The 72089-nt window shown below is 44.4% G+C and overlaps 1 protein-coding gene across 2 annotated transcripts; it reads right to left on the bottom strand.

The window, feature by feature from the left end:
- Window positions 1-31979: 31979 nt before the first annotated feature.
- Window positions 31980-66722, bottom strand: LOC137322730 (P2Y purinoceptor 8-like). 2 transcript variants are annotated; one of them, XR_010963221.1, is made up of 3 exons: window positions 66396-66722; window positions 42578-42723; window positions 40896-41055 (listed from the first exon to the last, which is right to left on the bottom strand). XR_010963221.1 is itself a non-coding variant. In XM_067985728.1 (2 exons), the coding sequence occupies exon 2, from the start codon at window positions 39430-39432 to the stop codon at window positions 38374-38376; it is 1059 nt and encodes a 352-aa protein (XP_067841829.1). In that variant the 5' UTR covers window positions 39433-39498; window positions 66396-66661; the 3' UTR covers window positions 31980-38373. The 2 variants fall into 2 exon arrangements, 1 of the variants encoding a protein (XP_067841829.1); XM_067985728.1 differs by lacking the exons at window positions 40896-41055; window positions 42578-42723 and adding an exon at window positions 31980-39498 and having other exon boundaries at window positions 66396-66661.
- Window positions 66723-72089: the final 5367 nt, after the last annotated feature.

Here is a 72089-nt window from a genome sequence, read left to right as displayed (position 1 = left end):
TTGGATGGCAGAGCCGCACAAACATTCCTTGCACGCATCGTTTCTTAGATGCCAATGAAGGAAAATACATCATATGTTTATATATTTCCTTCATTTGTGCAGCCTAATAATCCCCCCCGTATTATACACCTGCCCTCAATATAGCTGGATTTTTTTGACAGGCGGAAAAGGGGTCTGGACTTGGAGTGATTAGGCCCGACCCAAAATCTGACACCACCCACCCAGTCTGTCTTTCATTAATATCTCCAGTGTCACAGAATTTTATGGTCACTACTTCACAGATTCCTTGACAGGTGCAGTCAAGATGTCCCCAGATGTCATGATGCACTGGTGCCACCGTGTGGTAAGATAAAGAAAGATAGAAAGAACAATGCGACAAGAGTCCTGGGGGCAGTGTGCTCAGCCCAACCACCTTCAGCTACTCCATCAATGACCTTCCATCTGACACATGGTCAGCAGTGGGGTTGTTCACTAGTGACTGCATAATGTTCAGCTCCATTCACAACCCCTCCGATAATGAAGCAGCCGATGTCAGCTGACAGCTGGTAAAGGCTTGGGCTGGCAAATGGTACATAGGAAACATAGGAACAGGAGTAGGCCATTCAGCCCCTCGTGCCTGCTCCGCCATTTGATAAGATCATGGCTGATCTGTGATCTAACTCCATATACCTGCCTTTGGCCCATATCCCTTAATACCTTTGGTTGCCAAAAAGCTATCTATCTCAGATTTAAATTTAGCAATTGAGCTAGTATCAATTGCCATTTGCGGAAGAGAGTTCCAAACTTCTACAACGCTTTGTGTGTAGAAATGTTTTCTAATCTCGCTCCTGAAAGGTCTGGCTCTAATTTTTAGACTGTGCCCCCTACTCCTAGAATCCCCAACCAGCGGAAATAGTTTCTCTCTATCCACCCTATCTGTTCCCCTTAATATCTTATAAACTTCGATCAGATCACCCCTTAACCTTCGAAACTCTAGAAAATACAACCCCAATTTGTGTAATCTCTCCTCCTAACTTAACCCTTGAAGTCCGGGTATCATTCTAGTAAACCTACGCTGCACTCCCTCCAAGGCCAATATGCCCTTCTGAAGGTGCAGTGCCCAGAACTGCTCACAGTACTCCAGGTGCGGTCTAACCAGGGTTTTGTATAGCTGCAGCATAACTTCTGCCCCCTTGTACTCTAGTCCTCTAGATATAAAGGCCAGCATTCCATTAGCCTTATTGATTTTTTCTGCACCTGTTCATGACACTTCAATGATCTATGTACCTGAGCCCCTAAGTCCCTTTGGACATCCACAGTTTTTAACTTTTTACCATTTAAAAAGTACCCTGTTCTATCCTTTATTGGTCCAAAGTGGATGACCTCACATTTGTCTACATTGAATTCCATTTGCCACAGTTTTGCCCATCCACCTAATCTATCAATATCGCTTTGTAATTTTATGTTTTCATCTACATTGCTTACAATGCCACCAATCTTTGTGTCATCGGCAAACTTAGATATGAGACTTTCTATGCCTTCATCTAAGTCGTTAATAAATATTGTGAATAATTGAGGCCCCAAGACAGATCCCTGCGGGACCCCACTAGTCACATCCTGCCAATGTGAGTACTTACCCATTATCCCTACTCTCTGTCGCCTTTCGCTCAGCCAACTTCCTAACCAAGTCCGTACTTTTCCCTCGATTCCATGGGCTTCTATCTTAGCTAACAGTCTCTTATGTGGGACCTTATCAAATGCCTTCTGGAAGTCCATATAAATAACATCCATTGACATTCCCCTGTCCACTACTTTAGTCACCTCTTCAAAAAATTCAATCACGTTTGTCAGGCACGACCTACCTTTCACAAATCCATGCTGGTTCTCTCTAATTAACTGAAAATTCTCGTGGTGTTCAGTCACCCTATCCTTAATTATAGACTCTAGCATTTTCCCCACAACAGATGTTAGACTAACTGGTCTATAATTCCCCGGTTTCCCTCTCTCTCCTTTCTTAAGAAGCGGAGTGACATGTGCAATTTTCCAATCTAGAGGGACAGTTCCTGAATCTAGAGAACTTTGAAAGATTATAGTTAGGGCATGTGCAATGTGCTCACCTACTTCCTTTAAAATCCTGGGATGGAAACCATCTGGTCCTGGGGATTTGTCACTCTTTAGTGCTATTATTTTCTTCATTACTGTTGCTTTACTTATATTAATTTTATCGAGTCCCTGTCCCCGATTCAATATTAGTTTTCTTGGGATTTCTGGCATGCTACCATTTGCCCTATCATCCCCTATCATCTACATGCTCTGAGTCAACGCTGACCAGAATCTTAACTTGAACAGCCATACCAAAACTATAAATACAAAAATGGGGCAGAGGTTAGGTATTACCTAATGAGTAGCTCATCTCCTAATAACCTCAAAGCCTCTCTGCCATTCACAAGGCTCAATTCGGAAGTGTAATGAAATACTCACCACTGAGTGGGTACAGTCACAACAACAATCAAGAAGCTCGACCCGATCCAGGGCAGAGCAGTCTGGTTGATCACCAACCACGATATGGGACTCAATATCCAACCCCTCCACCCGCTGATACACTGTGGCTGCAGTAGATACAATCCACATGATGCGCTGCAGCAACTCACCAAGGTTACTTTGACAGCCCATGACATCTACCATCAAGAAGATGATGGGATCGCATCCCGACATCAAATATAAAATCTTAACACCAACTTGGATACTGGGAGAAGTCAGGTGATACCTTTAAACCTAGTCGAAGAGCCCAGCAGCTGAATACAGACATTTGTTCAGCTTGCTTTTTTTTGGTGCAAAACTGATTTCTTGATAATTTGAGGCACCTTGTGTGTGAAGGGAGGATGTAGCAGGGATTTTGGTGCAATCACTTTTGTTACCTGTCGAACCTGTATGGCGGTCCCTCAGGGAATCCCAATTTTCTTAGCATACTTGGAGGAAGAGGAGAAACAGGGATGCTGCTGGTGGTGTAGGATGTCAGATGAGGACAACTTGAGCCCAGCCAATGGTACAGGTCAAGAAGAACAATCCTGCAGGTAACTGAAGAGCAATGCATGTGGAGGCTATGCTTCGCCAGGGAGAGAGTTCAGACTTGTGTTATATGCTGCAGGATGACTTGCAGCCAATGTCTAGGGGAATCAAGGCACTATCTGTTAGTGCAAAAGTCACTGCAGCCCTGGACTTTGACTCTTGCTCCTTTCAGGCTGCCACAGGGAACACCAACACCTAAAACAGGTGATCTGGTCATTTATTTAATTTCTGCTTTTGGGAGTTTGCGGTCGTGTTTCCTACATGCTCACTTTCCCCTGCATGCTCGTTCCCACATTACTGCAGTTTATATGAATCGTGAACTTTATTCCATCACTAACCATCTGCACAGGATCATGCCAAGCAATTCCCATTTTCCCAGCCGTTGCCATGATATCTTTATTTAACGCCACTCCTCCATTCCCAATCTTTTGACCCTGGAAGTCAAGTGGAAAGTTGGCTCATTGGGGACCAAGGTTACCCACTGCAGGCCTAGTCCATGATATCTGTTCACCAGCCACATATACCTGCTGAACACAGATTCAACAAGAGCCATAATCGGGCACACTATCAGGATGTTGAAGCAATGATCATTGGCCTGAGGCTCACCCAGAATAAAGTGGCTGAATCCAGAAACTGGGCCAGGCTCATCCCTCTGATTCAAAATTGCCCTCATAATGTCCTGACAAACCTCCAACTTCCCCTTCCTTCTGCTTGCATTCTTTCCTAAGAGGTTGGGCTTTTTACCATCTTTGGCCAATCTCACTCTGGTATTATGAGCTGACATCATTTTTTTTAAATCAATGCAAAAAGTCAGAAAGACCTCTATTTAGCATAAGAAACATTAAAACCAAGGTGTCATAATGGGGTAATAACAAATGCATGAACCAAGCATTACCAAGTGAGGTTTTCAGTGGTATGAACGCATGTATAGATGTTAGTGCCTCAATACTTGCAGAGGAAGGTTGAAAGTGGGTACTCTTGGGCACTGGAAGAAAGAAAGACTTGCATTTATATAGCGCCTTTCACACCCGCAGGACATCCCAAAGTGCTTTACAGCCCATGAAGTACTTTTGAAATATAGTCACTATTGTAATGTAGGTAATGTGGCAGCCAGTTTGCACACAGCAAGCTCCCACAAACAGCAATTAAATAAATGACCAGCTCACTGTTGGTTGAGGAATATTGTCGGCCAGTGCACCAGGAAAACTCCCCTGCTCTTCTTAGAGATAGTGCCTAGGGAACTTTTACATCTACCTGAGAGGGTAGGTGGGGCCTTGGTTTAACATTGCATCTGAAAGATGACAACTCTACAGCGCTCCTTCAGTACTGTAGTAAAGTACCAACCGAGATTATGTGCTCAAGCCTCTGGAGTTGGACTTGAACCCATGACCTTCTGACTTAGAAGCAAAAAATACTGCCACTGAGCCACAGCTAACACAGATGCTTAGCTATTAAAGCACTTCGAGACAGTGAGGAGGAGATGATCGCGAGTTGCAATCATGCTTAGTTCAGTGCATTCCATCCATAAAACCTTTTGCGATACCGCATTGCCATAGCACTGTCTCCCCAGCCCACCACCTGCTAATGCTGCACCACTCTCTTTGCATTTTTGTTATAACAGGTTCTACGGAATGCCTCCCTCCTCTGGCTAATTTCAATAAGAAGAACTTCCGCTGCCTCATCCATGAACCAGGGAGCTCTTATTCGTTCTGCTGGCCTGTCTATCATCTTGTGCTGAAAAGATTTCAGAACTGCTGCAAGTACCAGTTTTTGTTGCACTGCCCATTTAAGCTTCTGCACACTTTTAAATCCTGCACGCAGCACAAAAATTCCTGCCCCCACAATAGCGAGCTTCCAATAATTAGTGTTCTTGATGCTAGGAGCTCACCTTTATTGAACATTTGGCTGAGCCCAGGCATTCTGGCAGGGTCAGTCCATTTCTTGTCCGGGCTTGAATCTCTCTCCACCATTTTCCGCTCGGGTTTTTACCCCAGGCTTTTATGTGTCATCTGCGTGTCTCCTGGTGTGCCTCTATAGCCCTGTCTCTAACACCATCCCCCTTCCTCCATCTCTGTCTTCATTGTCAATTGTGGCTCAGTGATAGTGCTCTTGCCTCTGAGTCAGAAGGACTTGGGTTTAAGTACCACTCCAGAGACTTGAGGGGGCATAATCTTAGAATAAGGGGCTGCTCTTTCAAAACTGAGATGAGGAGAAACTTCTTCACTCAGAGGGTGGTAGGTCTGTGGAATTTGCTGCCCCAGGAAGCTGTGGAAGCTACATCATTAAATAAATTTAAAACAGAAATAGACAGTTTCCTAGAAGTAAAGGGAATTAGGGGTTACGGGGAGCGGGCAGGAAATTGGACATGAATTTAGATTTGAGGTTAGGATCAGATCAGCCATGATCTTATTGAATGGTGGAGCAGGCTCGAGGGGCCGATTGGCCTACTCCTGCTCCTATTTCATATGTTCTTATAGTTCTTATGTAAAATCTAGGCTGACATACCTGTGTAGTACCGAGGGAGTGCTGCACTGTCGGAAGTGCTGGCTTTCAGATAGAACATTAAACCAAGTTTGTCTTGTCAGGTGGACGTAAAAGGTCGCAGGGCATTGTTTTGAAGAAGAACAGGGAAGTTCTCCCTGGTGTCCTGGTCAATATTTATCCCTCAACCAACATCACTAAAACAGATTAACTGGTCATTACCACATTGAAGTTTGTGGGCCTTGCTATGCGCAAATTGGCTGTTGCGTTTCCTATGTTACAACAGAGACTACACTTCAAAAGTACGTAATTGGATGTAAAACGCTTTGGGACGTCGTGAAAGATGTTGTATAAATGCAAGTGCTTTCTTTTCTTATGCCCATCTCTCTCTTTCTCTGTCCCTCTCCCTCTGTGTTTTTGGCTTTTGACATGAGAATGTGGTCAGAACACATAGCCCCAAGTTTTCAATCCAATCTCACTCACGCAAGGAGCAATACCTCGAAAATTACCCCTTATATCTCAATACATAGTTTTACTGATACCTATCAATGAAATCTTATAATCCTCCCAAACAAATAAAACACATTACAAGCTATTGTAATGTATTAGGGGTTTTGTTGTGATTCTGCCTTAACATACTGACTGATTGATCACACTATATCTATATTTAGAGATCCCACTCAATAGGCTGAGTTTCAAAACATTTTAACCTCACTTTGTACCATTCTAATAATTAAACTGCAGGACATAATGGGCCAGAAATTGCTCCAAGCCGCGCGGCAAAATCCGCAGCAGCCGCTACGAATGAAATGCACAAATTTAACTCACTCTGTATCCAGGGCGTGGAGTTGCTTGAATTGAGAGGCTGGAAATAAATCGCGATATCAGCCCAGTCTTGAACAGCGTGGGCTGATGCCCATGGTAAAGGGCTGCGAGAATGGAAACCCCCCACGCAAATTGGCAACTAAAACTTATTTATTTAAAGTGACATTCTCTATGTTAGTGTAAAGAAAAATTCAACATACCTTATTATAAAAAGCCAAAGAAATTATTTAATTTACTGAAACTTACAGAAATTAAAAGTAAAAAAAATTTTTTTAATTTAATTTTTTTTTTATTGATCAAGAAATATTCAAATAAGAATAATTTGACAATTCACATTTTTTAAATTTAATTTTTTGCTGTTTCGCAGTCATTAATAGTCACCACGTTTTCAAAAAGTAGTTTAGGGCTCGTATTTTCCTGCGTACCATTTGGTGGCATAAGTATCTTCATTCCAACTGGGCAGATGGGTAAGTTTACGAATGTTTCCTGATTGTGTTTGATTGTAGCGTAGCTGGCCCTTTAATTCGTAACTGTCAAACCGCCGGCAAACCAATGGCAGCAAGTTCGCGATTTCGGGGTTTTACTGCGCATGTGCGCATTCACGGACTCACTCGCTCGGCGGTCGGAGAGGACGCCGTTGCAATACGACATCCTCAGGTGAGTAATTTGTAGCCCAAAGCTTTGAGCTTTCTGTGTTGTGTAATATCACTCCACCACAGCACAATTTTGCAATTTTTAATTGTTAAGGGATTTAACATTTAACAAGATTTAGCTGGGCAGTGTTACCTTTGGAAGAATTCAGATTATATTACCACAGGTTTGCCATTAACTCCTGCAAGTTTCACTGGTATAAATTACTGAAATAACATTTGAAAAAATATTTTTCAAAAAATAGAAAAAATAAAAGTGACAAAAACACAGTAATAAAAACCTACGGAAAATATTGCGGAAAAAATTCCACCAAAAGCTTGACAACTACAATTGGCCCATACTGCCTCAACAACAACAAGGAGCCTTTAATGTAGTAAAACGACCAAAGGTGCTTCACAGGAACGTTATCAAACAAAATTTGACACCGACCAAATAAGGAGATATTAGGACAGGTGACCAAAAGCTTGGTCAAAGACGTAGGTTTTAAGGAATAAAAACAGAAAATGCTGGAAATACTCAGCAAGTGAGGCAGCATCTGTGGAGAAAGAAACAGAGTTAACGTTTCAGGTCAGAGTTAACCTTTCGTCAGAACTGGAAGAAGTTAAAAATTTAACAATTTTTAAGCAAGTACAGAGCCAGGAAAAGGTGGGGGGTGAGGAAGGAGAGGGGTGAAAAGAACAAAAGGGAAGGTCTGTGATAGGGTGGAGGGCAGGAGTGATTAAATGACAAAAGGGATGATGGTGCAAGGCAAGGAGGGTGGTAATGGGACAAGTAAAGAAACAAAAGATGCATCCAGAGGATCTGTAAATGGCAACATCAGAACCATTACCATCACCTGCTGCCCGAAAAAATGGGACCAGTGGTTTTGATCTGAAATTATTGAAATCAATGTTGAGTCCAGAAGGTTGTAAAATGCCTAATCGAAAGATGAGGTGCTGTTCCTCGAGCTGATTAAGAACAATGTAGGAGGCCGAGGACAGAGAGGTCAGAGTGGAAGTAGGACGGAGAATTAAAATGGCAAGCGACCGGAAGCTCAGGGTCACGTTTGCGGACTGAGTGGAGGTGTTCAGCAAAGTGATCACCCAATCTGCGTTTGGTCTCCTCAATGTAGAGGAGACCGTATTGTGAGCAGCGAATACAGTATAGTAAATTGAAAGAAGTAGAAGTAAATCGTAGGTTCACCTGGAAGGAGTATTTGGGGCCCTGGACAGTGGGAAGGGAGGAGGTGAAAGGGCAGGTGTTGCATCTCCTGCGCTCGCACGGGAAGGTGCCGTGGGGAGGAGAGCGGGTGTTAGGGGTGATGGAAGAGTGGACCAGACTGTCATGGAGGGAATGGTCCCTACGGAATGCTGAAAGGGAAAGGGAGGGGAAGATGTGTTTGGTGGTGGTATCGCGCTGGAGGTGGCGGAAATGGCAGAGGATAATACGTTGAACATGGAGGCTGGTGGGGTGGAAGATGAGGGCAAGGGGAACCCTATCGTGGTTCTGGGAGAGAGGGGAAGGGGTGAGAGCAGAAGTGCAGAAAATGGGACAAACACGGTCAAGGACCCTGTCAACTACAGTGGAGGGGAATCCTCGGTTGAGGAAAAAGAAAGACATATCAGAAGCACTGGTGTGGGAGTTGGCATCGTCAGAACAGGTGCGACAGAGGCTGAGAAAACTGGGAGAAGGGAATGCAGTCCTTATAGGAAGCGGGGTGGGAGGAAGTGTAATCAAGGTAGCTGTGGGAGTCGGTAGGCATTTTAGAGGAGGAGATAGAGGTTTTAAAGGACATTTTAAAGGAGGAGAGAGAGGTAGAGAGGCGGAGACATTTAGGGAGGAAATGCTAGAGCTTAGGGCCTAGGCAGCTGAAGGCACGGCCACCAATGGTGGAGTGATGAATATCAGGGATGCACAAGAGGCCAGAATTGGAGGAGCGCAGAGATCTAGGAGGGTTCTAGGGCTGAAGAAGGTTACAGAGATAAAGAGGGGAAAAAAATCAGCCTAACTTCCTGCTCCTGATTTCTATACTGTGGCCTCAGCTTGAAAATGCTTGTGAGTTAATGTTGGATTAGGATATTAACCAGCTCAGTTGCGATGTCCCTTATTGTAAAACTGGCTGCTGACATTCAGAGCTAAATTATTCTCCCATTGGCAGGTTAGCAACAGGCCAGGTCTTCTGCCCATCCACGTGGCTCCACTGGTGACATAACATCTACGAAACACGCAACAAAGTACGGGAATAGGACCAGGTGGTCCTGCAAGCCTGCCCCACCCCACATGGTGCAACCTGCTCAAAACCCACGTCCTTTGCCAGGAGAGGCAAAAAAAAACAGAGACAAAACCTTAGGCCAATTCAGAAAAAACTCTGGGGAAAATGGTCTCAAACCCCCATTGGTGATTGAGCAAAGTCCAAGAGATCCAGGTGACTGGTACCACTAAGCCACTGAAGTTCCCTCCCAGTGCCCTTGTGAGCCATGCGTGGTGGGTTCAGAGTGGTAATGTTGCTCTTACCTGGGTTACTACCGTTGGGAGGGAGGTAAATACAATGCTGACGTTGCCTTTAAAAGGCTGCCGCTCGTTAAGGATGGGGCATCACTTTTTCCAACAGCAGGCAGCACAATAGCTAGAATGGCTGAACGAGCAGCACCCTCGGGGACTCGACATCAACAGGGGCTCCCGGGTTCACTGATGGAGGTGTTGCTGGCTGAAGTCAAGGCGAAGGAATCGTCTGCTGGGCCATGAGGGCAGGAAACCCCATAACAGGGTAATTTAGTTGGAAAGAAAGAAGAAAGAACTTGCATTTATATAGCGCCTTTTACGACCTCAGAACGTCCCAATGCGCTTAAGTAATGAAGTATTTTTGAAGTGTCATTGTTGTAATGTAGGAAATGCGGCAGCCAATTTGCGCACAGCAAGGTCCCACAAACAGCAATGCGATAATGACCAGATCAACTGTTTTAGTGACGTTGGTTGAGGGATAAATGTTGTCCCAGGCCACTGGGGAGAACTCCCCTGCTCTTCTTCAAAATAGTGCCATACTGTCCAACTGAGTGGGCAGATGGGGCCGTGGTTTAACGTCTCATCCAGACGACAGCACCTTTGACAGGTTATGTTGAGAAGGATATTAATTGTGTAGGATATCAGTGGTGCAGTGGTGAGTTGCTGCCTGACCAATATGGCAAAAATTATTAGATGCTGCCTGGAAAGATCCAGTTGCAAATAAATTCAAGGCAGTGGCACCTGACTGGTACAAGCAATGTCTGGGGTGGTCTTCAGTCAGCTGTTGACATTTCTCCCCGATAGCTTGCAGGGGACAACGTTGTCTTCTGAGGCAATGAAGTACAGAGGGAATCAAACTTTCTTGGTCGATAAATCCTGCTGACTGGGTCTCTGCAAGGAGGAAAAAAATGCCTTTTGTGCAACCTCACTCTAAGTACCTCCAATGCAGCCTCTTCCATCTTCTCATCCTCCTCCTCTTCATAACAAAGAAATAGAGGGATCCCCATTGGGAAACCCATATCCCCAGTGCAAAAGTGAATTTTCTGCAGAGCTAACTAATCAGAGAACCAAAAGTCTTCACAGACTTTCCAGAGCATCAAACAACTAAAATTGATTTACAGGCAGAGTACGGTGGCTGTAATAATTTGGGTTGGAGCAAAAGCTATGGAAAATAGAGCGAAGGTGTGGGGGGTTAGTAATCCCAATTGGCTCCATTTAAAAGCAGCAAGGCACTTCCAATAGACATTAAAGGGGAATTGTGTTAAAGGGGAATGGCAGGTTTATCAGAGGACAATTTGGGTACAGTTTTTTTAGCAGTGGACTTGAGGAAGAACCATTACCACTTCATTTTTCTCATATTTATGCTTCAAAATGGGAGGTAAATCAAAGAAAAATTCAGCTCTCATTGTCTGCTCTTACATTTGAAGAATGGTTAATTGGGTGAGGAACCAAAGGTCATGGAATCATTCCCTAGCATTAGTCATCAGCTTCAGAACTTTGCGCCTTCCACCTGAAATATTGTCAGGCCAAACGAAAACTCCAGATAACGCAGGATGGTACAATCTTCGAGCACTGTGAGTGTCCGATGTAATTTGGGCGTCATATTAGACTGAATGCTAACACTCAAACAGCACATCAAGAAGCTGGAAGAGAAAGTAAATTCCAGGAGCTGTGGACTCCAGAAACCAGCCAACGCAAAATAGGGAGCTGACGCCAAAACACTCTGAGCCATCAGTCTCGCCCTGTGTTGCTCATTGGCAGAGTACTACACCCCAATATGGTCATGTTCAAGACATGCACACCAAGCTGACACTGAACTCAATCATTCCTGTAGGATCATCACAAGGGCTTTGCAACCGACTCCCACTCTATTGCTACGCTGCCTCACTGGGATTGCACCATCCTCGGTGAGACAGGGTGCCTCAGTGAAAAGGAGAGACAAAACCAGGTGTGCGATCCTAGACATCCACCGCATGGATCCATTCCACCGCCCAAGAAGCTAAAGTCCAGAAGAGCTTTGCCGCTGAAAATCCCTTACCCCAAAATACCACTGGGGAAGCCGGCAGAAGTAACAAAATGGCAGAAAATGCCAATGATCTTGGTTCCTTCAGGACAACGGCTTCCAGGCACTGACCTCGAACAAAAGTGCTGATGTGCTCTAAATCAAACGGGAGCTGGGGTGGCAAAGGCTGGTGAGAATATGACCATGGGGAAGCTGAGGAACGACCCAGGATGTTTATATGGAGAGCCTAGACCCAGTGCGGTGCCCATTGTACTCCCGAGGAACTATTCGAGATATAGGACAATACTAAACCCTGGTGGCGGTTTTTGGAGTGACAAGCGATGGTGACGATAATGACTTTCAGGACAGGAGGGGTGAAAATTGGGAGGGAAAATGGGGGAAATGAGCGGATGCTGAAGGTTAAAAATGGTTACAGCATATTGAGAATCTAATGGCTTTCTTTCCTGCTCTGCATTTCTTTTGTACAATGATTACTCCCTCAGAACAAATGAAAGGAAGATGGTTAACTGGTCAAGGAGATAAGGAGCTTTGTTGATATAATTAAATGATAAAGCTCACGAGAGTTTCAACAACTGCTAAGAGGATATCCTGAGCCTTGAGACATAAGCTATTTAATGGAGAAGGTAACTGAAGCAGAAATTCAGTGAGAGGAAAGCCCTACAATATAAGTTTAAAAGTCATTTCACCTATGCCGAACAGTTGTCTTCTGAAGAGATGCCCAGTATTTCATTGATGCATATCATTATGCTATGCCATCTGCTAGCTAGCATTTAACATTTCATAGTTAACTGGGTGCAAAATTATGGGGAGTTGCATATCTCTCGTGAATGGATATAAGAACGAAATGCTTGCATTTGTGCATAATGATATCCCATCTCTCAGAAACTTCCCAAAGTGCTTCACATACAATGAATTACTTTGGGATAGAGTAACTATTGTTATGGTAGCCATTTTGCATACAGTAGGCTTCTTGCTACCGAGATTTGCTGAGTCAGCAGAGCAGAATTTGATATAAACATGTTAAGAGTTCATATGATAACATCACCAACAGTAATTTCTACCGTTAACTTACTTCCCCTATTACTTCTTAAGAAAAATCATGCAATGATGTTAAAATCTCTAAATCCTCAACAATCTCAATAACTCTGAACCCTCCTTCTCAGCTCTGCCGGCCAATACTCTAATGGGTAGGGAGGTCTCACAGTGGGAAGCTTACCAGTGCTCTGCACTGATAAGAGTTATAATTATAATAATAATTCTTCTAAGAGCAGAGAAGATTAAGGGAAGATTTAATAATGGTGTTCACCTGCCTGGATGAGTGCAGCTCCAACAACACCCAAGAAGCTCGACACCATCCAGGACAAAGCAGCCCGCTTGATTAGCACCCCATCCACCACCCTAAACATTCACTCCCTTCACCACCGGCGCACAGTGGCTGCAGTGTGTACCATCCACAGGATGCACTGCAGCAACTCGCCAAGGCTTCTTCACAGCACCTCCCAAACCCGCAACCTTTACCACCTAGAAGGACAAGAGCAGCAGGTACATGGGAACAACACCACCTGCACGTTCCCCTCCAAGTCACACACTATCCCGACTTGGAAATACATCGCTGTTCCTTCATCGTCGCTGGGTCAAAATCCTGGAACTCCCTTCCAAACAGCACTGTGGGAGAACCTTCACCATACGGACTGCAGCGGTTCAAGAAGGCGGCTCACCACCACCTTCTCAAGGGCAATTAGGGATGGGCAATAAATGCCGGCCTCGCCATCGACGCCCACATCCCATGAACGAATAAAAAAAAAATGATGACGTTTTGAAGGAGTAGACAGGGAGAAACTGCTTCCACTGGCACGAGGGTCAGTAACCAGAGGATACAGATTTAAGATAATTGGCAAAAGAACCAGAGGGGAGATGAGGAGAAATTTTTTGACGCAGCTAGTTGTTGGCCCGGAATTTGCTCCAAAAATAACGGTGAGCCGAACCTTTATCCAAGGGCAAATGGAAGAGCAACTTCCAGTGAGCGCACATGCGCAGTCAAACGCTCAAATCTGGAAATTGGTCTACCAGATCCCTTGATCGTTTCAAAGCTGCACGGGAACGACAGCTCATTGGCTGGAATGTATGGACCAGCTCAGAGTTGCTGCACTGCCCAGCTGGAAATGAATTAATCTACACAGCAAAAGGTATGCTGGGTTTTTTAGGTCTAAATGAACTTTCAATGGCATGGTAAGTCTTAATGACTGCCAAACAACCTCTCTGGCACTGAAAATTGATTGTTAAAAATATGGAGTCTTGTTCCTCCTGATATTAATTGTTGTTGGAGATTTTTTTAAAAAATTTTATTTCATTTTTAAACATTTTTATTTCTGTCTCTTTTATCTCTGTCTTTTAATTCAATATTTTTTTCTACTCACTTTATTTCACTTTCTTTAACCGATTTTATATTGAATTTACTCCTGTAGCTTTCACTTCCTGGTTCTGACTCTGTGCGGTTTGTTACGGTTTTTCAATCTGAATGGTTGAGGAGACAGAGTGATCCTTTCCCCGCTCGCACAGCTCACAGATTCCCAGGAGAGGACGCTGCACTTTTTAGCAGCTCACCATTAGAGGAAGTTCCCGCACTGGATCGTCTGTGGGCAAGTTTAAATCTAATGTGCGGCGGGCCCCATTCAGTTCGCCACTCAGAGCAAATTCCGAGCAGTTATGATCTGGAATGCGCTGCCTGAAAGAGTGGTGGAAGCCAATTCAATAGTAACTTTCAAAAGAGAATTGGACACATACTTGAAAAGGAAAAGTTTGCAGGGCTATGGGGAAAGAGCAGAGGACTAATTGGATAGCTCTTCCAAAGAGCTAGCACAGACATCATGGGCCGAACGGCCTCCTTCTGCGCTGTATGATTCTACGATTCTATAAGCTACGCAGTTTCAGCTGGTATGAATTCAGCAACTGCCTGGGCACCTCTTAGGGTCTCCAAGTGTTGTTTTTTGCCAACTAAAATAGCAGTCGGCTAGACTGGGGCAGGCCAGGAGTGGGTAAATCCTCCGTTCCATCTTAACTGCCCCTCCACCTGGTGTCAGGCAAGAGGGGGGAGTTAAAATTGACCCTGGGATATGAGCTCGCCACTCGTCCCGGCCCCGCACATCACATTAGCCCCTCCAGTTAAAATCGGGGGTTTTGTTTAGCTCAACTTTATCAACACCATTCATCATTTAAAAGATCTGTATCATTTTAAAAGACTTGTATCACTTTAAACACCTGTATGATTTTAAAAGACCTAGAATCCTAGAATCAAACAATGGTTACAGCACAGAAGGAGGCCATTCAGCCCATCGAGCCTATGCCGGCTCTTTGTAAGTGCAATCTAGTTAGTCCCATTCCCCCGCTCTTTCCCCATAGCCTTGCAAATTTTTCCTCTTCAAGTATTTATCAAGTATTTTGACAGCCACGATTGAATCTGCTTCCACCATCCTTTCAGGCAGCGCATTCCAAATCATAACTACTCGCTGTGTAAAAAAGCTTTTCTTCATGTCGCCTTTGCTTCTTTTCACCTCAAATCTGTGCCCTCTGCTTCTCGACCCATCTGCCAATGGGGACAGTTTCTCTTTATTTACTTTATCTAAACCCTTCATGATTTTGAACACTTCTATCAAATCTCCTCTCAACATTCTTTGTTCTAAGGAGAACAACCCCAGCTTCTCCAGTCTATCTGCGTAACTGAAATCCCTCATCCCTGGAACCATTCTATTAAATCTTTTCTGCACCATCTCTAAGGCCTTCACATCCTTCCTAAAGTGCGGTGCCCAGAATTGGACACAATACTCCAGTTGTGGCCGAACCAATGCTTTAAAAGGTTCAAAATAACCTCCTTGCTTTTGTACTCTATGCCTCTATTTATAAAGCCCGAGATCCCGTATGCTTTTTTAACCACTTTCTCAACCTGTCCTGGCACCTTCAAAGATTTGTGCACATATACCCCCAGGTCTCTCTGTTCCTGCACCCCCTTTAGAATTGTACCATTTAGCTTATATTGCCTCTCCTCGTTCTTCCTGCCAAAACGTATCACTTCGCACTTCTTTGGGTTAAATTTCATCTGCCATGAGTCTGCCCATTCCACCAGCCTGACTATGTCCTCATGAAGTCTATTACTATCCTCCTCACTGTTTACTACACTTCCAAGTTTTGTGTCATCTGCAAATTTTGAAATTGTGCCCTGTACACCCAAGTCCAAGTCATTCATTTTTATCAAGAAAAGCAGTGGTCCTAGTACCGACCCCTGGGGAACACCACTGTATACCTTCCTCCAGTCCGAAAAACAACTGTTCACCACTACTCTCTGTTTCCTGTCACTGAACCAAATTCATTTCCATGCTGCCACTGCCCCTTTTATTCCTTGGGCTTCAATTTTGCTGACAAGCCTATTATGTGGCACTTTATCAAATGCCTTTTGAAAGTCCATATACACAACATCAACTGACCTGTATCATTTTAAAAGTCCTGCATCATTTAAAAGACCGAATCATAAAGTCACCCATTGCAAAGTTGTGCTCCCTGCCATTTTGCTTGAAAAAAGTGGAAGAGAGAGCCCAAAGAGAAAACAAGAAAGAGAAAGGGTATGTTGCACACATTCTACAACAAATTTATGTACCACACATGAAAATAAATCTCCTTTCCTATCCATTATATAATAATGCCAATATGGACTATCCCTGGGACAACCAGTGTAGCTGCAGACCCAGTGAAATGGTTCGGCTTGTCCGATTTTTGTTAGGCAAGGGTGTTAAAGGTTACCTTCGCTAATGACGTTGATAGTCACACAGCTTAATTGCTCAATTTTCCCCTTGCGGCTGATTGTTGCCTAATATAGCTTGTCATTTTTCTCAATAAAAGAAAATGGCACAACTGCATCATTGCAGAGCACAGGAAGTTCAGTTTAACTTGAGGCACTGGCAGGCCTGTTGCACAATCCCTCGTAGCAGATGCAGTGTGGGGAGCCGCGCAAAATTCCAAACTCCACTGCTCCTAAGAACAAGAAAAACTACAGCTGATAAATCGTTATCTGTTTGGTGCAAACGCACCTTCCTATGTGGCCTGGTGCATAGATTAACATGACTCAAACTGCAGAGGGCAGCTTTTCTTCTCCTAAGGATGTCTTACTATGCTAAAGATGATATATAATCGCAAGTTGTTGTTGTTGCTGTTTTATTGGTCCCAATTTTGGGCAAATGTACAACAGGCAGGAGAGGAGAATTGGTTGAGGAGCCCTTACCTGGCTCCTAATTATGAGGACTGGTTGCATAGATTAGGCTAGTATTCCCTCGGGTATAGAAGGTTAAGGGGTGATATAATTGTAGTGTTTAAGACGATGATAGGATATGATAGGGTAGATAGAGAGAAACTATTTCCTCTGTTGGGCGAGTCCAGAACCAGAGGCATTACCTTAAAATTAGAGCTAGGCCGTTCAAGGGAGATGTCTGGAAGCAATTCTTCACACAAAGGGGAGTGGAAATCTGGAGCTCTCTCCCCCCAAAAAACTGTTGAGGCGGGGGGGGTCAATTGAAAATTTCAAACCCGAGATTGATAGATTTTTGTTAGGCGAGGGTGTTAAGGGTTATGGAACCTAGGCAGGTAAATGGAGGTAAGATACAGATCAGCCATGATCTAATTGAATGGCAGAACAGGCATGAGGGGCCGAATGGCCAACTCTTGTTCCTATGTTCTTATGTTCCTGCTACCTGCACGGCACCCCCCACCCCCCATTCTGGAATTTATTTGCCAGATGTCCTGTCCCTCCACCCAAGCACGGGTGGGCATATTACAATTAGTTGCAAGTGATGGGTATATGTCATACAACCTATTTTCTGCCATTGGCGTTATGGTAACAGGGGCCTGGAGGAAAATCTCACCATTTTTCTTTAACTTAAGGGGTTAGATCGAAGAACCACCTTGATTATCAGCTGCTAACAAATCAGCATTCAGCACACGTGTTCCATATGGGCCTGGCCCACAGTATTGCAGATTCAAATGTCCAAGGTGTTAGCCATGGCTCAGTGGTAGCACTCTCGCCTCTGAGGCAGGAAGTTGTCGGTTCAAGTCCCACTTAAGAGCAAAATCTAGGCTGAAACTCCAGTGTCTTTCGGAAGAAACGTTAAACTGAGACCCCGTCTGCCCTCTCGGGTGGATGTAGAGGATCTCTTGGCACTATTTCAAAGGAGAGCAGGGGAGTTCTGGCCAATATTTATACCTCAACCAGATAAAACAGATTATCTGTTCATTATCACATTGCTGTTTGTGGGACCTTGCTGTGTTTAAATTGGCTGCCGTGTTTCCTTACAAAACCACAGTGACTACACTTCAAAAGTACTCAATTGGTTGTAAAGCACTTTGGGACGTCCTAAGATCAAAGGCGCTCTTTAAATGTAAGTCTTACTTTCAAAACCCTGAGAAATAAAGAGGCCTGTCTTCAGCTGCTGGTCCCGTTATATTCTGGTTAGCCCCAGAGGGATGATCCAGTCATTTTTCTCCTCTGCCTCACATCCCAGTGGCTGTTGGCGAGGTGGGGGAGGGGCCACATGGGAGTGTGCAGGGAAGGTAACTGGTTTCACTGGCGGCTCTACTGAACAACTCTGGGGCAGGGGGTCAGAGGTCATGCACTCTGAACTTCCAGTGAGCAGGGAACAAAATGGGAGTGAATCATCTATTCAAGATCAGTTGCAGCAAAGGCTGCTGAACAAGGCAGGAAGGAAGCAAGTTTCATTTAAGAAGTAAACTGGCCCAGGCTTAAAAAGTCAGTCAGGTTTCAGCGAAAAACAAACAGTCCCGGAAAAATGAATGTATTTTCAGCCTGCTAAAAGGGGTTTTCCATCGTGGCTCATTATTTTTCTCATTTGCAAGGAGGGACAGAAGTTAAGTTGAAGTGATTGTGGTTTGCTATGACTGTTACTGTGGACATTCTCTTACTGAGTGTAAAATAAAGCAGCTTAACAACTCGTATATGGTCTCGTCTCACTAAAGTGTTAATCAACCAGCTCTTCCGAAGATTGCAGAAACATACGTATCCTAGCTGCAAGAATCACCATATCCAGTTATGTAGAATAGAGTTTAATAGAATGATACGGCACAGAAGGAGGCCATTCGGCCCATCGTGCCTGTGTCGGCTCATTGAAAGAGCTATCCAATTAGTCCCACTCCACTGCCCTTTCCCCACAGCGCTACAAATTTTTCTCCTTCAAGTATTTATCCAATTCCCTTTTGAAAGTTATTATTGAATCTGCTTCCACCGCCCTTTCATGCAGTGCATTCCAGATCATAACAACTCGTAGCACAAAAAAATGTCTCCTCATCTCCCCTCTGGTTCTTTTGCTAATTAGCTTAAATCAGTGTCCTTTGGTTAACAACCCTTCTGCCACTGGAAATAGTTTCGCCTTATTGATTCTATCAAAATCCTTCCTGATTTTGAACACCTCTATTAAATCTCCCCTTAACCTTCTCTGCTCTAAGGAGAACAATCCCAACTTCTCCGGTCTCTCCACGTAACTGAAGTGCGTATAACGTTGGGGCCTTGTTATTACACCCCCGCCCAGCTGTTGTACATGTAGATATGAGGTAAAGAAAGTAAACTCTTGATCAAGAGAGACAGGTAAAGCAAACCCAAGAGAATATCCAAAACAGACTCAAAATTTGTAATAGGAGGATTAAAACAATTTTGTGTTAATATTTTTTCTTTGGCACATTAAAGACTTGTTAAGGACTACTTAAAGGCATAAGTACTAGATTCTATATGTTTACCTTCCACTGCACCTCGAGATGGAGGTGGAGGTGGAGTTAAGGCATCAAAAAGAGTCAGCAGAATAGTGCCTTGGAAATCTTTAATGCCCATCTGAGCCACTAGAACAGGCAGTTGGGATCTCAGTTTAATGTGTCATCTGAATGATGGTACCTCCAACAGTGCAACATTGGAGTGTCAGCCTAAATTATGTAGCCAAGTACTTGAGCACGGCTTAAATGCATAACCTTCTGATTCAGAGGTGACAGTGCAACCAACTGAGCCTAGCAGACATAGCTCGTCATTTTGGCTCACTTTCTCCTCCAACTCTAATATCAATGACCTTGGCAGAGAACATCCCTTCATTGCTCCATTTTGTTCAACCATTATGACCATCATCAAATTTTATCGTATCATCTATTGTTTAGACTCTAATAAGCCTCTAATAATATTCCTTATGGAAATTCACCCAGTGTCCTCAAGATGTGTTCCTCCAAACTTACCCTTATTGAATAGTGTTTGTTCAATCTCTCTTACTCCCAGTCCTTCTCCTTTGAATTTTGTTCATGAACACTTATCTTTCTATCTGCTGCTCCTATGCACTTCAGAAATGGAAGCTGTTAACTCTCAAATTACCCATTACCTTGAAAGTTCTGGTCTAATCCATGATTACCAATACAGTTTTCAATGTGGCCAATTCACTGGTGATCCTGTTGCCTTTATAAAACATAGAAAATAGAAACAAGAGTAGGCCATTCGGCCCTTCGGGCCTGCTCCGCCATTCAAAATGATCATGGCTGATCGTCTAACTCAGTACATCTCTGGATTACTGCATTTGAATATGTTGATGTATCATCTGGCATTGTTTTGTATATCACCAAAGCCTATGATAAGGATTTCCAACATTTTAAAAATCATATGGCCTCCTTCTAAAGATAAATTCATTGCAATCTAGCTTTTCCTCACATGGCTATAGGAGGTGGCTTATCCTTTGACTGTTTTTTTCACTGACTGTCCCTCTTCCACTCTGTTCCTTCTTCATATAAATGATCTCCTTCACTATCTCTGGCAGCCATTTGTGATCCGTGATCTACTGTACTTTGGGACGATAATCTTGCTGTTCAATGGGAACAACAACAACAACTTATATTTATATAGCACCATTAATGTAGTAAAACACCCTAAGGCACCTAACAGGTGCATTATCAGACATAATTTGAGACCAAGCCACGTAAAGAGATACTTGCAAAGATGACCAAAAGCTTGGTCAAAGGAGTAGGTTTTAAGGAGTGACTTAAAGGAGGAGAGAGAGGTAGGAGAGGTTTAGAGAGGGAATTCCAGAGTTTAGAGCCTAGGCAGCTGAAGGCATGGCTGCCAATGCGGTAATGCGGTGGAGCGATGAAAACCGGGGATGCGCAAGAGGTCAGAATTGGAGATAGAAGTGTTGGCTACATTGACTGACACATCAATCGCCCATTTGATATATGTGTGAGACGCACATGGTAATCTTAGCCAAGAATTAGCCACGGATAGAACAGCTGAAGACAGTGGTGACCTTGGCAACCAATGGTAGTGCCATCATTATGTCCTTGTTGCAGATGACAAAGCTCTGCAGCTGGTTCCCTGCTGGCCAGCAGCAAACTGAAGCAGTTGTCCTCAGTTACTGGCTGTTAAGTGCGCTAAGGGCTGCAGATATGGTCTGGTGACTCCTGAACTCTCTGGCATGCCTTCTTTCATCTTGTACAACCTTAAATATGAAATACTGCATTTGAGGCACTTTAAATACAAAGGGCACTAAATTGGACCATGTAGCGCCCATTATTTCGGTGCTAAACGGCCTCTCTGACATCCAAGATGGCGTCTTGGATGTGCACGCATGTTTCCTGTGTGACATGCGCCAGACGCCATCTTGGTATAGGAGTCTGTGCAGGCGCAGATAACGAACGCTGGAATCATGTAAAGTATGGAGAAAATGGCTTCTATCAGTGTACAACGCTGATTTAAAATGATAGACACCATTTTGGGACTTAGCGCTCAACTCAACGCACAGTTTTAATCCCGACCATCTAAACATGTCTTGGAATGCCTGGAGGACCCTCCACCAGTGCTATTTAAAGGGACCATGCAGGATTTACAGGTTAGTGGCTGGATTATTGCCTCTGGCTGCCGAGACATTTGTAACTGTTTTTGGAGGTCTCCTACACTTGAATACTAGGCCATGGGGACATAGCCTAACATTTAAAGCCAGGACGTGCAGGAGTGAAGTTAGGAAATACTTCTACACGGAAAGGGTGGGAGACGTTTGGAACGCTCTTCTACAGACGGCAGTTGATGATAGCTCACTTGTGAATGTTAAATCTGAGATTGATAGATTTCTGTGAACCAAGGGTGTTAAGGGATATGGGGCTAAGGCAGGGATATGGAGTTAGGTCACAGATCCACCATGATCTCGTTGAATGGTAGAACAGGCTCGAGGGGCTAAATGCCACTGCTACTTGCTGCCTCTTAATAGGCATCACGTTCTCCTGCAAGAAAGCGGGATGTGTGTCTGGGTGATGTGCCTGTCATGATTGAATAGCTGCCAGTGTGTGTGGCCTGTGAGTTGTGCGTGGGCGGCTTGCAACAGTGGTAATGTGTAGGGTTAGAGGAAGCATCTGATTGGAAGAGTTGAGTACTGATGGAAAGAGTTTGTTGGTATGTGGGGGATGGGGGTGTAGTGTGTGGTGCAGTTGGTAGGAGATGTCACTTGACAGTTGACCTCACTCACCTTGACCACTCATGTCAAAGCATTAAACTTTTTCCTGCACTGCATCCATGGTCATGATGCTGTGCGCCTGGCATTGACTTTGTCCCCCACTGCCTCCCATTGTCTTTTGAGTATATGTCTGGAGGGCCTCTTGCCCCCCCCCACCACTCCCTCTGCGGATATAGGATGTCCCCCCTTCTGTCCACCTCTTGCACCCAAGGTCTCTAGTGCATCAGCAGAGAACCTTGGTGCATGCACTCTCGCAGGCCTGGTACCAACTCAGATCGGCAGATTGGTGAGGTCTGGTGGCAGATTGGAGGATGTGGGATTTAGTAGTGCGCAACCTTTATTCAATGTTTTAACATAACTCATCAGTGTGTAAACATAGGGATGGGATATGCATCTGTATTTTACATGTATGATGTCTGATCTCTGTTCAGACTCCATGCAGACGGTAGACTGTTATTTTCAGCAAATAACAGATACCAGCTACCTTTAAGGGATTTGGAAGAAACATCCTCCCTTTAAGAGATTGAGCTCCCTCTGATGGAGGAAAGTGCAAATTTCATTGATTCCACGTGAAAGGAACACCGATTGCAGGTAAGTGCTCCCTTGGGTCCAAACTTGCGTCTTGCCTGCCATGGGTCCGTTGGGCATGGGTGTTAGCACCACCCATAACGGACCCTTATCGAATTTTTCCCCCAAACTTTACTAAAGGGTGCTGGAAACAGATTCAATAATAACTTTCAAAAGGGAATTGGATAAATACTTGAAGGGTTAAAATTTGCAGGGCTATGGAGAAAGGGCAGGGGAATGGGACTAATTGGATAGCTCTTTCAAAGAGCCAGTACTGGCACAATGGGTCGAATGGCCTGCTTCTGCGCTGTATCATTCAATGATTCTATGACTCAGTTGCAATTCATGGCATGGTAAGTTCACTATATCAGTTGTGTCATCAGCGAGCGGATGATTGGTGCCTTGCCGTTTCCTAACAGGAAGAATGGAGAAAATCATAAGGCAAGTCACCCCAGGCACTCAAGTTGAGTTGTGGTAGCACTCTCACCTCAGTGTCAGAAGGTTATGGGTTCAAGTCCCACTCCAGAGACTTGCACACAAAATCTAGGCTGTCACTTCAGTGCAGTATTGAGGGACTGCTGCACTGCCGGAGATGCTGTGTTTCGGGTGAGACGTTAAACCAAGGCCCCATCTGCCCTCTCAGGTGGATATAAAGATCACCTGACACTATTTCAAAGAAGAGCAGGGACGTTCTCCCTGGTGTCCTGACCAATATTTATCCCTTAAACAACATCACTAGAAAAGATTATCTGGTCATTATCACATTGCTGTCTGTGGGACCATGCTGTGCGCAAATTTGCTGGTACGTTTCCTACATTACAACAGGGACTACACTTGAAAAGTGCTTAAAGGGCTGTAAAACGCTTTGAGATGTCCGGAGGTCATGAAAAGCGTGAGTTAAGTCTTTCATTCTTTCATGGAGTAGAATTCAAGATCAATTTTTTTTCATTCATTCATGGGATGTGGGCATCGCTGGCGAGGCCGGCATTTATTGCCCATCCCTAATTGCCCTTGAGAAGGTGGTGGTGAGCCGCCTTCTTGAACCGCTGCAGTCTGTATGGTGAAGGTTCTGCCACAGTGCTGTTAGGAAGGGAGTTCCAGGATTTTGACCCAGCGACGATGAAGGAACGGTGATATATTTCCAAGTCGGGATGGTGTGTGACTTGGAGGGGAACGTGCAGGTGGTGTTGTTCCCATGTGCCTGCTGCTCTTGTCCTTCTAGGTGGCAGAGGTCGCCGGTTTGGGAGGTGCTGTCGAAGAAGCCTTGGCGAGTTGCTGCAGTGCATCCTGTGGATGGTACACACTGCAGCCACTGTGCGCCGGTGGTGAAGGGAGAGAATGCTTAGGGTGGTGGATGGGGTTCCAATCAAGCGGGCTGCTCTGTCCTGGATGGTGACGAGCTTCTTGAGTGTTGTTGGAGCTGCACTCATCCAGGCAAGTGGAGAGTATTCCATCACACTCCCGACTTATGCCTTGTAGATGGTGGAAAGGCTTTGGGGAGTCAGGAGGTGAGTCACTCGTCGCAGAATACCCAGCCTCTGACTTGCCCTTGTAGCCTCAGTATTTATATGGCTGGTCCAGTTAAGTTTCTGGTCAATGGTGACCCCCAGAATGTTGATGGTGGGGGATTCGGCAATGATAATGCCGTTGAATGTCAAGGGGAGGTGGTTAGACTCTCTCTTGTTGGAGATGGTCATTGCCTGGCACTTGTCTGGCGCGAATGTTACTTGCCACTCATGAACCCAAGCCTGGATGTTGTCCAGGTCTTGCTACATGCGGCCTCGGACTGCTTCATTATTTGAGGGGTTGCGAATGGAACTGAACACTGTGCAATCATCAGCGAACATCCCCATTTCTGACCTTATGATGGAGGGAAGGTCATTGATGAAGCAGCTGAAGATGGTTGGGCCTTGGACACTGCCCTGAGGAACTCCTGATGTGGAGATGCCGGTGATGGACTGGGGTTGACAATTGTAAACAATTTTACAACACCAAGTTATAGTCCAGCAATTTTATTTTAAATTCACAAACTTTCGGAAGCTACCTCCTTCCTCAGGCTACCTCCTTCCTCGTTCACCTGAGGAAGGAGGTAGCCTCCGAAAGCTTGTGAATTTAAAATAAAATTGCTGGACTATAACTTGGTGTTGTAAAATTGTTTACAACTGAGGAACTCCTGCAGCAACGCCCTGGGGCTGAGATGATTGGCGTCCAACAACCACTACCATCTTCCTTTGTGCTAGGTATGACTCCAGCCACTGGAGAGTTTTCCCCCTGATTCCCATTGACTTCAATTTTACCAGGGCTCCATGGTGCCACACTCGGTCAAATGCTGCCTTGATGTCAAGCGCAGTCACTCTCACCTCACCTCCGGAATTCAGTTCTTTTGTCCATGTTTGGACCAAGGCTGTAATGAGGTCTGGAGCCGAGTGGCCCTGGCGGAACCCAAACTGAGCATCGGTGAGCAGTTTATTGGTGAGTAAGTGTCGCTTGATAGCACTGTCGACGACACCTTCCATCACTTTGCTGATGATTGAGAGTAGACTGATAGGGCGGTAATTGGCCGGATTGGATTTGTCCTGCTTTTTGTGGACAGGACATACCTGGGCAATTTTCCACATTGTCGGGTAGATGCCAGTGTTGTAGCTGTACTGTGACAGCTTAGCTAGAGGCGCTGCTAGTTCTGGAGCACAAGTCATCAGCACTACAGCTGGGATGTTGTCGGGGCCCATAGCCTTTGCTGTATCCAGTGCACTCAGCCGTTTCTTGATATCACGTAGAGTGAATCGAATTGGCTGAAGACTGGCTTCTGTGATGGTGGGGATATTGAGAGGAGGCCGAGATGGATCCTCCACTCAGCACTTCTGGCTGAAGATGGTTGCAAACGCTTCAGCCTTGTCTTTTGCACTCACGTGCTGGACTCCGCCATCATTGAGGATGGGGATGTTTGCAGAGCCTCCTCCTCCCGTTAGTTGTTTAATTGTCCACCACCATTCATGACTGGATGTGGCAAGACTGCAGAGCTTTGATCTGATCCGTTGGTTGTGGAATCGCTTAGCCCTGTCTATAGCATGTTGCTTGCGCAGTTTAGCATAATAATAACAAAATAGCATAAGCCTCGAACCAGGCCCTATTAGGTGGGAAATGGCACAGATGCAAGGAGCTCTAAAAATAGGAACATAAATTTAAATATATTACAATAGGATAATGGATCAATTTTAACCCATCCCGCCTGGCAGGTGATTAAAATTGCTGCAGAGTACTTTCTGCTCTGATCCTGCTGCATTCTCACCAACTGCCATTTGATCTGTGCAGTTTTTTTTAGTTAGCAGAGGCACCCGTCAAAGAAAGGTGGGGACTGCATAATTAATGCAAATCGGAGTTCTGATAATTTCATTAACTCAAAATCACAGAGGACCCACCCTTCGACCAACCCGCCAGTAAAACCTAACGTGATTGGTCTCTCATAATGTGGAGATGCCGGTGATGGACTGGGGTTGACAAATGTAAGGAATCTTACAACACCAGGTTATAGTCCAACAGCTTTCGGAGGCTTTCTCCTTCGTCAGGTGAGTGTCACACTCACCTGACGAAGGAGAAAGCCTCCGAAAGCTTGCGATTTTCAAATAAAACTGTTGGACTATAACCTGGTCTCTCATAGCCACTGGGAGTACTAATTAAAAGGCACTCACTTACAAGTTTCTCAGCCGGCACGGACAGGATGGGCCGAATGGCTTCCTTCTGTGCCGTAAATTTTCTATGATTCTATGATTCTAAGTAATTGGACCCCAGTGACACGTGTACTATTGTGCTGTTCGGATTGACAGGAGAGCTTCGAGCTTCTATCTGATATTTAGTGCCTTATTTACCCTCAGTGAACTCTATCTGCTTATCGTGGGTGCATTATTGCCAGTTTAATTTGGATGGAGGAATAAGTGGAGTACGAGGAACTGCAGCAGCCTCAGACCAAAAGCCCATAAGACCATAAGAGATAGGAGCAGGAGTAGGCCATTCGGCCCCTCGAGCCTGCTTCGCCATTCAATGAGATCATGGCTGATCTGATTTTCACCTCAACTCCACTTTCCCGCCTTTTCCCCATATCCTTTGACTCCCTTGCTGATCAAAAATTTGTCTAACTCAGCCTTGAATGTATTCAATGACTCAGCCTCCACAGCTTTTTGGGGTAAAGAATTCCAAAGATTCACGACCCTCTGGGAGAAGAAATTCCTCCTCATTTCCGTCTTAAATGGGCGACCCCTTATTCTGAGACTATGCCCCCTAGTTTTAGATTCCCCCATGAGGGATAACATCCTCTCAGCATCTACCCTATCGAGTCCTCTCAGAATCTTGTATGTTTCAATAAGATCTCCTCTCATTCTTCTAAACTCCAATGAGTACAGACCCAACCTGTTCAATCTTTCCTCATAAGACAACCCTTCCATACCCGGAATCAACCTAGTGAACCTTCTGTGAACTGCCTCCAAAGCAAGTATGTCCTTCCTTAAATAAGGGCACCAGAACTGTACACAGTACTCCAGGTGTGGTCTCACCAGCACCCTGTACAGTTGTAGCATGACTTCCCTGCTTTTATACTCCATCTCCCTAGAAATAAAGGCCAATAATCCGTTTGCCTTCCGGATTACCTGCTGCACCTGTATGTTGACTTTTTGTGTTTCATGTACGAGAACACCCAGCTCCCTCTGTACCGCAGCATGTTGTAGTATTTCTCCATTCAAATAATATTTTGCTTTTTTATTTTTCCTCCCAAAGTGGATGACTTCACTTTTTCTCACATTATATTCCATCTGCCAAATTTTTGCCCATTCGCTTAACCTGTCAATATCCCTTTGCAGACACTTTGGGCTCGATATTAGCACCCGCTATCGGGTGCTTTCCTGGCGGGGGGGCTCCGAAAATTGGGGATCCCCGGGGTGGGTTGGGAGCCCGGCTCCAACCCGCCCATTTCCGGGTTTCCCAAAGACGCGCTGACATGCGCGCGCAGACCCCACATGTGGGACTCCCGCAGGCAATTAAAGCCGGCGGGGTGTCACTTAAAGTATTTATTTAGGTAATTCAGGTCATTAACAGACCTGATTAAGGAGATATTTCAGGAGGGGTGGGATTTTACAAACAACTGGGATTTTTCCCGTACTGGGGGAAACACTCCCAGTTCAAATGGACGTGTTGCAGCCATCAGCCTGTGGCAGCTGCAAAGGTCCATTTGACAGGTGGTGGGAGGGAGACCCTCACTCATTGCAGGAGGCCACTCTGTCACTTTGGACAAAGTTTGGCCTCCACCACCCTCCTCCTAACAATCAAATTCACCAACTTGCACACTTACCCTGGGGTCCAGACACATGTACCTACCTTGCGGACCCCCTCAGATGTACATCTTCCGGATGGGGGCCGCCGTAGCTGCAGTCATGCCCTCCTCGGAGGGCGAACAGCATCACCAACCTCGCCGGCCATGCCGTCCACCTCTGACACGTGGAGTTCCACAACACAGTGCTGTGACACACCCACCTGCACAGCAGGAGGGAGGGCAACGGCAGAGAGAGATGTGTCGCAGAGGGCACTACCCTCGCCACGGGGTCCACAGACCGAGGCTCAGCTTCCTGGACCTCTCTGAGCAGCAGTGCACACGGAGGCTCAGAGTCACTCGACATGTAGTTGTGGACATCTGCAGCCTCCTTCATGCCGAGCTGCTCCCGGCTGGCCCGAGCACCATCTTCTTACCTGTCGCTGTCAAAGTCACCACTGCCCTCAACAGCTTCTCCTCTGCAACCTTCCAAGGTGCCACCGGGGACATCGCCGACGTCTCTCAGTCGTCTGCACAAAAGAGCCCTGGCAGTAGTGGTGCCAATATAATATGTTATGTGAGTTGCTCAGAAATTAAATATAAGTAAAAACCATGACAAACCCTCAAACACCCTCGTGCATCCCCTTCATGCTCACGACACATTTGCCTTACGCTGCCTACCGCACATATGTGATGCATGCCCTGTGGCTGCAGCACAGGTAGTGGCAGGTTGAGTGAGGCTGACCGTGAAAGAAATGCATGAGAGGGTGAGTATGAGATAGAGCCATGAGATTGTATGAGGATTGGGTTGAGTGGTAGTGGCAGGATGAGTACTGGCGAGGTGAGTAAGTGCAAGTAAGATGAGGATGAGGTTTGAGTGGGTATGAGGGGTGATGTGACAGAGTAGTGTTGGCAGTGCAGAAAGAGATGTGGGTGGGGGCAGTGATGTGGCAGACGGAGTGTAGGGGAATGAGTAAGTGTACTCACTTTGGCTGACCTACTTAGGTCATTGCAGCGCCTCCTGCACTGTATGCAGGTGGGCGATATGTTGGTGGTGCAGGTGACCTCCTCTGCCACCTTGAGCCAGGCCTTCTTGGTAGCAGAGGCAGGCCGCTTCCTCCCGCCCGCCAGGGGGAAGATCTCTGTCCTCCCCCTCCTCCTCACCCCATCCAATGATACCTGGAGTGAGGCATCATTAAACCTGGGAGCAGCCTTCCCCCTGAGCTGCTCCATGCTGTAATTTTTCCTATTTCTTGCAGCATCAGTCAGTGGAGGACTGCCCCTTTAAATAGAGCTCCTCCAGCTGACAGACCTTACTGCGCATGCACAGCCCGCCCGACGCGCAGCTCTGCAGCGGGGAACCCGGAACAACAGGTAAGTGGCTTCAATTAGCCTGCGATTGCGCACGGGGCAGACTGATTTCACCGGGCACGTTACCCACGCGCCCAATAGACCCCCCCCGCCATGAACTCGCCGCCCTGGTAATATCGAGCCCTTTGTGTCCTCATCGCAACTTACTTTTCCACCTATCTTTGTATCATCAGCAAATTTGGCCACAAGACACTCTGTTCCTTCATCCAAGTCATTGATATATATTGTAAATAGTTGAGGCCCCAGCACTGATCCCTGCGGCACCCCACTAGTTACAGATTGCCATTTTGAAAATGACCCTTTTATCCCGACTCTTTGTTTACTGTTAGTTAGCAAATCCTCTATCCATGCCAGCATGTTTCCCCCAATACCATGAGCTCTTATCTTGTGCAGTAATCTTTTATGTGGCACCTTATTGAATGCCTTTTGGAAATCCAAATATACTGCATCCATTGGTTCCCCTTTATCCACCCTGCCCGTTACTTCCTCAAAGAACTCTAATAAATTTGTCAGACACGATTTCCCCTTCATAAAACCATGTTGACTCTCCTTGATTGTATTATGAGTCTCCAAATATCCTGCTACTACTTCCTTAATAATGGATTCTAGCATTTTCTCAATGACAGATGTTAGGCTAACTGGTCTATAGTTACCTGCTTTCTGTCTCACTCCCTTCTTGAATAGGGGTGTTACGTTTGCGGTTTTCCAATCTGCTGGGACCTTTCCAGAATCTAGTGAATTCTGGAAGATTACAACCAATGCATCCACTATCTCTGTAGCCACTTCCTTTAAGACCCTCGGATGCAAGCCATCAGGTCCAGGGGACTTGTCATCCTTTAGACCCATTAGTTTACCTAGAACTTTTTCTCTAGTGATAGTGATTGTTTTTAGTTCCTCCCTCCCCTTTGCCCCTTGATTTTCTACTATTATTGGTATGTTATTAGTGTCTTCTACTGTGAAGACAGATACAAAATATCTGTTCAATTCCTCTGCCATTTCCTTGTTTTCCATTATTATTTCCCCAGTCTCATCCTCTAAGGGACCAATGTTTACTTTAGCTAGCCACTTCCTTTTTATATACTTGTAGAAGCTTTTACTGTCAGTTTTTATATTTCTTGTTAGTTTACTCTCATAATTTTTTTTCTCCCTCTTTATTATTCTTTTAGTCATCCTTTGCTGGTTTTTAAAGTTTTCCCAATCTTCGGGCTTACCAACAATCTTTGCCATGTTGTATGCTTTTTCTTTTAACCTGATACCATCCTTTACTTCCTTAGTTAGCCATGGTTGGTTCATCCTTTTTGTGGAGTCTTTCCTCCTCACAGGGATATATTTTTGTTGCGAGTCATAAAATATCTTTTTAAATGTTTGCCTCTGCTTATCCATCATCATACCAGCCAATTCCGCCCTCATTCCTTTATAATTGCCCTTCTTTAATTTTCATACAGTAGTTTCAGATCCAAGATCCTCGCTCTCAAACTGGATGTGAAATTCTATCATGTTATGATCACTGCTTCCCAAGGGATCCTTTACTTTGAGATCATTAATTAATCCTTTTTCGTTACCCATTACCAGATCCAAAATGGCCTGTTCCCTGGTTGGTTCCCCGACGTATTGGTCTAAGAAACAGTCCTTAATACACTCTATGAACTCCTCCTCAGGGCTATTTTTGCCAATTTGATTTGTCCAATCTATGTGAAAGTTAAAATCGCCCATGATTATTGCGTTACCTTTTTTGCAAGTCCCCCTTATTTCCTGATTAATATTTTGCCCTACAGTGTAGCTACTGTTAGGGGCCTATATACTACTCCCACCGGTGATTTCTTTCCCTTGCTATTTCTTACCTCCACCCAAATTGATTCGACATCTTGATCTTCTGAGCCAAGATCATTTCTCACTATTATACCAATTTCATCCTTTAGTAACAGAGCTACCCCACCACCTTTACCTTTTGTCTTATCCTTCCAAAATGTTAAATAACCTTCAGCAATTGGCTAGAGCTGCAGCTCGGCTAATTACAAAAAAAAAGAAAGACTTGCATTTATATAGCGCCTTTCATGACCTCAGGACCTCCCAATGTGCATCACGGTCAATGAATTTTTTTCTGGAAGTGTAGTCACTGTTTTAACTTAGAAAACACAGCATCGAGTTTGCACACAGCAACGTCACGTGAACAGCAATGAGATAATGATTGGTTATTCTGTTTTAGAGATGTTGGTTGAGAAAGAAATATTAGCCAGGACACTGGGGAGAATTCCCCCTGCTCTTCTTCGAAATAGTGTCATGGGATCTTTTACATTCACCTGTGAGGGTAGACGGAGCCTCAGTTTAACATCTCACCTGAAAGACGGCACCTCTGACAGTGCAGCATTCCCTCGGTACTACACTGGAGTGTCAGCCTAGATCTTGTGCTCAGATCTCTGGAGTTGGATTTAAACCCACAACCTTCTGACTCAGAGGCGAGAGTGCCACCAACTGAGCCACTGCTGACACCTAAGACAGAGATCGAGGGAGGGGGAGGGTGACAGAGACAGAGGGAGGGGGAGGGTGACAGAGACAGAGACAGAGGGAGGGGGATGGTGACAGAGGCAGGGATCTTGAGTCACAGACAATGAGAGACAGATTCAGGATTCATACATTCCTATTCTTTTCAACCTTGAAGGTATCCTGGCTCTTCAACCACATGCTGACGCCATGAAGCACAAAATAACTTAACGCCTTTGTTTCAAAAATATCAAATAACTGTTTATTCAAAAGATTGCAACTCAGGAACAGAAATCAGTGAGGCAGCATTGGAAGCAACCCATTGCCAAGGAATCAGGAATCAGTTCACTGTTTCATCAGTCCGCCAGCAAGCCAGTGTTTATTGTGGCCAGGGGATGGAATGATATATCGATTGAGATGAATATATTCCAGTTCACAAGACCTCATTTAGAGAAATGCTCCATGCAAGCACAGATTATTACACACTAAAAATACAGTATTATTCAACATGACAATTCAACAGTCAGTTACGTAAGAAGTATTTTCTGAAAAGCGCAGAATAAATAGTGCAGAGTTGTGCAATCGGATAATTTGAATAAAGTAGCATTGAGTGCTCTGAATGCATATTTTTTCAATCGGTTATTGCAAGCTTATTCCATGTTTAAAAAAATCCCTAAAAACTTTATAACAAACATTCAAATACTAATGCTTTGGTGAAAACAAACAAGCAAATTATTAATAAGTGCATGAGAATGTAAGAAAATGGGAGAGAATACAATTCATTCAGCCTGTCCAGCTCACACCATCATTAGCTTCTCTCTCAAAACCTGTAATATTATGCATTCATAAATATATTTATATAGATAACATATTAGACTTGCTCATTCATTGTTTTTGACTTCCTTTTGGAAGGAGGATGAATGAAAGAGAACAATAGCATGTCAATGAGATTTATATCAATTTGATTGTTTCTGGGGGAAAATTACTTTGAACTAAATTGCGGGAGTCGGACAAGGGGACAGAGGTTCAAACCAAGGCAAATTTAGGACTGATGTCAGGAACCTCGCTGTTTACACAGGGTGATCAACACGTGGAATAGATTCCCAGATACAGTGGTGGAGGCACAACCCCATCGAAACAATTGGATGCTGCATTGGGGGGAGTTTAGGGTCGTTCTGATTGAAGGAGCTAAGATTGGCCAAATAGCCTTGCTCATCCGTAATTATCTTGTGAACACATCAACCGCATTTAGAAGTGGAGAATTTCAATACAATACAAATGTCCAGAATTTTTCACTTTTTCTTCTAAACGAAATTAAAGAAAAACTCAAATCTAAAAGCCAAGCAATCTATCACTCTACCACTATTGTCATCTTTTGGTTCCCTGTCCATTAAAACAACAATCCTTTCAATCACCAGTTCATTTTGATTTCAACTTATCGCTCTGCGTCGTTCTGCAAACGAAGTGCGTGAGTGACATTCTCTGTCCACAGCACCCGCTGTTAGAAATGGTTCCAGCTGGAAAAGGGATTTCATAGAACTGACCCTAGGAACACTTTAGAAGGCATGGATTTTATCTCAGCGAGTAACCCTAAACAAACTTTAGACAATCGGATTATGATTGAGATGGATTTTTGAGTGAGGGCATGGATCACATGTAATGATCCGTGGGTTGTAGTGTTATTTGCAGTTGTTTCAACTTTATTATTTTCAGTGAGATTTTTTATTAGTTTCCACTTCCTCAGTGTTGATTAGAGAAAAGGAGCAGCATAAAGTAGATAACACACAGGCTGGTGCGTATACATGCCAGATAACATATAGGCTAGTGTGTATGCATATTGGACAATACTCAGACCATAATGTGTTACGGACTGGATAACACACATGCTAGTGTGTATAATACTGGATAACACACAGACCATAATGTGTTATGGACCGGATAGCACACATGCTAGTGTGTATAATACTGGATAACACACAGACCATAATGTGTTATGGACCGGATAGCACACATGCTAGTGTGTATACATACTGAATAACACATAGACAAGTGTGCGTACATACTGGATAATACAGTCTGGTGTGTATACACACTGGATAATACATAGTCTAGTGTATATACATACTGGATAACACATAGGGTAGTGTGTATACATACTGGATAATGCCCAGGCTGGTGTGTATACATACTGAATAATACTTTGACCAGCACGTATTACATATTGGATAACAAGGAGAGGTGATGAGAATTTTTTTATGCAGATGGCTGAGAAGACACAGAAACTGTGGTGGAAGCAGAATCGACAATAGAAATATTCCATTACACAGTGCAGACATCCCTCACTTTGCAGAGCACAATAATTCACTAAAAGAAAAATAATTTATTTTATGGACTTTCCTTGTAATCGAGTGCAATTGTCACCAATTACTTTGTTGGTAAGCTTGCGGCTGTAATCTGGGAAACAAGTTTAAAACATTCCTGTCCTACTATACAACATCGCAACAGAATCAAATTGGCCTAACGAGTTACCACTGCAATTCAAAATGATAAGAATCGTGCGACAGTTGTGTGTGAAAAATAATCGAAATATCTAAATACAAAAACACAGATACCAATCTAACCTCAGATATCAGATCGCTAAAGACCTGTTCTCACGATTTAGGATAACACCTTAAGACCTTTATTACGTTGTAGCCTTGTAGCTCTCATACTGTCCATAACTCTACATGCCTTTACTGCTCCAGCAGTTTGGTTGACCAGGGCACTCCATTATGAGTGCTCTCAGGTTGGCCAAAGAAAATATGGGGTGGATTCTTTTAAAATCCTCAATCCACATTGCAGCCAATTTGCGCTGCTAGTGTGCCGGGGACTTTGCTATTGCATCTTTAATTGGCCAAACTGCCGGCTCCCTCACATGTAGCTTCACTCACTGGATGATAGATGTCCCTCTTCAACAGATGGCTTAACATAAGAACATAAGAAATAGGAGCAGGAGTAGGCCAATCGGCCCTTCGAGCCTGCTCCGCCATTCAATAGGATCATGGCTGATCTGATCCTAACCTCAAATCTAAATTCATGTCCAATTTCCTGCCCGCTCCCCGGAGCCCCTAATTCCCTTTACTTCTGCTCCATCTGATTAGTCTGCTAGGCAAAGTGATGTCTGGGGTTTGGCTGCTGTTATGCACACATCTCCAAGGAGCTACAAATGAGAGTTGGGAGTATACTCCTCGATTTGAAGTTGGTTAATTCAAATTACTGGTTAATTCGATTTTTTTTCTGTGGAAAAAAAAACCTGAATTATTAGGACCAGCCTAGAATACGGAGACCAATGGACGAGTCCCTTCACCACACGGACTGCAGCAGTTCGAGAAGAAGGCTCACCACCACCTTCTCAAGGGCAACTAATGCTGGCCTTGCTATCGATGCACATATCCCAAGAATGAATTTTTAAAAAGTCACCTAAAGCTATATCAAATGTGTGACTGCCCTAGAATCATAAGTGCAATCCTAAACAAGTACCTAAGATGCTTGGATAATTCACTCACTTATTGATTTATTCTGTTTACTTTTTTTTGGGGAGGGGTTGGGGGAGTCCTGGTGTGCATATTAGATTAAGTCTATTTAAGATATCATTCGTTAATGAAAACTGAACATGACGTTGCAGGGTTTCTCAGTGCCAGAGATAACCCTGGCATAGTGTAAGACAACCATTTACACGGTATAAACAGTGATATGAATAGGCTCTCAAATTGCTTAGATGATGGGAATAACACTCATCTTCAACATCCTGGGCAATAATCTGGTGGAGTGGATCACCCACTCATTGTAGAGCCCACCCAATGTTATCAATGGAATGAAAATCAGGCAGGTTCTATAACGGGCGGATTATTGCCAGATTACCACCCCTGTGCGTTTTGATTTTTAAAAATGTCATACGGATACAAGTTGAACGCTTACTAGGAAAAATTGTTCTCTACAAGGTAACAGCAACTCAACAGAATTACATAGAATTAAATAGAATTACATAGAATGTACAGCACAGAAATAGGCCATTCTGCCCAACTGGTCTATGCTGGTGTTTATGCTCCACCCGAGTCACCTCCCACCCGTTTCATCTAACCCTATCAGCATAACCTTCTATTTCTTCTCCCTTGTGTACTTATCTAGCTTCCCCTTAAATGCATCTATGTTACTCGCCTCAACTACTCCTCGTGGTAACAAGTACCACATTCTCACCATTCTTTGGGTAAAGAAGGTTCTCCTGAATTTCCTATTGGATTTATTGGTGACTATCTTATATTTATGGCCCTTAGTTTTGTTCTCCCCCACAAGTGGAAACATCTTCTTTACGCCTACTCTATCAATCATCATTGTAATTTTAAAGACTTCTATCAGGTCACCCCTCAACCTTCTCTTTTCTAGAGAATTTTAAACTGAGGTGCTCATTAGAACCACGAGTAGCGTAAACGAATGTCAGAATGATGAATCTTTGAGTGTATCCTCAGGGACACCAATATGTTGCTCGGAGGCGGGCAAACATCTTGTTTTACACTATAAGTCAGGTTGATCACAATGCTTTGAGATTTATCCCTAGGCAAATTTCATCGTTCGGGGTAGGATGAGAACAAGTGAAGGGTGGATGGCGATGAGACAAGTTTCACTCAATTTTTTATTGATTTTCTTTCCCAATTTTTTTCACTCCTAACCTGAGGGCTCTGACGTTTGCTAGGATATGATTTCATAGGCATCAGCTGGTTCCCTTTATCTCATCTTTGGTGAACATTCTCCACGCATGAAGCTGCATGGCAAATGCTGGCAGACAGTTTGACGGTGACGACATCACAGCTGATGTTAATTTGTACCATCCTAAGTCGCACCAAGTGCCGTTCACCGATCACCCCTCCACTCGCTGACCTACATCGTCTCCTGGTCTGGCAATGCCTCGAATTTAAAATTCCATCCCTGAGATTTCTGTGTTCCTCCAATTCTGACCTCTTGAATAGCCCTGATTTCCACCATTGACCGTCATGTCTTCTGCTGCCAAGGCCCTAAGCTATGGAATTCCCTCCCTAAACCTCACTGCCATTCCACCTCTCTCTCCTCCTTTAAGTTGTTCCTTAAAACCTATCTCTTTGGCCAAGCTTTTGGTCGCCTGTCTTAATTCCTCTTTATGTGGCTTGGCGTCAAATTCTGTCTGATTATGTTCCTGTGAAGCGGTTTGGGGCATTTTACTATGTTAAAGGTGCTATATAAATGCAAATTGTTGTTCTTGCATACAGTTGCACTCTCCAGCAGGCATCGCTGGGAAGCCAAGCTTCCCCTCCCTAATCCAGGAATGCATTAACTTACCTCTTATCCCCTTTGAAAACTGCTCACTGTTGATTTTTTCCTTTACATGTGTGTCTATTCTCTTATCCCCAAAGAGTACGTGACAGATGCAGGCATATAACAATATACATTCACATTTATAATGCTGCGAAAGAAATAATGGGCTGTGTGGATATGGAAAGAGCTTAAAGACAACTTAAACCTAATTTGAAGTACCTTATTTGTCACTATCTCTCATTTATGTTGTCCTTTATGCAAATACACCATGGAATTTGTTACTAATAACAATGAAGACCGATGCAACTGGTGGGTCCTTTGTCAGCAATAAACAATATTTTAATTAATAAACAACATGAACTCGTACTGTATTATTAAAATAACGAGCAATATCATAGCTGTCATATTGCTTACTAATCCCTGAGAGTAATGTTAACTTAGAATGTTAACTGACAAAAAGCAAAATTCTGCAGACGCTGGAAATCTGAAATAAAAACAGAAAGTGCCATAAATACTCAGCAGGTCAGGCAGCATATGTCGAATCTGAGAATGAATCTCAGACCTGTGGTTTGGTGTTCATCCATCTACTGCCAGTGCTACTCAACTACTACTCATTCTCAACATTTGTTTTGTTATTAAAATATAAACTCTGCAATAAGATAACCGAGGAATATTCCCATCAGATAAAGGTTTACCGGGGGTTGGGGGGGGGACACTATGTTGCACATTGTGGATAGAGGAAGGTGGGATTAACTTTTCAAGTCGATGGCCCATCATCAGAAGCCTTGACTGATTTTTAGGAAATGAGAATTAAAATCAAATCTCACCACCCTCCCCCCACATCAAAGTGCCTTAAGTCCATGTCCCCATTGTTACATTCATCTTTTCACCCAGAGCCTGGGCTTAACTGTATTTTGGACTCCTCCCTCACCACTGTCGGTGATATTCAATGTCTGGTCAAGTTTCTGCTTGGTGATACCGGTATAGATGGTTTCCCAACCAAACAAGATGAGGGATTTTCTTGCCATAAAAGCCTCTGGCTAGAAGCCTTAGCTGTGAACTGGGGAAACCAACCCAATTATTATGCCCATGTACAAACATACATCGAATCGGAGAATAAATCTCAGACCTGTGGTTTGGTGTTCATCCATCTACTGCCAGAGCTACTCGACTACTACTCATTCTCAATATTTGTTTCATTATTAATATCCAAACTCTGCAATAAGATAACCAAGGAATATTCCCATCAGATAAAGATTTACCAGGGCGGATACTACATTGCACTCCCTTCTGCCAACCATAATCTATGCTGATCCATTTGTGATATGCAAAGGAGATTGTATCTCCGAAAGCTCAAAATGGTCTGCAAACTTTGATCTCATTGAGAGAATACTCTCCCTTCTGAATTCACTTAAACTTCCTTGGCTTGAGATGTTTTTCATCCCTAAGCACATTCTGAGCTTTTTACGAAACTCTTTGGAGGCAAAATAATAAATGAAGGGATCAAGGCAACTATTTAAGCAGCTCAGGGTGAGAGTGATTTTGTAGGCACTGTAAATCCCTTTTTCGAAAAAGATCCGATTGATCATATGGATGAGAAGGATAAAATTGTTGGGTGCGAAACACGTTATAAAGACCAAGAGCACAATTAAAGCTAAACAAACAGCTCTCCTCTTTTGCTTATTGCTGTGACTTGCAGAGGTCTTGATCAGCTTGGCGATGATTCGAATGTAACAGAACACGGTGGTGCAAAACGGAATCAAGAAAAGGATCCCAAACAAGGTGAAGAGAAATGCTGCCCATGCCGCTTTGGAAGGAAGCATGTCTTTCTTCAGAATGTCAAAGCACGTGGTAATATTGAGCTTGTGAACTTTGTACGTCAAATCTGTTTTCTCCAGTGGCAGCAGGACCATAAGGACAAGGATCCACATTACGAAGCAAGTCACAAGTGCGTACTTTTTTGTCCGCCATCTGGTACAGCTCATTGGTAGCACCACACCCATGTAGCGTTCCAAACTAATACAAGTCATCGTTAAGATGGAGCAGTACATGTTAGCGTAGAACAGCACAGTAACCACATTGCACAAGTCAGCTCCAAAGGTCCAGTTGTTTCCACTCCAGTGGTAAGCACTCTGAAAGGGCAAAAAGACAGCAAGCACGAGATCGGTGATGGTGAGGTTGATCATGAATATGATGGATGGTGTCTTTGGTTTTGTTCGGCAGAGAAGAAAGAAGGAGAACCCATTCCCGGGCAGGCTGATGACGGCAACAATGAGATAAATGACAGGAAGAGTGCTCTTAATCATATTGTTTGAGAGCATCTTCAGAGTATCTTCATCCAACTGGCTTCCATTCACGGCCATGATAAAATGAACCAAAGAGGATCAGAGGCCTCTTAAACCAGATCAGAAGGATGGATTTTCTTCTGACTAAAAAAGGAGAAAAGGAGACACAGTGTTAATAATGATAATTCATAACCAGACCTTCAAAATGAAGAAATCTTTTGATGTCAACGCGAGAAAAATAATATTCATGTTTGCAAGGAAGCTTTATAAATGCTTTGACTGCAGCGGTTCAAGAAGAAGGCCCATCACCACATTTTTAGGGCAACTAAGGATGGGCAATAAATTCCGGTCTTGTCAGCGATGCCCACATCCCGAGAATGAATAAAAAAAAACAACATAGATTATAATAAGTGAACACAGAACTAGAAATCAAATGGTTTTCTATTATTACATCGTACGTCATGCTTCTGTTATAAACAGAATAATTGATACTACCGCAACAATCAACACCAGGGAAACGTTAGGGTTGGGATTTACAATTGAAATTAGTGACTACAACAACTACAACTACATCAACTTGCATTTATATAGCGCCTTTAATGTAGTAAAATGTCCCAAGGCCCTTCACAGGAGCGTAATCAGATAAAATTTGACACCCAGCCACATTTTTTATGACTGGAAGAATATTTCCAGTGGGGTTCCACAGGGCTCAGTATTAGGTCCCTTGCTTTTTGTGGTATATATTAATAATTTGGAGTTAAATGTAGGGACCATGATTAAGAAGTTTGCAGATATTACAAAAATTGGCCGTGTGGTTGATAGTGAGGAGGAAAACTGTAGACTGCAGGAAGATATCAATGGACTGGTCAGGTGGGCAGAAAAATGGCAAATGGAATTCAATCCAGAAAAATGTGAGGTAATGCATTTGGGGAGGGCAAACAAGGCAAGGGAATACACAATAAATGGGAGGATACTGAGAGGTGTAGAGGAAGTGAGGGACGTTGGAGTGCATGTCCACAGATCCCTGAGGGTAGCAGGACAGGTAGATAAGGTGGTTGAGAAGGTATATGGAATACTTTCCCTTATTAGCTGAGGCATGGAGTATAAGGGCAGGGACATTATGCTTGAACTGTCTTAAACACTAGTTAGGCCACAGCTTGAGTATTGCGTACAGTTCTGGTCACCACATTAGAGGAAAGATGTGATTGCACTAGAGAGAGTACAAAGGAGATTTACAAGAATGTTGCCAGGACTGGAGAATTTTAGCTATGAGGAAAGATTGGATAGGCTGAGGTTGTTTTGCTTGGAGCACAGGAGGCTAAGGAGTGATTTAATTGAGGCACAAAATTATGAGGGGCCTAGATAGAGCGGATAGGAAGGACCTATTTCCCTTAGCAAAGAGGTCAATAACGGGGAAGCGTAGATTTAAAGTGATTGGTGGAAGGATTAGAGGGGAGCTGAGGAAAAAAAACTTTCAACCAGAGAGTGGTAGAGGTCTGGAACTCACTGCCTGAAAGGGTGGTAGAGGCAGAAACCCTCAACTCATTTAAAAATTACCTGGACGTGCACCTGAAGTGCGATAACCTACATGGCTTCGGACCAAGTGCTGGAAAGTGGGATTAGGCTGGGTGGCTCATTTTCGACTGGCGCAGTCATGATGGGCCGAATGGCCTCCTTGTGTGCCATAAATTTTCTATGATTCTATGATAAAGAAATATTAGGATAGGTGATAAAAAACTTGATCAATGTGAGGTTTTAAGGAGCATCTTAAAGGAGGAGAGAAAGGTAGAGAGGAGGAGCCGTTTAGGGAGGGAATTCCAAGCTTAGGCCGCCAATGATGGGACGATGGAAATCAAGGATGTACAAGAGGCCAGAATTGGAGGATCACTGTGATTTTGGAGGATTGTAGGGCTGGAGGAGGTTATAGAGATAGGGAAGAATTTAACAAGGGGAATCTGACAAAGTCCCAGCGGGGATCCTCATCTAGCGGGAATGTACAGCAGGAATTCAGGCACGCAAACCCCAAATTGTTCTGGAAAATCATGGGAATGTATACCTCACTTCCCAATACGCTCTCCCATTAGGGAGGCCTTGCCTGCGCTAAGCACAATTTTCATGAAATTACCCCTTACAAACCCATTTCGACATGCGGGAGCTGCGTTTGTTTTTAAGGGTCAGATAAATCACAAGACCATGAGCTAGGTTCGGATGAAGAAAGCCAATCAGCCCATTCTAACTCAGAAGAACAAAGCAGGTCACGGTTGTGAACCAAAAGAAGTGAGTTTCACTTCAAACGATTTGGCAGGTCTGTCATTTCTGAAAGAGGGTCTTAACCTGTCTCATTTTTCAGATGTTACGTATTTCCTGCACGTTTAAATTTCAGATTTTTATCATTTGCAGACTTTTCTTTTCATCTCTACTCTGCTCCAATGGTGTACGTCAACCACAACTTCGACAGAGCATCCTCAACTGCACAAATCTGAATGTCTCCAGTTCCCACACCAGTCATCTTGCAACTTCCCTGAGGCTGACAGTTTAGTGCTAAATTGCATTTGGGTTGAGGTGAAACGGTAACAAACTAATTTAACAAAGATTTTTTTTTGCAGGAGGAACCTTTAATCTCATCAGTCTGGGCCTGTTTTAGGAACATAGCAACAGGGGTAGGCCATTCGGCCCCTCGAGCCTGTTCTGCCATTCAATTAGATCATGGCAGATCTGTATCTCAACTCCATTTACCAGCCTTGGTTCCATATCCCTTAATACCCTAACCTAACAAAAATCTATCAATCTCAGTTTTGACATTTTCAATTGACTCCCAGCCTCAACAGCTTTTTGGGGAAGAAAGTTCCAGATTTCCACTGCCCTTTGTGTGAAGAATTGCTTCCTGACATCACCCCTGAATGGCCTAACTTTAATTTTAAGGTTATGACCCCTTGTTCTGGAGTCCCCCGCCAGGGGAAATAGCTTTTCTCTCTATCTCCCCTATCAAATCCTTTAACCATCTTAAACAGCTCAATTAGATTACCCCTTAATCGTCTATACTCAAGGGATTACAAGTCCTCGTAATTTAACCCTTTTAGCCCCAATATCATTCCGGTGAATCTGCACTGAATTTCAACCAAGGTAAAGCGTGTTCAAAACCCTTAGGGAACCCAATGCATTTGAAATGGAATATTTAATTTAACTATATGAATGAATATTACAAATATCAAAATTCATTAACCTTTTAGAGCACGTTGTTTGGTTTTCCCGCAAAGGTGCTGAGTAATTCAGCAGGGCTCCAGTATTTTTAAGAGGCCTATCAACACTGTTACTTAAGCTGCTTCAGACTGCATGGTGGCACTCCTCCTAATCTTTATCTCAATGATCCTGTAATGCAGAAAGCATACTTCTTTTAGTCAAGCAGAGTTTGATCAGACAGTGTCATTGTTTTATTATTAATCTTTCAGTCAGAAGGTTGTGAGTTCAAACTCCACTATGGACTTGAGCACATAAACTAGGCCAATGCTTCAGTGCAGTGTTGTTGGAGCTGTCGCCTTTTAGATGAACCTCAGTCTCAGGTGGACATAAAAGATCCCATGGCATTGTGCGAAGAAGGGCAGGGAGTTTTCCCAGTTCCCCTGGCCAACATTCCTCCTATACCCACCACCGCCAATCATTCATTCATTTCCTGTTTGTGGGGCCTCACTCTTCCCAAACTGGCTGTTACCTTTGTCCACATCACAACAGTGACTGCACTTCAAAAGTAAGTGAAGTGCTTTGGAATTTCTAAGCTTGTGATAAGTTGCTATATAAATGCAAATTCTTTCTTTGTTTCTCCTTAAAAGAGATACTTTCTTGGCAAAGACTCAACAATATTATTCCTCCAACATTTCTGATGGGCCAGTTCAAGGCTGAAACTTTAGCTAGATCACAGAAGGATATCTCTCAAAATAAGCCCACGCAGTTACCGACTTGCTCACTTTTATTTTGAGATATGAGTCGGATAGCTGTTTGATTGGGTTCAGTTTGCAGCGATCTCACCTCCAAGTCAACAAACAGATGATTTCAACCCCACTGCTTAGGAGTCTCAGCCCTCCCGGAATTACCGGGAGTTTCCCGAAATCGGGGGTCGCTCCCTCAAGCGCTGCCTCCAGCAGCCCGGGAGATCCTCGATTTAAATTTCCCGCCGCAGTGCGCCCCTCCACCCCCGCTCCATGATATCACCCGCAGAGAGCCACGACTGCGTGTAGTGAAGTCGGGAATCGGGGAGTCAGGAATCGGAGGTGTCAGGAAACGGGGGGGGGGGGGCAGGGGTTGGGGGATGTTTCGGCATTCGGGGATTTGGCAATTAGGGAGTTTCGGGAATCGGTGGGCTCTTAAATGGGTGGGGGTCCCTGAAATGGGGGGTCTCCCAAATGGACGTTTGCTGAATTGGGGGGAGCTCTGAAATGGGGGGGTCTAAAATGGGGGGTCTCTGAAATGGGGGGTCTTAAATGGGGGGTCTCTGAAATGGGGGATGCTGAATTGGGGGTGTGTGAAATGGGGGAGGCCTATAATGGGGGGGTCTCTGGAATGGGGGGTCTCTTAAATGGGGGGTGTCTCTGGGGGGGGGGGGGTTCCTTGGTTTCCACTTTTCTCCTGCTCATTGGGGGCCTCCTGGTTCTTCACAACAGCTGCTGGTGCGAAATCATGGGCAAAGATACTCAACTGCACAGGGGACCAACCTTTATAAATGCAATAACATTTAGAATTATAGAATGATACAGCACAGAGGAGGCCATTCGGCCCATCATGTCTATGGTAGAATTCATATGATCAAATGTCACGTGATCAGGCATCACATGGTCAGATATCATGTGGTCAGAATGCCATGTGATCAAACATCCAAGAATGCCTCCAACCAGAGTTGGCAACCCTACCACTGCTGGAAGAGAACAAAAAATCCAGGTGGGAGTGCTGTATTGTCAGAGGTGCAATATGTCAGATGGGCTATTGGACCAAAGTTCCAGCTATATATTTAGGGAGATGAAAAGGATCCCATGACATTATTTGAGAAAAACCTGCTGTCCTGACTAATATTCCTCAATCAATGACATCAAAAACAAAGCAATTGGTCATCATTCTGTTTATGGTAGCTTTTGTGAAAAGTGGCTGCTGCATTTGCTTTAATAACAATAATAATTCATCTCTGGACTAATAATCCAGAGAATGTGAGTTCAAACCGCACCATGGCAGTTTTTGAATTTGAATTCAATTTTTTTTTTAAAAACTGAAATTAATCAGGAATAAAAAGCAGGTATATATCAGTAAAAGTCACCATGCAGATGTATGGGAATACCATCACCTCCAAGTTTCCCCCCAAGTCACACACCATCCCGACTTGGACATACATTGCCGTTCCTTCATCGTCACTGGGTCAAACTCCTGGAGCTCCCTACGAAGCAACACTCTGGGAAGTACCTTCACCACATAGACTGCAGTGGTTCAAGAAGAAGGCCCACTACCACCTGTTGAAGGGCAATTAGGAATGGGCAATAAATAACAGCCTTGCCAGCAACACCCCCGCATGCAGCAAGAATGGAACAACATCCAGACTTGGCTGATAAGTGGCAAGTAACATTCGTGCTAGACAAGTGCCAGGCAATGACCATCTCCAACAAGAGAGAGTCTAACCACCTCCCCTTGACATTCAACGGCATTACCATCGCCGAATCCCCCACCATCAACATCCTGGGGGTCACCATTGACCAGAAACTTAACTGGACCAGCCATATAAATACTGTGGCTACGAGAGCAGGTCAGAGGCTGGGTATTCTGCTGCGAGTGACTCACCTCCTGACTCCCCAAAGCCTTTCCACCATCTACAAGGCACAAGTCAGGAGTGTGATGGAATACTCACCACTTGCCTGGATGAGTGCAGCTCCAACAACACTCAAGAAGCTCAACACCATCCAGGACAAAGCAGCCCGCTTGATTGGCACCCCATCCACCACCTTAAACACTCACACCCTTCACCACCGGCGCACAGTGGCTGCAGTGTGTACCATCCACAGGACTCACTGCAGCAACTCGCCAAGGCTTCTTCGACAGCACCTCCCAAACCCGCGACCTCTACCACCTAGAAGGACAAGGACAGCAGGCACATGGGAACAACACCGCCTGCACGTTCCCCTCCAAGTCACACACCATCCTGACTTGGAAATATATCGCCGTTACTTCATCGTCGCTGGGTCAAAATCCTGGAGCTCCCTACCTAACAGCACTGTGGGAGAACTGTCACCACACGGACTGCAGCGGTTCAAGAAGAAGGCCCACTACCACCTGCTGAAGGGCAACTAGGGAACTCCCTTCCTAACAGCACTGTGGGAGAACCTTCACCACACGGACTGCAGTGGTTCAAGAAGGCGGCTCACCACCACCTTCTCAAGGGCAATTAGGGATGGGCAATAAATGCTGGCCTTTCCAGGGACGCCCACATCCCATGAACGAATAAAAAAAAATGCCCCAAGAATGAATTAAAAAAAACTAATGCACTTCAAAATGGTTCATTTTATTTGAAGCACTTTGAGATGTTTGTAAGAGACATGATAAGGTGCTATGTAAATGCATTATGTTTTCTGTTGGTTATCTCAACACTGTAAATTATGTTGTTGAGTCAGACTATTTACCCCACTGGCCTCCTAGTGATTTACACTGCTACCATTTTTATGTTGTGTTACCAACTTTATTATATATTTTAGGTAACCTTTTGTGCTTACCAAGGTACGAGAATGCTATGCTGGGAAGTGAAGCACTTTAGGGCTGGATTCCCCTCTTCTTATGCTTAAAGGGTCAGGGCAGGACCTCCACTCGCTGCCCAACTCTTCCATGACCCCGGCCTGGTTTCCTGGATCGGGGGTCATTGAGCATTCATCCCAGCCTCCTGGCAGGATCCCCAAGTGCAAGTGGGAGCTCATCAACAGCCCCGAGCAAAATCTGGGCAGTGCTGGAATCCCACTGAAGGCCTCAGCTGAGACCAAGGCCATCAGCAGGTAAGTGCTGGGGGCAGAATAGAGGAAGAGGCGGTGGCTATGCACCCTTTACATCCATCAGGGGACTTTCCCGACCTGGTCGTCCCAAGAAGAAGTCGGAACAGGGATGCATTGGAGGGAAATGGACTGAGAACCTGGGCCCCAGCCCCCTCCCCCACCGACATTTGCAAGCGGTGAGTGGAGAAGAAACAGTCAATGGCAGTCCTTTAAGAGTTTCTTTACAATGGAGCTTACCATCATGTCCATTCTAAGTGGACAATGGGAACCCATCCTAAATGACGGGAAATCACACAGCAACTATTTTAAGTACAATTACAGTAAATGAAATGTGTGAAAGCACAGTCTATAAGGCCAGCTCGAAAATACCACACATTGCGAATTGAGCAGGAATCCAGTGAAATGGATCCCCACCTGATCTCTCAGACCTTTCACACCTATTCTGCACTAGCAGTGGAGATCCTATTGACCAGAAAATCCTCCCTCCCCCAAGTAACCTTAGTGAGTATAAGATAGTCAACCCAAAGGTTGAGTTCTGAATCAGGGTTGCTAAAGTTCAAGTGTAAACTGTGCCAAGGGTGACTTTAATTCAGCTAGATGTGGAGTCATAGTTTTAGTGCCAAACGACATCTGAACTTTCCACACAAATAGATTTCTAATGATTGTGTTATCCTGTTCTAACTTCAGAATTGACTGTATTTTGTGTAGCCTTTTCCTGACTAAGTTTTGAGTCATTTGGATCAGAATTTCTCTCTCATTTTTTGTCACTGGGAAAAATTTCACATAATTTTTTTACTTTAAACCACTTTCACTTTCAAAAAGATGTATCCAAGAAGCTGGTTGTCCCCTATCATGACAGGCATCTCTTTCTTTTTTACGGCTAGTCGTCACTGTCTATGAAGTCCAGTGCCATGTGAAGTTTAAATACTGTTCACCAATCTGAGTGGGCACTTGCAGTATCTCTCTCGCTCTCCAGGGCACAATACAAGAAACCACTTGTCGTCCAAAAGGGTCGCTTTCTTTCACCATCAATCTCTCTTTCCTTTGCAACTTCTCTTGCCTCTTTATTTTATCAATACTACAACAACAACTTGCATTTATATAGCATCTTTAACATGGCAAAATGTCCTAAAGTGGCTTTATCAGACAAAAATTGACACTGAGCCAGGTAAGGAGATATTAAGACAGGTGACCAAAGGCTTGGTCAAAGAGGTAGGTTTTAAGGAGTGTCTTAAAGGAGGAGAGAGAGGTAGAGAGGCAGAGAGATTTAGGGAGGGAATTCCAGAACTTAGAGCCCAGGCAGCTGAAGGCACAGCTGCCAATGGTAGACCGATTAAAAATCGGGGATGCGCAAGAGGCCAGAGGCAAGAATTGGAGGAGGTTACAGAGAGAGGGAGGGCCGAGGCCATGGAGGGATTTGAAAACAAGGGTGAGAAATTTAAAATCGAGGCGTTGCCAGACCTGGAGCCAACGTAGGTCAGCGAGCAGAGGGGTGATGGGTGAACGGGACTTGGTGCGAGTTAGGATGCGGGCAGAAGAGTTTTGGATAAGCTCAAGTTTACGGAGGGTGCAAGGTGAGAGGCCGGCCAGGAGAACTTTGGAATAGTTGAGTCTAGAGGTAACTACTATGATAATTGGTCTTCAACTTTCGTTTCTAAACCCCTAAACTGTGAGCACGCCATCATATTCATCCTTGCTCATTCCTGCGTCTTCACTGTGTTGAAATGAAGACTCGTCACGCTGCCTGTTTATTTCCCAGGATCTCAGGACTGTGGAAATCCTTATCTCCCTCAGTCTTCCCTTCCTCCTAAAAGCTGCAATCTTTTTAAAACCCAAGCTTGGTATTCCCCAAACATTACTTCTTTAATACAAACAAAAGCAAACATGGTGGAAATCTGAAATACAAACAGAAGTTGCTGGAAACACACAGCAGGTCAGCCAGATTCTGCAGAGAGAACAGACAGGGCAATGCTCCAGGAAAAGACCTGCCTAAAACATTGACCCGTCTTTTCTCTCCACAGATGCTGACTAACTTGTCATGTGTTGCCAGTAATTTTTGATTTTCACTTCTGAACCTCCTGATTTAACCTCGGCTTCTCTCTTGCTCTTTTCAACCACGATGGAGTCCTACACAATGACCCCTGCCCCTTCACCTAGGTAGCTCAATCAAGCAAATACATCTATATCCTTCTTGTGGCTTCCACCAGACATCTATTACCATCTACTACACATGATGCTTTTACTAAACTGCAGCTTTGAACTGGTCTTGTGTTTCGAGAAATCTAGAACAATGAGGGGCAACTTTCAACTAGCACCCAATACAGGTGTGAAGTGGACAGGGGAGGGGGGGGGAGTGGTGATCACGTTGCTCGCCCAATGATGTTGGCACGAGGCATGACCCCTTTTCAGGATTGTGCCTCATTTCAATTTGATGGCAAGTTGTCAGCGCTAATCACTCTGGTAATTGGACAGCTCACACATTGAGGGGGAGAAGGGCAGGGATTTTGGGTGCCCCGACGTCCACTCTCACAGGGGAGGTGCAGTGCTCATTGTGGAGCTCGAATGATGGCTATTTATGGTGGACTGGGAGAGTGCCCAGATTCTCCAATAATACCATGGAGGTGTTCGTTGAGGAAGTGAGGAGGAGGAAGAAAGAATTATTTTCATCAGATTGGAGAAAGGCTTCCCGCCGTACTGCTAGGGAAGTTGGGTCCGATTAGGTTAAACGTTTAAATGCACGTGGTTTATCCTCTCACGCCTGGAAGCAGCGCAGAAAGAAGTTCAATGACCTGACCCGAGCTGCGACTAGGACTCCCATTCACAATCTTGTTGTCATTGTTGGCACAGCCTTGTACCACTGAAAATCTGGCCCTCTCTCGCTTCACTTTCCTTTCATCCAATCATTGCAACACCCTTCAATGGCCCACTCTCTCCTGCCACCTCTAAGCTCTGTCACTGCTCTCACAATTAATGTCCTCTCTTCGTAGTACCAGATAAACTATTCTACCCTCCCACACTGATGTTCAGAAGTCTTTAACACACCGCTCGCTGACAAACTCCCTTTCCTCTCGGAAGACAAACTAATGCACAATGCCAGGGGGAGGGACCCCATCCTCTCACGTGTTCAGACCTGCTGAAGGGGACGCCATGGATATCATGGGCGGAGGGAGAGCCCTCGCCGTTGCTGAGGGTAAGGCAGGAGGAAGCATGTTATAGCATGCTTGGCCCTATAACCATCCATTTCTCTTATCACCTAACTATCCCCCCTCACTGAGTCTGCTTCACAGCCTGGTGCATCATTAAGCAAACACTCTTTTTGCAATGATTGCCTCTTGCTACTAGCCATTTTCTCTATTTCCTCCTTGCAGGCTCTGATGAAGTTCCAGGCCCTCTGGCAGTAGAGGAGGAGGAGGAGGCCCCCTCTGTGAAATTGGGTAGAGATGAGAGGGGTAGGCGTCAGGCCTGCCTCGCTCAGGATTCTTCAGCGGCCGCCAACTTAAAGTTAGTTTTTTTTTAATGCCAATTTTACAAAAACTTTCTTGAGGAGCCGGGAGGAGCAGAACTGTTCCACAGTGGTTGCGATCGATTGTCCGCTCCAACCCTTCTCCCAGGACTTACCTTCGGACCATTGCCGATGTGGCAAGTGGCCTCACATTTGTTCACATTTCAATAACGCTGAGTCTGGGCTCGGTGAATTTCTACACTGCATGTTTAAGATTTGAATCTGGCCTCTGTACCATATCCTGTTTAGATTCTTATCTTAAAAAAATCAGTTACTTTCTGTTTCCTCGTTTAATACCGAAATCTAATTAAAGATTACTGATTCACATGCAAGCTATTCAAGGAACTAGGGTCTAAATAAGAAATCCATTTTTTTTAATTCATTATAAAAAAGGCCAGGCCTGCATTTATTGTCCATCCCTAATTGCCCTTGAGAAGGCTAGGCCATTTCAGAGGGCAGGTAAGAATCAACCACGTTGCTGTGGGACTTGAGACACATATAGAACAGCAGATTTTCTTTCTTAAAGGAATTAGATGGGCTTTTATGACAATCTGGTAGTTTCATTATTTATACTAGCTTTTTACTTTGAACTAACTGAATTTAAATTTCCCCAGCTGCTGTGGTGGGATTTGAACTCATAGTACTGTCTAGATTACTAGTCTAAAGCCTCTAGATTACTAGCTCAGTAACATAACCACTATGCTACTGTACTTGCAGCGGTATGGTTCAATACCATAGAAAGGACCATCTTTTACGCTCATTTTAATTTTGAGGTTGACAATGACTAAGATTCACACAGGTATGAAGGGCCGAATGGCCTCATTCAGTGCTGTATCCTACTATGATACAATGAAGAAGAATTCACAATTCAATGTTTGGCTTGGCTCCAGTTTAGCTCATTTCCTAAGCTCACAGGGCCTTGGAGAGTGGCTCCAACTGTAACGAGGGTTATGTGGGATATGAATTAAAATGGTGAATATTCTTACCTTTCGAACTGAGAAAACTGCTCCATGAACTTCATAGACACGTTTCACTTCCATCAAGTAAGATCGACCATCATTTGGACTCGCTTATCAGAAATAAAACAAGCTTACAAAAGCTCTGACCATTCTCCTCTATCCTACATTGAAACTGCTTAAATTTTTCATCGCACAAAAATAACCTGGGTGTTTCCCAAATGTGAGTTAACAAGCTTCTCCATAAAAGTGTCAGAATTTTTTTTTTTTACGTGTTTCCAGTCCAAGGAGTTGATTTTAACCGTTCCCGTCCACTGCAAAGAAAAATCAGGCGCGATGTAAAATGGGCCATCGAAGCACTGCCGTCCGTTTCCCGACCAGTGAGAAGGGTTAACATTGACCCCGCCACCCCCCCCTCCCCAAGTATGGGTCAGCTGGGTTATTTATTACACTCTTAGAATTATAGAATTTTACAGCACAGAAGAGGCCATTTGGCCTATCATGCCTATTCCGGTTCTCTGAAAGTGTTATCCACTTTGTCTCATTCACTTGTCCATTCCCACCACACTTTTAAATTTTAATCCACTTTCCTATTAAAAGCTATTATGGATTCTGCTTCCGCCATTGTTCCCGATGGGGCATTCGGGTGCGCCCATTTATGGAGTGAAGGGTAAGTACTCTGCGTCAGAATGGTGAGGTTCAAGGCTCCTGAGATATTGGGCCTCAGACCTCATTATCATAGAGGCAGCACGGTGCAACGGACCCCTGTATCTTCTCCATCACAAAGGCCACCTCATTCCACCTCCGCATCATCACCCACCTCCATCTTTACCTCAACGCATCTGCCACGAAAACCCTCATCCATGCCTTTGTCAGCTTCAGCTCATCCAAAACTCTGCTTCTTGTTTCCTATCTCACACCAAATAAAAAGCAAAATACTGCGGATGCTGGAAATCTGAAGAACATCGTCCAGTTCTGATGATAGGGCTTCGACCTGAAACATTAACTCTTTCTTTCGCCACAGATGCTGCCTCACTTGCTGAGCTTTTCCAGCATTTCCTGTTTTTATTTCACACCAAATAAACCTAACCACCACACCCATCCTCGCTGACCTACATTGGCTCCCAGTCCCCCATGCTTCAAATTTAAAATTCTCATTCTTGTGTTCAACTCTTTCCAAGGCCTCGCCTCTCCTTTTCTCTGTAACCTGATCCAGCCCTACAGCCTTCCTCCTATACTCTCTGTTCCTCTGATTCTGGCCTGCTGTATTAGCCCCTCCTTTCGTCCAATTATTGACACCTTTGCCTTCAGCCACCTAGATGCCACACTTTGGAATTCACTTCCTAAATCCCTCCACCTCCTCTTCTGCTAATAAGGCCCCCCCTTAAAACCCACCTCTTTGACCCCCTTAAAACCCATCTCTTTGTCACCCCTTGCAATCTCTCCTGTTTCGGCCATTTTCCTCATACCTTTGTGTCCTGTCTTGGGATGATTTTCTACATTGAGGGTGCTGTAAGAATGCAAATTGTTGCTGCGCAAAAGAAATCTCTCTTAACCTCTCCCTTCATTCCTTTGGCAATCTTAAATTTGTGTCCTCATCTTCCAAGTCTCTAGTCGAAATGTCAACCAGAGCAAGAAAAGTGAATTAAGCTTTAGTTTTGGGAGTATTAACAGAAAAAAACACACATTTAGGGTTAGCTTGAATCCAAACAAAATCAATAATTTCAGGTGGTGCAAAATGGAATCAATGCTGGAACAGAATTTTGATTACATTATCATGTGACATGATTACACCGGATCCCAGCTATGATGATCTTGTGAACCATACAATGTTTGAAGGGCTGGCTGATACAAACTCTTCGCAATGACTTGTGAAGCATAGCCACTTGGGCATTTACCATAAGGTGCCAACACCTTTGGAGCCATGCCCCAGCGAGAGTCAGCACCTTCAGGAGAAGAAGGGGGAAAAAAGAGGAGTGCATTATTCTGGGGCTTTTTCTTAACGGGGAAATATGTCCTCCATGCGCCGGGCATAGGGGTAATTCTGTGATTCCACACTTGAAAGGAAAACGGACTGCACTGCAGCCGTGATTTTCTGACCCATGTTCCTTATGAGTGTGCCTCCCTGCTGGGATCGGGAATGAGGGAGTTATCCTTCATGTGTCTCCCATCACGCCCTCTCCAAACTCAACTTGTCCATGAGACCCACCTCCTGCTCTCTTGACCCCTCTTTCCCTCTAAACTGCTGATAACCCAACTTCTCTTCCTGCCCTCCCCCACCTCCCATGCTAGCTGATATTATACATAGTTCACACTCCTCACGTATTGTCTCTCTTCCTTTCAAAACCTCCTCCTTTATGTGCAGCGAGACTGTAAATAGGTTTATGCAAAATGTATTCATGATTTTTTTTTTACACATGGCGCTTGGCGAACTTCTTCTCCCAAGATTCTTCTTTATTTTACTACAGAGAGAGAGTGGGGGGCGGGGAGATATGAAAAATGTGCCAAATGAGAGAGTACAGTCGGAGGTGCCATCTTTCGGATGAGACGTTAAACTGAAACCTCATCTGCTTTCTCAGGTGGATGTAAAAGATCCCATGACACTATTCAAAGACGAGCTAGGGAGTTCTCCCCAGTGTCCAGGTCAATATTTATCACTTAACCAACATCACTAGAATAGACTTATCTTATCATTATCTCATTGCTTTTTGTGGGATCTTGGGTGCACAAATTGGCTGCCGTGTTTCCTACAACAGTGACTACACTTCAAAAGTATTTCATTGATTGTAAAGCACTTTGGGGCATCCTGAGGTCATGGAAGGTGCTATATAAATGCAAGTTCTTTCTTTAAGGTGCAACATATATATTTTTGACATAAATTCTTTACTTCATTGTAGGTATAAATATCAATCATATTTACTCTTGCACTAATTTTCAATGTGTACTTCAAAATTAACTTTCTTTTCTTGCTCTAATGTCATCCCATTATGCATGAAGTTAGGCAAGGGGAATCCTTTTGCACTGCATTCATTTCACACAAGTGGAATGACCAAGGCCCTGATATTCCTGGGGTCCCACTCTGCCCACACAAGTGAAGTGGAGTGGAACCCCATTCCACTCTGCCCAACAACGCAGACCTACATCATGGGAACAGGTTCACCTGCATGTCTGGGGCAGACGCCCACCCTGACCTATCCATCAGAATGTCAGAGTGATGCTGTGCCACTCCGATGGCAGATAGGATGCCCTGGAAGGGGCCAACGAAAATTTTCTTTTCCACCTCTCCTGCTCCCAGTCCTCTCCAGGAAGGTAATCAATCCTCTCTGTAACCTTTCCTTAATAAGGGTTTGGGGTTTTACAAATACCTCAGTGGGACTCGTGTCAGGTCTCAGCTGGTGTGAGTTTCCCTGGGGCCTGATGGAGGCAGAATGGGTAGAATTTCCTGGGGTAGCATGGGACTCTACGAGACATGCCCCCCTTGACATAGAATCATAGAAAGGTTACAGCATGGAAGGGAGGCCATTTGGCCCATCAAGTCCACGCCGGCTCTATGCAAGTGCAATCCAGCTAGTCCCACTCCCCCGCCCTATCCCCGTAGTCCTGCAAATTTTGTCCTTTCAAGTACTTATCCAGTTCCCTTTTGAAGGCCATGATTGAATCTGCCTCCACCACCCCCTCAGGCAGTGCATTCCAGATCACAGCCACTCGCTGTGTGAAAATGTTTTTCTTCATGTCACCTTTGGTTCTTTTGCCAATCACCTTAAATCTATGTCCTCTGATTCTTGACCCTTCTGCCAATGGGAACAGTTTCCCTCTATCTACTCTGTCTAGACCCTTCATGATTTTGAATACCTCTATCAAATCTCCTCTCAACCGTCTCTGTTCCAAGGAGAACAACCCCAGCTTCTCCAGTCTATCCACGTAACTAAAGTCCCTCATCCCTGGAATCATTCTAGTAAATCTCTTCTGCACCCTCTCTAAGGCCTTCACATCTTTCCTGAAGTGCAGTGCCCAGAAGTGGACAACTGGATAGGGCGCAAGAAGATGATTTGTCATAACCCCCTCCCTCCCCCACCACTGGAATTTAAAGGGGCACTTCAGTTGGGGCAGACGGAATCCCGGAAGAATCTGGTTGTGCTCCAAATTCCTGGTCCTCACCCATGGGCGGAAATTTTCTTTTCCGCCCTCTCCAAACCCATGAATTTCAGGCCCAGCCTCTCTAATGTGCACGGACTGTTTCCAGAGAAGAATATTCTCTATAACGTAATGTAACAGTGAAGCAAGTGCCCTGTAAGTAAAGTAAATAGTTCCCGTTCTCTTTCATCAGTCCAGTAACTTCCTGCAGCGGAATGTAATTACAATTGATTCTTAAAAATTGAGAAACGGAGTTTGCCAGGAGCGATGCAATTGGAGAACATCATTCCTTCACCAAGGCTGACATTGTCCCTTTAACTTTGTCGGAACGACTTCACATTTCAATGAGTGCCTGCCTTACATAATGAACATTGCAGGTTCTCAAAGAGCACAATTATGAAATGGGAGGGGTATCTCCATCTCAGCATTTTGGTTTCAACGTGCTTCAAACTTGCACAATATTTTTCAGGCACACTACACTTAGCGAAATGTTACACAACACTCTGAGATTATGGTGACATTATGGAGGCCGGGAAGTATAAAAACAAAAATACAAGTCTGTAGGCTAGAAGCAACTATCACTGATATTATCATGTAAACCCTTAAAGGTTCCTATCAAGATTCTTTGTCCACTATTTTAATGGAGACTTTAGAACAGGAGAGAGAGCAACTTGGTACGAGCTCATTAAATGTTCGAGTGATAACATTGGCAACAGGAATTTCCAGGCTTATATTTTTTTGATTGGTTAAAATGATGGTTAAAAATATAGGGTTAGATTTTCAATTTGCTGCCAGTGTATAAAACTGGTATTGTGGATCAGCTAAATGCCAGTGAAAATCGGGTGGCTTCTATAATGGGTGGCCTCGTTTTCCTGGCCGGTTGTCTCAGGGCAAATTAATCTTACAGTGGGGGCCTCAATCAGGCTTCAGGCCCCTTATTTGCATATGCAAAAGGCCTACCGCCCATTTCAGGCGTTGGACCTGCACGCCGATTTTTTTTGGCTTTTACCAATATGCCGGCCGCCATATTAGAGGTTTAGGAGGCCATTTAGCAGCTGAAGAATGGGCATTCACCAGTCGAACTTCTAGTCCTCTAGTCCTAATTGGAAGCAATTATTAATAGCACGCACAATGATTTCAAGCACTTAGTGACAACAATATTCAGATAAGCTGCTCTCTTCTAACGCTTGATTCCTGCCTCCTTGTATTTCTGTTGCACTGACTACATTTTCGGTGTGAAGCCATCCGATTTAAAATTTGGCCAAGTGTAAATCCCGACTTGGAAATATATCGCCGTTCCTTCATCGCCGCTGGGTCAAAATCCTGGAACTCCCTACCTAACGTGTAAATCCCGACTTGGAAATATATCGCCGTTCCTTCATCGCCGCTGGGTCAAAATCCTGGAACTCCCTACCTAACAGCACCGTGGGAGAAACTTCACCACACGGACTGCAGCGGTTCAAGAAGGCGGCTCACCACCACCTTCTCAAGGGCAATTAGGGATGGGCAATAAATGCTGGCCTTGCCAGCGACGCCAGCAACCCATGAACGAATATAAAAAAAAATGTTTACATCCAATTTTGACACTTTAAGAGCAAAACAAAAAAGAAAATGGATGGGACACATGTAGAGAAGAAAGAAAGGATCCACTGATGGAATGAATGTTGCTCTTTTTAATGTCCTGCCCAATGTTTCCCTCCATGCCCATTAGTAATTCTCCAAACTCATTTTACGTAGGATCTTAACAGACAACAGAGAGGAGACCTTCGTTCAATAAGACTGCAAGTTAGCCAGGATGTCCTTGTTTCTCTGTCCCAACCAAACAGCAGGAACCAAGATGTAAGGTTTTATTTCAACATTTCTAGTCACCAGGGGGCTAATTTTAACTTTGAGCGATGATGTAAAACAGACGATATCGTATTAGCTGCCCATTGTACACCCCGCCCAATCTTTCCTTTCCATTGAAGTCACTTCTTTTCCTCCTGGACCCACAAAAATAATATCAGCCATGCTCGGCTGGACCTTTCCTCCTCTGTCACCCATGGAAATGATCAGGGTGCACACTGTGACCATTTCCGACCGAAAATGGCAATTGGGGTCCTAGGCCACCTATTTGCATATTCAATTGGGCCTACCACCTGGAACAGGCGGGTGCTTTGGGCTCCCAGCGGTAGGCCCCTTTCAAAATGGTGCCAGCCGCATCATTGGTGTCAATGGGTTGGTAAGAACAATCGACCCCATTTTGCAGTCGTTACCGCCCCCTTAACGCCGGTCAATTCAAGTTGAAATCGACCCCTTGTGCTTTGCTGAGCAGATAAGTAATTCATGATGGCTTTGCCATTCTATTACAGAAAACAAAAGTCTCTGAAGTGTGAATGCCTTACCATGTGTTAAATCTTGCCACGTCACCACCACAGAGCACACTTACAGGATATTCAAAGAAGTTATCTGCTCTTAACCATTTCTGCATAAGAAAACTGGAAATGAAATCACTGTAACCTAAAGACAAGAAAGGTTTTGGTCTGGTTATTGGTTGTACGGCTATGGGGTGTCATATCGATACGTCAGATTTGACAATTCGTGGTGAAGGGACAATCCAGATTTTTAAAAATTCTTCCCCAGGAGTTTCATTTGTGTAATTGCACAAAGGATGACGCTGAGCATGGATGTGGCCCCTGGTGCTTTTCTAATTGGGTTACCACAAAAAAGTTTTTCTACCTGAGGCAGTCACAGAAAGATAGAAGTTCTGGTTGCTTCATGTAGTGACATCTTAAATGCATTCCGTGAAAATTTCTTCTGGTTAATAGTTTTAGCAAAATCATCAACACGGATTAAGAGAAATACACACAAAAGCTTCCTAGAATCATACGGCCCATCGTGCCTGTGCTAGGTCTTTGAAAGAGCTATCTGATTAGTCCCACTTCCTCATTCTTTTCCTGTAGTCCTGCAAATCTTTCCTTTTCAAGTATTTATCCAATTCCTTTTTGAAAATTACTATTGAATCTATTTCCACCATCCTTTCAGGCAGAGCATTCCAGATCATAACAAATCGCTGCGTAAAAAAAAATTTGTCCTCTTCTTTCTTCTCATTCTTTTGCCAATTATCTTAAATCTGTGTTAGTAATTTAAAAAAATATTTTAATGTGAGATAAATACGTGAATTGAACATTGGCAGCCCGTACAGCATCGTGTTTTGGCTTTAACAATTCTAGAGAGGCGTGTGGCTCTTATTTAAAAGGAATTGATCATGATTCCTTTATCTTGGAGGAAACATGCCTCTGATTTTATCATGGCATGCTTAGATGAGTCCCCAAATATCTTACAGAAAGTAGATTTAACACCGGCGTTGTAAGTCTAGAGAGAGGAATTCCGCAACTTTGCGAATGGAAATCCGTTTCCAGTGGTGTGCCACAGGGCTCAGTGTTGGGTCCCTTGCTGTTTGTGGTATATATTAAGGATTTGGACTTGAGTGTAGGGGGCATGATTGGCAAATTTGCAGACGACACAAAAATTGGCCGTGTAGTTGATAGTGAAGAGGATAGCTGTAGACTCCAAGAAGAGCTCCAGCTGTGGTTAGGCCACAGCTGGAGTACTGTGTGCAGTTCTGGTCGCCGCACTACAGGAAGGATGTGATCGCTTTGGAGAGGGTGCAGAGGAGCTTCACCAGGATGTTACCAGGGCTGGAGCGCTTCAGCTATGAAGAGAGACTGGGAAGATTGGGTTTGTTTTCCTTGGAGCAGAGGAGGCTGAGGGGGGACATGATTGAGGTGTACAAAATTATGAGGGGCATAGATAGGATGGATACTCAGGAGCTTTTTCCCTTCGTTGAGGGTTCTATAACAAGGGGGCATAGATTCAAGGTAAAAGGCGGGAGGTTTAGAGGGGATTTGAGAAAGAACTTTTTCACCCAGAGGGTGGTTGGAGTCTGGAACTCACTGCCTGAGAGGGTTGTGGAGGCAGGAACCCTCACAACATTCAAGAAGCATTTGGATGAGCACTTGAAATGCCATAGCATACAAGGCTACGGACCAAATGCTGGAATATGGGATTAGATGAGACTGGGCTTGATGGCCGGCGCGGACACGATGGGCCGAAGGGCCTCTATCCGTGCTGTATAACTCTATGACTCTATATCAATGGGTTGGTGGAGTGGACGGAAAAGTGGCAAATGGAGTTCAACCCGAAGAAGTGTGAGGTAATGTTCTTCGGGAGGGCAAACAGTAAAAGGGAATACACAGTAAACGGGAGTATATTGAGAGGGGTAGAGGAAGTGAGAGACGTTGGAGTGCATGTGCACAGGTCCCTGAAGGTGGCAGTACAGGTAAATAAGGTTGTGAAGAAGGCATACGGAATGCTCTCTGATAGTGGTGAGGCGTAGAATACAAAAGCAGGGATGTGATGATGGAACCGTATAAAACACTGGTCAGGCCACAGCTGGAGTATTTTGTGCAGTTCTGGTCACCACATTACAGGAAGGAAGTAATTGCGCTGGAGAGAGTGCAGAGAAGATTTACAAGAATTTTGCCAGGGCTTGAAAATTGCAACTAGTAGGAGAGATTGGATAGGCTGAGGTTGTTTTCCTTGGAGCAGAGGAGGCTGAGGGGTGAATGGTGGTAAATGGCAAGGGTTTAAAGTGAGATGGAAGAGGGTAAGGCACGTGAAGAAGGAGAATGTGGCAAAGGGAAGAGGCCAAGATGAGATTACTGTCATTGCCTCCATGAATTGGGTGGGGCAAGTGATGGAATGTGTAGCTGGGAGACGAAGCTTCAACGAGGGGGGAAAAGTCACCACCTGTAAGCCAGGTTTCTGTCAGGGCAAGGATGTTGACACATTCAACTGAAGGAATGGCTGCCAATGGTGGAGCGATGAAAATGGGGGATGCGCAAGAAGCCAGAATTGGAGGACACAGAGATCTCAGAATGTTGTGGGGCTGGAGGAGGTTACAGAGATAGGAAGGGGCGAGGCCATGGAGGGATTTGTAAACAAGGATGAGAATTTTAAAATCGGGGTGTTGCTGGACCGGGAGCCAACATAGGTCAGCGAGCAAAGGAGTGATGGGTGAATGGGACTTGGTGCGAGTTAGGATACGGGCAGCAGAGTTTTGGATGAGCTCAAGTTTATGGAAGTTTATGGAGCTCAATTTTCGATGATACTTTGGATTGGCAGTTACACTTTTTTCTAGGTCTCATTTTTCCCCTCCGATCATCCTCTTAACATGTTTCTGTACCGTGGAACGTTATATTCATTTCCATCCTTTGAATTTAGCCATGTTTCTGTGATTCCCACCATATCATGGTTCTCTACTGCCAAAACAGTCTCCAGTTCTGGCATCTAATTCCTAATGCTTCTAGCATACATGCGCACACATCTTATTATAGATTTGCCAACTTTCACATACCCTAGTGTCCACCTGCCTCTGGTTCATGTGTGTCTCCGTGGCTATCTATGTCTCGGGATGAGGGACTTCAGTTATGTGGAGAGACTGGAGAAGCTTGGGTTGTTCTTCTTAGAACAGACAAGGTTAAGGGGAGATTTAATAGAGGTGTTCAAGATCATAAACGGTTTTGTAGAGCAAATAAGGAGAAACTTTTTTCAATGGCAGAAGGGGTCGGTAACCAGAGATCACAGGTTTAAGGTGATCGGCAAAAGAGCCAGAGGCGACATGAGGAAACATTTTTTTAATGCAGCGAGTTGTTATGATCTGGAATGCACTGCCTGAAAGGGTGGTGGAAGCAGATTCAATAGTAACTTTCAAAAGGGAATTGGATAAATACTTGAAGATAAAAAATTGACAGTGCTATGTGGAAAGAGCAGGGTAGTGGGACTAATTGGATAGCTCTTTCATGATCTGCTGAGTGGCCTCCTCCTGTGCTGTACCTACCATGATATTATGATATGTACTTGTTGACTGCCTTCTACCCCACCCCATGACCTGTCGTCTCTGGGATGCAGTTTCTTCTCCCGTGTTCCTCCACACCCCCTCCCCCAAACCTATCTAGTTTAAACGATCTTCTATTTTTCTGCTTCAATGTCCCTCGCAGCACACTCCTGCTCCTCCGGGGCCCACAAAAATAATTCACCACTTAGTTTTGCATGACACTCTCCAGTTCCACCGCCCGCGAAAGTGGTCGGGGCCCACACTGGGCAGGCGGTCACAAATTCTGACCTAAAGTGGCGATCGGAGTCCTATTTACATCATCGGACCCCGATTTCCATATTATAGATCTCAACGGTAATAAAAGTTGGGCAGTCGCTATAATGGGTGGCCAATCTTCATCGTCAATATTACGACCAGACAACAAGTTTAAAATTGACTCCTGTATCTTTCCTATTGTGATCACTCAGACAGGTACAAAAAAGAATGTTGGCCTTTATCTCAAGAGGACTGGAATACAAAGGGGTGGAAGTTATGTTACAGCTGTACAGAGCTCTGGTTAGACCCTATCTGGAGCACTGCATTCAGTTCTGGGCACCTCACCTCAGGAAGGATATGTTGGCTTTGGAGGGGGTGCAGTACAGATTCATCAGAATGATACCGGGGCTGACAGGGTTAAATTATGAGGACAGGTTGCATAGGCTAGGCATATATTCCTTTGATTAAAGAAGATAAAGGGGTGATATAATTGAGATGTTCAAGATGATGAAAGGATTTGATAAGGTAGACAGAGTGAAACTATTTCCTAACATTCTGCAGTGAATTAATTCGTATTTATGGCACAAATCCAGCAATTTCTTAAAACTCACAGAGGGGTTGAGGGAGAGATCCCATTTTCACAAGGCTAATGGCGGAGCAGCACAAATCGGCCAGCAGCTTGTAGCATATCCCTTCCTCGCCATTAAACGCGCGCTGTTATATTTCCCAGCAAATTCTGGGCCATAGTTTTTTTTTATTTGATGGTTTTTGTAATAAAATGTTAAATGTTGTAAAATGTTACAGTTTTGAAATAAAAGATGCAGGACGCTAAATTGGGCCGTGTAGCGCCCGTTGTTTCGGCGCTACACGGCCTCTTCGACATCCAAGATGGCGTCTTGGATGTGCACGCACGTTTCCAGCGTGATGTGCACCAGGCATCATCTTGGTATAGGAGTTAGCGCAGGCGCAGATAACGAACACTGGAATCATGTAAAGTAGGAAGAAAATGGCTTCAATCAGTGTGCAACGCTGATTTAAAGTGATCGACACCATTTTGGGACTTAACGCTCAACTCATTGCATAGTCTTAACCCTGACCATCTGAACGTGTCTTAGAGTGCCTGAAGGACTCCCCGCTGGCGTTATTTAAAGAGACCATGCAGGGTTTACAGGTTAGTGGCTGGATTATTGCTTCTGGCTGCCGAGACATTTGTAACTGTTTTTGGAGGTCTGTTACACTTGAATACTAGGACGTGGCAACATAGCATAACATTTAGAGCCAGGACATGCAGGGGTGAAATTAGGAAATGTTTCTACACGCAAAGGTTGGGAGAAGTTTGGAACGCTCTTCTGCAAAGGCCAGTTGATGCTCAATTGAGAATTCTAAACCTGAGATTGATAGGTTTCTGTGAACCAAGGGTATTAAGGGATATGGGGCTAAGGCGGGTAAATGGAGTTAGGTCACAGGTCCACCATGATCTGATCGAGTGGCGCAAGCAGCAAAATGCTACCGCTACTTGCTGCCTCCTGATATATGCCAGCTTCTCCTGCAAGAAAGCGGGCGTGTGTATGAGTGATGTGCCTATCATGGTTGAATAGCTGCCAGTGTGTGTGGCCTGTGAGTTGTGGGTGGGTGGCTTGCAACGGTGGTAATATGTAAGGGTGAGAGTGTTGAGTACTGATGGAAAGGGTTTGTTGGTATGTGGGCGATGGGGGGTGTAGTGCATGGAGCAGTGGATGCGGCTCATGGTGCAGTTGGTAGGAGACGCCACTTGATTTTTGACCTCACTCACCTTGACCAGTCATGTCAAAGCATTGAACTTCTTCCTGCACTGCATCCATGTTCATGATGCTGTGTCCCTGGCATTGACTTCATCCCCTACTGCCTCCCACTACCTTTTGGGTGTATGTCTGGAGGGCCTCTTGCTCCCCACCGTCGTCCCCCACCCCTGCTGATATAGGACGTCCCTCCTTCTGTCCACCTCTTGCACCAAGGCCTCTGGTGCATCAGCAGAGAACCTTGGTGCACAAAGCCTCAGATCGGCAGATTGGTGAGGTCTGGCATGCAGATTGGAGAATATGGGATTTAGTAGTGTGCAACCTTTATTCAATGTTTTAACATAACTCATCAGTATGTAAAAATAGGGATGGGACCTGCATCTGTGCTTTACGTGTGCAATGTCTAATCTTCGTTCAGACTCCGTGCAGACAGCAGGCTGTTATATTCAGCAAATAACAGGTACCAGCTACCTTTAAGAGATTTCTAACAGACAGCCTGCCTTTAAGAGTTTGGAGCTACCCCCTGCTGCTGGAAAGTGCGAATTGCATGGAATCCTCGTTCAACGCTGATTTCCAACGCAGATTGCAGGTAAGTCCTCAGGCCTGACAAAAATCTCATCCTGCCTGCATTGGGGCCATTGGGGGTGGGGTAATAGCAGATCGTGCTACTCCCGCCCAAAAACAGACCCTATCCAATTTTTCCCCCTAAATGTTAGAAAATGTTACAGTTTTGTAATAAAATGTTAAATGTTATAAAATGTTACAGTTTTGTAATAAAAGGTTAAATGTTATAAAGTGTTACAGTTTTGTAATAAAATGTTAAATGTTATAAAGTGTTACAGTTTTGTAATAAAATGTTAAATGTTATAAAGTGTTACAGTTTTTGCTCTCCACACTGTGCACAAGCCTTCATCCAGGCAGCTGACTAGCTTCAAAGCTCTGCCGACACCAATCGACAACCAGCTATGGGGGCGTGAGACCACATCAAATCACACTTTAACCCCCCCTCTCCCCCCTTCCCCCCCCCCGCCCCCTCGCCCCCCACCGCTGAAACAGCTGGCTTTCATTCAGCCGCCAACGCCCAGTGACCCGGGCAGAGATCAAGGACTTTAAAAAAGAGACATCCCTGCGGGGCCCCACCTGGCTAGTGTCAGCGATGCTATGGTTCTGTCCCAGTTACTGCGAGCGCCAGCTGCGGAAATCCACAGTGCACCTGCTGGGCTGGGGCGGCCACAACTGAAAGGCGTAGAGTTACCTGTGCCCGCCCACGCACGAGTACATATCAACTCTACATTTCCCACCACTGCAACCAAAACAAATGGTAGCAGCAAGCTGCAAATTGCTATTCAGCTAATACAACAAGAAAAACACATGACATCGGGTCGTGATACAGATGGCTCCCTTCGCAGAATCATTGCCGCCAGGGCAGCTGTTGGCATGCTGTAATCTGCCTCAGCTGGGAAAGGCTGGCAAGGGAGAGGGCAACGCCAGCTCGGATTCTCGTGCCTGCTCACCATCCAGTGACCCCTGGTGGACAGTACGGGTACGGAGATTGGTTCAGGTCCAGTGTTTGGTCTCAGCTGACTTGCAGCTTGAATAGCTTGCTGACTGACGCTTCCCCGACTCAAGGTCGAAGAGCAGTCACATTTGAGCGAGGCGTGCAGTACGGCTATCGGCTTCTATTGAACTTGTAAAATAGGCGAGAGACAGCGGCTTCAGGATGAAAGGGGAGAAAGCTGGCAAAAAGAAAATCCAAAACGAAAGAAAGAATTTGCATTTTTATGGCGCCTTTCATGACCTCAGGGCGTCCTACAGCCAATTGAGTATGGGTTTTTTAAGTGTAGTCACTGTTGCAATGTAGGAAACGCGGCAGCAGCAAGGTCACACAAACAGCAACAAGATAATGGCCAGATAATCTGTTTTTTTAGTGATGTTGGTTGAGGGATAAATATTGGCCAAAACACATGCGAAAATTCCCCCGCTCTTAGAATCATAGAATCATAGAAGTTTACAACATGGAAACAGGCCCTTCGGCCCAACATGTCCATGTCGCCCTGTTTATACCACTAAGCTAGTCCCAATTGCCTGCACTTGGCCCATATCCCTCTATACCCATCTTACCCATGTAACTGTCCAAATGCTTTTTAAAAGACAAAATTGTACCTGCCTCTGGCAGCTCGTTCCAGACACTCACCACCCTTCATTGAAATAACCCTATGGGATCTTTTACATTCACCTGAGAGGGCAGTCAGTTTAACGTCTCATCCGAAAGACAGCACCTCCAACAGTGCAGCACTCCCTCAGGAGTATCAGCCTAGGTTTTGTGCTCAAGTCTCTGGAGTGGGGCTTGAACATACAAACTTCTGACTCAGTAGTGAAAGTGCTACAGACTGAGCCACGGCTGCACATAAAACAATTCTCTACCCTTCCAACCCCATTAACACTCGTTAGGTACACTCTTCATAAACTCGCAGCGACATGCTACCAGAGAAGGCACAATCATTATATAAATGTAGAGACTTGTCAGACTGACGGCCCCGGCACGCTGTTGTGTGACAGCATGTTAGGGCGTGGGTTTGTGGCCGTGGATTGCAATGCGGTGACATCCCTCTCTCTTCCTCACAGCTGTGGGGAGGCTGGAGCGTGGGAGCTGCCCGCTCCTACCACAGAGAGGCTTTGTTAAAGCAAAACGAATCAAACGGCTAAGCGGGAAGAAAAGTCACCGGGGGTCGACCACGCCTGCCGCAGTTCAGTGCCGCTGCGAGAGGTACGGTCCAACCCCCTGCCCACGAAAAGTCAGCGCACCGCGGCAGGAGCAAAGAACGTCTTGCCAGGGCACACGCGGGTAATATCTACCTAGCAGCCTTGACACTTATACACGACGGAGAATTAAAATGATGCATTCCGCAACCTATTAAATAGACATTATTATTGCAATATATAAACTTTATCAATATAATAATTACCAGCTTGGTGTGTGATAACTAATGCCGTGTTGAACTCCTTTCAGGCACCCACCAGCAGAGTCCGTACAATGCTGGTGTCTGCCCTGCCATGTGGTTACTGTGCGACTGGTTGCACTTATAACTTTCACTCACGCAAAGACTTTTTAAAAAAAACTGCTTGCATATGAAGGCAACAGTGAGCTGAACATGCTGTACGCTACTGAGAGATTCTCCACCACATGCTATTAACAACATATCTGAACAGACATCACAATTCGTCCTTTTGGCCCAATACATTGTGGAGATCCAACAGGAATTCAGCTGCTATCTTGATTATTAATTGTTAAAAAAAGATAATGAACAAATCGCACTAAATGTAAGTTTAGTTACAAAGTACGTCACGCTTTATAACATGTGCTGTCTCTCTAAATGCTAAGCCTGTAAATTATAGAAATGTGACTGATAGCTATTAATAAGGGATGAAGTGCTGAAATCAAGGTTATGTTTATCTGTGCAAACGCAAGCACGTGGACACAGAAAGCTGTATATACATAATATGCAGCTAGATAGTAAACTGACTCACCTGACAAGCGTGAGGTTGACTGCAACGCAGTAGAGCTATCGCATTTCTGCATTGTTGCTTGATCCTTTTGCGAACTATATCATGTACCTGTCAGGAAATGACGATTCACAAGGAAGCGTCTGGTTTCCTTTTAACTATTCTCAGATCAAAACGGCAAGATCGTTAGATAATCCCACACGCACATCGCAAACGCCACTTTTAACAAAAGCTGCGCTTGGTGTAATTTATTTCTATTCCCTTTTATAACTACTCACTTTTTTTTAGTTGTGGATAAGATACGGAATATTTTTTTTAAATGTGGAAATGCATGAAATGCCATGATGGAAATATGCCTTCAACCAAGTTTTCTCTGCACAGGTTTTGAGTCGACTTGAAGTTAATCTATCTGTAATGAATACCGAGGCAAACAAAATATGTTTTGCAACCTTATTTTGTTCTCTAACAGGAAGTTCTTGTCTCAAACCCGGAATTAGCTCCGTATTGTTCCTAATCAGTAAAAAACATATATAGAGCACACACCCTGTTATCGGTTGCTTTTAAATTTTACAGTTTGCTTCATCACCCAGTCTTCACCTTCACCCTTACCTACAGCTTGATTGTCTCCCCAAAATAATTGTCAAGCCATGCCAGCGTCTCTAGAATAAAGGCACTACCCAGCGTAAAATTGATTCATACAGATCAGGAAGACCTCGAATTAGAACAGAAGTTTGGTCCAAGTTAGCTGGTTTCGGCCAAGGTGGTAGTTGGGGTGCTGCAAATCTCCCGAGGGCCTCTTGGCTAAGAAGGTGAAACATTAGCCAAGGTTCCTGCTCCCATCCACTATCTAGTCACCTCTACTAGAAAGTGCATGTGTGGAAATCGAGTGAAGTAATGAGCAAGCTGCACTGTGATATTCTCTATGGTTGATTAAGAATCCCCAAATCTCCTTTCAAAAGGTTTTTAACAAAGTTCTAGAACTTTCGTTTTATTTAAAACTGATTTTTCTTTTGCTTTTTTTGAAATTAATTCTCGCAACCCCAACTCTCATTGGCCTCCTTATCCAATTCCCTGACTCCCATTGGTCTCATTATCCAAATCCTGACTCCCATTGGCCTCTTCATCCAAATCCTGACTCCCGTTGGTCTCATTATCCAAATCCCTGATTCCCATTGGTCTCATTATCCAAATCCCTGACACCCATTGGTCTCCTTATCCAAATCCCTGTTTCCCATCGGTCTCCTTATTCAAATCCCTGACACCCATTGGTCTCCTTATCCAAATCCCTGTTTCCCATCGGTCTCCTTATTCAAATCCCTGACACCCATTGGTCTCCTTATCCAAATCCCTGACTTCCTTTGGTCTCCTGACCCAAGTCGCCAACTTCCTTTGGTATCCCGACCGAAAGTTCCGATTTCTGTTGATCTCCCCAACTTCAGCCTTGACTCCTGCAGAAATTTCTCGTAGCCCTGTCTTTCCCTCATCTCTTAACCTAAATTCCCGACTCCAACACAGATTCTCACTGCCTGACTCTCATTGGTCTGTCAACCCAAACGACTTGACTCCATTGCTCTCCCGACCTCAAATCTCAACCCCCATTGTTTTCCTAACCCAAATAACTGATTCCCACAAAAATTCTCACAGCACAGACTCTCCCAAACTGAAGCCTCAACTCCCTTGGTCTCAATTCTCACTGCCCACAAATGTTCTGAGGGATAATAGAGAGTTTAATATATGGGGTGGAGTATGAATAATAGACGTTTCACTGTATGTTCATTTCTTTTGCTAGTTTAAATAATAGATCAGATTTTATAGTGCCAACTGTAACATCAACTTCATTGCTAATTTGATGACAAATTCAATACTTCTCTCTATTGGCATGCCATGCGTGATGTCTCTTGACCATATCAGCATTCAATCTATCTAGTCATATAAAGAAAGAAAGACTTGCATTTATATAGCGTCTTTCACGACCTCAGGATGTCCCACAGTGCTTTATAGCCAAATAAGTACTTTTGAAATGTAGTCACTGTTGTAATGTTATAATGTTGCAATGTAGACAGACACTAGGTATTAATTTTCTCAGCACTTCAGATGTTGCATTTGCCTCCTGTATAAATGGTGCAAGCAGTGTGCAGTTCCTTTATGAAACATGCACCCCTATCAGTTTGTGTGTAGAGTGGATGGGAACTCATTTGGTCACAATCTAGTTACGTACGTGTTGCTGCTGTGCAATGAACATGAATCAGGTTGCAGTTATTCTAGTTTGGTTCTTAAAACTATGCTGCACCTGCTAATCTGCAGTAAAATACCATGCTTCAGTCAGGCAGTAACATGCTCACTTCCTCTTACTGAAGTTAAAGCCCTGAAGAAACAAATCAATAACAAAAAAGGGAAACAATTATTATTAAGAACAATACATTAAGACAAGTTTTCATCTGGGATCTCTAGGAATTTCCTTTACATTTTAATGGCAATTTAGAAATAGTTCTTGGTCACTTTGAAATAGAAAAGGTTAAAGTTCACCAAAACTGATCCAGAACCTGAAGTCGGGTGTCTAATCAAGTGAATGATCCATATTGCCATCTCTGCCTCTCACAATTTAGTAGCAAGGCAAGAATGTAGAATTGAGTTGAGATTATTAATATTCCTTAATCTTTACCTCAAACTACAACGTTAGAATTTTGGGGAATAGGAAATCAAGCCCATCCCTTTTTTTCATAGATCAAGCAAACCTACCTGCACTCCCCAAAAATGCACTATTTGCCTCTACAGTCCATTTATACTTTTTTTTTATTCGTTCATGGGATGTGGGCGTCGCTGGCGAGGCCGGCATTTATTGCCCATCCCTAATTGCCCTTGAGAAGGTGGTGGTGAGCCGCCTTCTTGAACCGCTGCAGTCCGTGTGGTGACGGTTCTCCCACAGTGCTGTTAGGAAGGGAGTTCCAGGATTTTGACCCAGCGACGATGAAGGAACGGCGATATATTTCCAAGTCGGGATGGTGTGTGACTTAGAGGGGAACGTGCAGGTGGTGTTGTTCCCATGTGCCTGCTGCCCTTGTCCTTCTAGGTGGTAGAGGTCGCGGGTTTGGGAGGTGCTGTCGTAGAAGCCTTGGCGAGTTGCTGCGGTGCATCCTGTGGATGGTACACACTGCAGCCATGGTGTGCCAGTGGTGAAGGGAGTGAATGTTTGGGGTGGTGGATGGGGTGCCAATCAAGCGGGCTGCTTTGTCCTGGATGGTGTCGAGCTTCTTGAGTGTTGTTGGAGCTGTGTTCCACAAAACAAGTCAATGATTATAGGCATATCAACCATTAAGTCCCTTTACACAGGTATTTGATAGTAAAAGCCTTCAATTACTTTGTACAGCAGAATGCGGCATTTTCTGATAAAGAAAAGGAAAAGAAAGAACTTACATATATAAAATGCCTTACACAACCTCACTTTACAGCCAAGGAAATACTTTTGAAATGTAGTCATTGCTGTAATGCAGGGAACGCGATAAAGCAGCAGCCAATTTTGTGCCCAGCAATGTCCCATAAACAGCAATGAAATAAATGCCCAGATAATCTGTTTTAGTGATGTTGGTTGAAGGATGAGCATTGGCCTGGACACCGGGAGAACTCCACTGTTCTTTGAATAGTATCATGTGATCTTTTACATCCATCAGGTAAGGCAGACAGAACCTCAGTTTAACACCTCATCCTCTGCCAGTGTATCACTCCCTCAGTACTGCACTGAAGTAGCAGTCTGGATGATGTGCTCAGGTCGCTGGAGTGGGGCTTGAACTCACAACCTTCTGCCTCAGGGGTAAGAATGCTTCCACTGAGCCAAGGCCGATAGACCCCATCTAACTTACCACTAGCTGTAAATTAAGATACTCAGCCACAATTATCATGATTGAACAAGCAGCTAATGAGCCTCTTGATCTTTGTAAACCACCAGAAAGGCAGGAATCCAGACGTGCTGATTGGAAAATCTCAAACTAATATCTCAGAAAACCAGAAAGGTAATGTTTATGGAGCTGGAGGTTGAGGTGGCCATCATTGTTAAGGACAGTGGTGATCCTCAGCATGAAGGTGCATTCCCCTCCCTTCCCACTTGCTCCCAATCCAGTAAAAAGGATCAAGAGAAAATCAGCAGCCAGTTTAAAGCAGAATTCAGAAAACATTTTAATGGTGTCAAGGAGACAAGAAAAAATAGAGTTTAACTCTCAGGCCAGAAAAAAATAGCTGATAGTCACAGCTACTGAAAATTCTGATGAAACCATGGGAACTGTGGTCAAACTATTCACTGCGAAAAGTCTAGTTAGGGGATGGTGACGCTGATATAAACGTAACTGTCAGAGCCTCTGGTCAATGGCTCCTCTGCTACGTGATGTGGTACATTACATCTTAACCCAAGCCCAATCATAGGAACATAGGAACATAGGAACAGGAGTAGGCCATTCAGCCCCTCGTGCCTGCTCCACCATTTCATAAGATCATGGCTGATCTGTGATCTAACTCCATATACCTGCCTTTGGCCCATATCCCTTAATACCTTTGGTTGCCAAAAAGCTATCTATCTCAGATTTAAATTTAGCAATTGAGCTAGTATCAATTGCCATTTGCGGAAGAGAGTTCCAAACTTCTACCACCCTTTGTGTGTAGAAATGTTTTCTAATCTCACTCCTGAAAGGTCTGGCTCTAATTTTTAGACTGTGCCCCCTACTCCTAGAATCCCCAACCAGCGGAAATAGTTTCTTTCTATCCACCCTATCCGTTCCCCTTAATATCTTATAAACTTCGATCAGATCACCCCTTAAACTTTGAAACTCTAGCGAATACAACCCCAATTTGTGTAATCTCTCCTCGTAACTTAACCCTTGAAGTCCGGGTATCATTCTAGTAAACCTACGCTGCACTCCCTCCAAGGCCAATATGTCCTTCTGAAGGTGCGGTGCCCAGAACTGCTCACAGTACTCCAGGTGCGGTTTAACCAGGGTTTTGTATAGCTGCAGCATAACTTCTGCCCCCTTGTACTCTAGTCCTCTAGATATAAAGGACAGCATTCCATTACCCTTATTGATTATTTTCTGACCTTATGATGGAGGGAAGGTCATTGATGAAGCAGCTGAAGAACACGTCAATGATCTATGTACCTGAATCCCTAATTCCCTTTGGACATCCACAGTTTTTAACTTTTTACCATTTAGAAAGTACCCTGTTCTATCCTTTTTTGATCCAAAGTGGATGACCTCACATTTGTCTACATTGAATTCCATTTGCCACAGTTTTGTCCATTCACCTAATCTATCAATATCGCTTTGTAATTTTATATTTTCATCTACACTGCTTACAATGCCACCAATCTTTGTGTCATCGGCAAACTTAGATATGAGACTTTCTATGCCTTCATCTAAGTCGTGAATAAATATTGTGAATAATTGAGGCCCCAAGACAGATCCCTGCGGGACTCCCACTAGTCACATCCTGCCAATGTGAGTACCTACCCATTATCCCTACTCTCTGTCGCCTTTCGCTCAGCCAATTTCCTAACCAAGTCCGTACTTCTCCCTCGAATCCATGGGCTTCTATCTTAGCTAACAGTCTCTTATGTGGGACTTTATCAAATACCTTCTGGAAGTCCATATAAATAACATCCATTGACATTCCCCTGTCCGCTACTTTAGTCACCTCTTCAGTGGCTGGAGTCATACCTAGCACAAAGGAAGATGG

This window comes from Heptranchias perlo, chromosome 6 (genome assembly GCF_035084215.1).
Source record: "Heptranchias perlo isolate sHepPer1 chromosome 6, sHepPer1.hap1, whole genome shotgun sequence".
In the NCBI taxonomy this organism is placed as follows: domain Eukaryota; kingdom Metazoa; phylum Chordata; class Chondrichthyes; order Hexanchiformes; family Hexanchidae; genus Heptranchias; species Heptranchias perlo.
Note: the sequence above shows the minus strand (reverse complement) of the source record. Positions and strands in the feature narration are given on the sequence as shown.

Coding starts and splice junctions, on each gene's coding strand:
- LOC137322730 (XM_067985728.1), bottom strand. CDS start 39,432: ATGGCCGTGAATGGAAGCCAGTTGGATGAAGATACTCTGAAGATGCTC.